The sequence below is a fragment of the Micropterus salmoides genome, unplaced genomic scaffold (genome assembly GCF_014851395.1).
Source record: "Micropterus salmoides isolate LMB-PRFRI ecotype aquatic unplaced genomic scaffold, ASM1485139v1 Ms_hic_scaffold_2, whole genome shotgun sequence".
Lineage (NCBI taxonomy): Eukaryota > Metazoa > Chordata > Actinopteri > Centrarchiformes > Centrarchidae > Micropterus > Micropterus salmoides.
In genome coordinates this window covers 48183794-48255182 of record NW_024041150.1, presented here as the reverse complement: position 1 = coordinate 48255182, position 71389 = coordinate 48183794, and the positions used below count along the sequence as shown (strand labels likewise).

Here is a 71389-nt window from a genome sequence, read left to right as displayed (position 1 = left end):
TCTACAAGTGTAACACCGGTCAGGGAGAGTCTCTGTCCAGCTGGCTGCTGATGGAAGGTAAACATCTGGATCCCAACAGTAATTTTACTTACTTTGTGTCTTGAAATTTTCAGCTTGAAGTTTTATATTTTTACAATCACAACACGTTCAGACTCGCTAGTTTTAATGTATGGCTGCATGGTCAAGACGCGTTTGCGCCGCTGTGAAGCTCCTTACAACAGCACAAAACAGCTACGTCACATAATTGTATAAACATTAAATATTATGCGTTAAAAGTTAGGAACAGTTTCCAAAGAAAACAATACATTAGCACAGCCGCATTTTTCACATAACTTACTCTGAGCAGTGCAAAACAAAACTGAGGGAGACGGAGGACAACAGAAGCTTACAGAAGGTACAGAAGAGATGTTGTGCAGCTGGGGTTTTCCACAGGAAACATTAATAAAAATAACAATAATAAAATAAGTTAATGAAATAAAATTCTCAATTCTTCAACAAAATCATTAAATGATACATAAAATTCACATATACTAATTGAAAATAAGACAAAAAGTGCATTTTTAAGTCTGTTACACAGACAGAGTTGGGTGTTTGAATGTGTTGCATCAATTGATATTTTCTCTACTGTATGTACATTTTCATGTAGGTCTAATGTTTATACTGTTGAACATGTGACTGACACTATATGACAACATATTGAAATCTTCATAAAAATTATGTTCTGAGAAGCAAGAGCTGTACTTGGAAACACTGTGTGGACTATAGAGAGTTGGGGGATTTCCCATTTATTACAATACAGTCAGGGTTTTCTTGGAGCTGTATCTAGTGGACATTGGAGGAACTGCAGCTGAACACACTTTGACTTTAACACTGACTGAAAGTCTGTGTGTCCCCAGGTGATTCTGACCCGGCCTCTCTCACAGTGGATCCTGACTTGTCTCAGCTGTTTGAGTATGACAGTCTGAATGTGATCTGTGGCGACAACAGCAGCGTTCAATGGAAGGTCATGAGGAACACAACCCATGAAGATGGCAGGTTTTCCAGATGTGGAGTTCGATGGGGAACTCCGACCCACTTTGGCTGCAGCCTCCAAACGGCCAAGCACCATGACAGCGCTGTTTACTGGTGTGAGTCTTCTTCAAGACAGCGGAGCAACTCTGTCAAAATATCTATATACGGTAGGAACATTAAAAATACAAATTTAATTGGAACCCCTCTGAATTAATTAATGAGTCACAGCAAAAGTAATGAAAAGTGCACTTTTCATTCAGAGCAGGTCTAGACCATACTCTTCCCACTGTGAGCAAGCACTTGGTGACCGAGGTGTAGGAAGGTTTCGCTTGATCTAGCCAAACGTTATCCCCAGGTGTCTCCACAGGCCCTCTTAAGAAATTAAGAGTTTTGATCAATGTGAAGTGTGGCCCTGTGCTAATGTGTGGCAGTGTGGAACTACTCACTGAGCTCAGGAGGACGAAGAAATGAGGAAACGACTTCATCTATGTAACTTTAAACAATAGGCCAAAAATAAATTTCTTTCTTAAAGCAAAGAACAGAGGAGGAATATCTACTATAATCCCTAAAACTACAATTTATATACTGAGACATACAGGATGTGACAGTTCTTTGCATGATTCACGCTTGCTGAGATTGGTTTATCTCTAGTGTCCATGCAGACATGTCCTTTCGTGATTGACTTCCTGCCTTTTTACAGACGGCCCCATGTAAGGTTTCCTTTTGACATTTGAGAATAGCTCACATTTCACCCATATACCTGCAACATACTTTCTATTTAGTCTGAACTAGGTTTTACAGTGAGCTTAGCAGTAAATCATTATAAACTGATTAAATCAAGCAGTAAGCACAGCTGATATAATAGCAATACATCAATCGTAAGCAAAACACTTGATACTTTAAATTTCTTGATACTCAATAAATCAATGAGATCTCAAAATAATGTTATAGTAAATGAGTAAAATGTAAGAGTGAGATGTCAAAGTAATTCACATTTCTACTGTTAAAACTGAACATTTTTACATCCTCATGCAGTGTCATAATAGGATCAAACAATACATTTACATTACATTACATACCTTAACATTAAAGCAATGCAAATCACATCAAACTATATACACCAAATAATTTTAAACCAATTAATACCAGTAATACACTTTGTATATACAGACGCTCTTTGTCATGTAAACACATGTTTATATATATATATATATATATATATATATATATATATATATATATATATATATATATATATATATATATATATATATATATAGCACATCATTTTGCATCCTCAATCATTTATGTCTCATCCTTCTTACATTCTCAAAATCATCATGTTCATCATAAGCAAAAACATCACTCTATGGTATGTGCAGTTTGGCCGCTCACTTCCTGTGAGTCTTCGAATGCAGAGTTTTGCGGTTAAGCAGCAAAATACTATGTGTCAGACTTTCTTGTCATACTTTGCATCACGTCACTTGTGTTAAAAGTAATATCATCTTCATTCATTCCAAATGTTTTTCACAAATAACAGTACATAATAAAGCATATCCAGAACATATTATATTTCTAAACACTTTCAGTATACTTCCTTTCAGAGTAAAGAGTAAGAGCAAGAGTAAAATACGTTTCTGTTGTCAGTTATATCAACTTGAAATACTTCTTTATATGGCAACTTTGTGATACATCTTGAAGTACACATTAGGATCCTTGATTAATTAATTTGTTTTTTTTTTACTATTACATGATTGTGGATACACAAAAGACGCAAGGAAACCATTAACCATTAAAGAGGTGGTATTATGCCATTTTCAGTTATAAAATCTTATTTAGAGGTTGTACCAGAACATACTGCACATTGCTGCAGCTCCTCTTTTCACCCTGTGTTGAAGGCTTCGTTTTAGCTACGGAGTGATACATCTCATCTCTAAATGATCTTTGTTGGGAGTTGCACATGCGCAGTTCCTAGTTAAGGACTACTAGCCAATCAGAAGCAGAGAAGGGAGGGTCAGCAAGAAGCCATTAAACAGCTTTGATTCAGCTGTAGGCTACATGTTGCCGACCAGCTTGGCAACATGGACTGGAGCGAGAGTTTCAGAGTGGTGAGTTATTAATCTGTAACAAAAGTATCTTTCATCCATAAAGTTTTAACTGAGCCCTGTCTCTACATCACAGGAACAACTTCATGTCCACTGACTGCCTGGAGGGTAGCTAGTGTTTGGAAGGGAGGAGAGCTGTGTATTTGAGGGTCGCTCGAGCGTTATATGAGGTGCTTTTAGCTTTCATCCCTGTGACGACACAAGGATGAAAGGGAAACGGCTGGACAACAAACAAGTTGTTTTTAAGCAGTTCAGAGCAGAGTTTACTGTGGGAGATGGGAACTCTCTTTGGGCTGGACTTTGGGCTTTTTCACTTTGCAAACCTGTTACATGCACCAAAAAGTGTATAACTCAATAAAGGAGAGGGGAAAAGCCAAAAAGCATAATACCACCTCTTTAAAGATTGAACTAACCTGTATACAAACATATGTAGGACTGTCCAATCAAGAGCAATGAACTATGTAAACAGGAAGTCACTTTAGCATCACAACCTAGCATAGCTTAAAATATTACTTTAAAATATTGTTTTAAAAGTGAAAAATGTCTTTTTTTGTAAATTATTTTTCTCTGTATACATATTTGTGTTTCAGATTTAGCTGTGTTTATACAATTAACCACAACCATTTTAAACATGTTTACCGGGCATTTTGACATGAGGGTCTGTGGAGATTGACTTGCTTTTGGAGCGAGCCTCAAGTGGACATTTGAGGAACTGCAGTTTGTGGCAATTCCACATTGTCTTCATTTTTCAGCCTCGAGCTGCCGCTTGCTCTAAACCGGGTCTTTTATTCATGACTCCCAAAAAAATGACCGTTCCATCTTTCTCCATGTTCAGATAAACGACCAGTGATCCTGCAGAGTCCTGTCCTCCCTGTGATGGAGGGACATGATGTCACTCTGCACTGTAAAACAAAGACCCCTCCCTCCAACCTCACAGCTGGTTTCTATAAAGATGGCTCCCTCATCAGGACTGAGCCTACAGGTAACATGACCATCCACCATGTTAACAAGTCTGATGAAGGCCTCTACAAGTGTGACATCAGCGTTCATGGAGAGTCTCCATCCAGCTGGATCTCTGTCACAGGTGAGGAAGCTGCTTGGTTGATATTTTGGACAGATGTAAATTTGACTTTTCTGAGAAGCTCAGAAGCTCAGCTGATTCAGAATTTAGTTTTTATACACAGAGGTGTTTACTGTTACAGATTTCAGGAGAGCACGATCACATCAACTTGCAGTTGTAATGTAATTTTGTGCCACTTCACTGCGGCACTTTTCTCCTTTTAATGCCGCCTTTTCCTTTTCTCCACACTGCTACTGCTGCCACAAACGATCAAATTCTCTTTTGTGAGTTTGATCCGTACCAGGGCTGCACTGGTACCTGCTGCCTCCAGGATATAGTTGCACTATAAAGTCTGACATGACAAAAGCTCTGACCTTTCCCTGCCTACTTGATATTTAGCCTACATGTTACCAAACTAACTGCCCACCACATGAATGTAAGAAAATACACCCATAATCAGATTTACAAAACTAAGCTAGTAGGGGACACCGGGCATAGTTGTAACACATGACGTGTCTGTCTGTATCTTGGAGCTCTTTTAAGCAAGCGCGTTCAAAATGGGATACAAAGTGTTTAAAATGTGTCTGCTATTAAATGGCCTAACTGTTATCTCTGCAACACTGACTGGATAACAATTAATAGCCGAGTCCCAAATTCTGGCCTGGTGTGGGAACACATTTTGACAAATAGACGCAAGTCTCCATTAAAAGCCTGGTCTGGTTTTAAAAGAAGTTCTTTGGATGTCTAAAACCTCTTAAACCCAGCGGGGTCGCCCACTTTAGCTGCTTCTGAGCTGCTTTGATCGTTAATACAAATAATGTTAAACGTGTGATCAATATGTCAGTATGGACATGCTACACATCGTAAGATTGGTTAGATTCACCACAATTCAATGGTTCAGTTCATTTAACGGAAACAACAAGACCCATAGTCTAATTCTTACGATGTAACCTGCATGGTACAAGAGATGAAAAGGACAACAAAGTGCCGACTCGTTCACTTTGTGTGTGTGAGTGTGAGTGTGTGTTTGTGTGAGTGTGTGTTTGTGTATAGCTTTCCCTACCATACCCTTACCATAGCCATCAGAAATGTTAGTACCTAAAGTCACTGACTTTATGCATGTCGACCGGCTAACCCTAGAGCTGCGCGGCCAATGTGCTAACTAGTAGGGTTAGCCTGCCTTGTGTTGCTGCAACGTAGCAAACATATACAGATGTTTCATACAGACGCCAAAGGGTACCTTTAGCGTAAAATCCCTACACTTTGTCAGACTGACGCGTCAGTTATGATGCATTGAGATGAGAATGTGTTGGGCATCCACATGACTCAGAATAATGGCTGAAGCTACAACACAGTGGTATGGCTTTCAAATGGCACTAACAGCTATTGGGATACAGATTAAAAATTTGTAATAATGGACAACAAGAAAATAATTAATATTTTAAACAATCTTTACTAATTGAGTACTAACAGACTATAATATTAATGCATTATATAAGAATAATGTCCTGGAGTAAATGGGGCGGGGTAACTAATCAGGAGATGATAACTTATCATTTCATCACAAATAACTGTTTTACCCACCTCGCCTGATTTTAGACGTTCACCTGACCAAGTGTGTTTCTTTTTCTAGATCGTGATAAAACAGCTCCATCCACTGCAGATCCAATCCTGATGGCACATCCAATGATGTTTGTGCTGAAAGGGGTGGAGTTCTTTCTGTTCGGCATTACCACTATTTTCTATGTGTCTTTATGTCGACAAATGAACAAAGGTAACACTGACCTTCTGATAAGTACAGCTATGCTAGCAGCTCTAAGACACAGCTGAATGCTGAATGCTCAGTTTAGCATGTTAGCATGCTAACATTTGCTAATTAGCACAAAACACAAAGTAGAGCTGAGGCTGATGGGAATACATTTCTCACAGGGAGCATTTCAGAATCAGAGCGTTTTGCCTGCCTGATTTTGCGGGCATGTTTAGATTTTGTTGATTTGGTAATCAGTGCTTGCTCTTTGTGCTTCTGCTATGATTAACTAGGCTACATAGTTAAATGGTTTACAAGCCTTTCTGATGCTGACTGTGTTTTCGTCAAATGTCGATCTGATTCTCCTTTGACTTGATGGAATTCATAAAACTTTATTGTTGTTTTTATCCTGATGTGGAATTTGTATTGGAGTCTGTCTTGAAGTCAGTCTGACTTCGAACCGTTTACACAGCAACAACACGTAATCTAACGGGTTGTTGCTGTGTAAACGGTTCGAAATCAGTAGGCAAGACGCTCTGGAGCGCGCATGAAGAAAATCCGACCTGATTTCTTCACATATAACGCAGAATAGCAGCTGAGAAAGCAAGCATGTGGTAAAAAACCTTTTTTTTATGTAAGATTAAAACCCTTCACTGATAAGGGATTTTATGAGTGTCCACTTTGGACGCTTCAAACAGCAGGATTTCAATTGGAAGAGTTTCCTCCTTGCCAGTAGTCATTAGTTCTGCAGGTGTTTGGTCATAAACGATTTGGACAAAATGTTGACCTGATGATGGCGCTAGAGGAAAAGTCAGAGGATCACCAAAGGTATTACTGTTAATCCTGAGGGGAACACGAAGGTCTGAACCACATCGCAATCCATCCAACAGCTGCTGAGATGTTTCAGGCTGAACTAAGTGGTGACTTTGCATCCACAGAGCCGCAATGTCAGCATGGCTAAAAACTTCTACCTGCACCAATGATCAATCAATCAATCGATGTTCCGATCACACATGCTTTCATTTGGAGATGATTAATAAAATGATTACTTAAATCTGCAGGAAAGAACCCGCCTGTTTCTACAAAGACGTCTCCACTCAGAAAATATGCTGAGGAATTGGACCCACAGCATGATGATGTCATCGCTGACGTCACTGAGCATCAATTCTGAGCTACTTTCTTCTTCTGTTGTTTGTTGAGCTGTATGTTTTTAAATATAATGACTATTTTTTTCTGGTTCTCTTTTGTACATTGTATTTAAAAAATAATAAAAGAAAGTAAAAAGAAAATCAGAGTTTGTTGTTGTAACTGTGGCCTGTTTGACACCTTTGTACAACGCATTTACATTTGCATCATAAATCAGCTTCACCTGAGTCTGTCTTTCTCTGAGTGATCAGGCTTCACTAAACCTGACTGATAACTGCTCTCACACAGCTGCTTACAGTATAAGATTAGAGGAATTTAAAGTGAGACTGTCGCTGCTGCTGAAGTCTGAAATCCTTCAACATCATCTACAAGTCAAACTAGAACATCTGGACTTGGAGATCAGAGGATCGGGGGGCGATTTACAGCTCCGACAAAACCTCTGACTCGGGGACGACTCCGGCGGGCTGCGGCCCTTGTAAAATGTATTTTTAAAAGATTTTTAAAGCCTCATTATTGTGGTCTGAAATGTAGCACAGTGTTAACTGATAACATTCTTTCACAGCCCTGGAACTGATGCCCCAAAAATATAGATTTAAATAATGAAATTTATGTGCTACTAGTGGACTAATGGCTTTAACTAACGACTGCTAGGAAAGTCTTTAGTCAGGGCTGCATCCAATGTTTAGTTTTCTGCTGTGTGATGAACACGAGAAAGCTACAGTTGAGAAACAAAAAAACGTCTTGATCTTACCAGTGACAGTGATGTTGATGGTGTTACTGGTTGCTCCCTCTCTGGACTCACACCAGTAAACTCCACTGTCCCATGTGACTGTCAGAGTGATGCTACAGGAAGAACCAGCTGGTCTTCCCCAGCCAGCTCCACACTGAGACACCTGTCGTTTGGTTGTGTTCCTTGCAACCAATCACCTTCTCTGTGGAGCGCATGATAGACTGCAGTCTGTCCTTGCCCTTGACGGCAGCAGCAGCGTACCAGAGAGATACACTGTGGTGTAGAACACACACATTGATGTTTTTGTCAGGTTGAACTTACTCAGCTGCCGGAAGAAGAACTTCCTCTGGTGGGCTTTCTTGGTGAGCTGGCTCCCACTTGAGATCTTGGGTGATGATGGTGTCCAGGAAGTGGAAGGACTCTACAGGGTCAATTGTTGTTTAAACATATTTAAAAGAATACAATATCCTATTGACTTTGTTATTTCTTATTTAACCATTTTAATTCTAATTAATTATCCACCCTATTTTTGTCTTTACCAAGCAGCAATCCTGCAAGTTTAGAGCCAAAACTGCAGTTAATCAAATGGCCCCTTGAGTCTCCAAAAGCAAGCTGGTCTCCATAGACCCCCATGTTAAAACTTTACAGCAAAAATGAACAGCCTGGTACGGTCAATCTATTTAAAATGTAACTAAATTCATAAAATTAGGGAAAGAAACTCCAATATTTTCTGTAACTATAAACATTATTCTACACAAACCCCATACACAATGTGCACTCCTAACTTTCTGTTTTTTTTTTTTCTTTAAATGTGTTAAAGACAAAAACAACTGAAAGCAGAGGAAAAGGAGACCCGGAGTTCATCTTAGCTGTCATGGTACAAAAATGGCTCCATTATGCACCTGAGCGGCTTGGAGGCTTTGACAACCAATGACAGTTCAGAGTGATTAATGAGGAGCAGGCCACCCTTTGGCCTCAATAAAGGTAGCATCAGTCCTTCTTCAAGTCCTGAACATTGTTGAAATCTGGTACACTTGAGTGTTTAGTTGGAAGATTTTATCTACTTAATTTCTAGAAAAAATACCAGTGGGTCCGTCTCACAGGAGCAGCTCTACTAGTAGTGTGGTACCCCAACACCCTATGCTGTTTAGACCAGAACGATGGGAGCTTTTGGGCTCTTTAGGTTCACCTGTCGATAGTAAAGACACTGTTCTTAAGCCATTTGATGTGGTCTTCCATTCTCTGTGTAGATTTGTGCTGAGGCTTTTTTAAACCAAACACTGTGTAATGTGTGCATCACTAAATTGGCTGCAGCTTAATTCATCAAGAAGAAAGATTCAGTTTTATTTTGAAATGTATATGTTGGACTTTAGTTGTCCTCCTTATCTGAAAGATGTCTCGGTCCCATGTAGTTGTGCATATCCTGTTAGAGACGTGCAATATCTTCTTTTTTTTCACTGTACCAAGAATCTTCTCTGCTGCTGGACGTAAAGCTTTCTTTATAAGGCCACCTGTGACTAGATAAATCTCATGCTTTCTTTGAGCTCCATCACATCTTTTCACAGATTTAGGTTATCTATATTTCACATCTAAATGATTTACTGGTGGATTTGACCTCTACCTTCCTTATGTGGCACTATATATAGCATGGAACGTAATATGCCCTTATTGTTTGGTGAGGGAAGTGCATTGATCTTGTGTATTTCAACTGAATGTGATGTACTTATACTAGCCATAACATGTCTGAACTATGATATGCAACCTTCTCATCTTCTGGTACAAGCAGCTAAGTGAGAATGTTTTTGTGTATTTTTGTTTGTGTATTAGTTATGTTGTGTTTTTTCTCATTATTATAAATTAAGTGTTTTTGGACCGCCTTGAAAACGAGAAGCTGCATCTCAAGCGGCTGTTAAAACCTGCTTGCAGAAACAGTTACACAACTTCAGTTTAAGTTTATTCACTTTCACTACACCATATTTTTTAAACAACTGGCCCCCAACAAGAAGAAGTGAGAAAACTTCTTTACAAATTCCATTCACATTTGTAACTACTCAGTGTTGTTTGACTGACTCTGTCTTCTCTACTGGACTGAACTCATCTGCTGTTGTTCCGACTTGCTGTCCTTCCACATTTCCTGAAGAAAGAGACCGAGTGGAAGCTTTGGGGTTTGCCAGATTCTTTTATGTACCGGAGTCAAACAGTAGACTGAGTGCTTGTTAGCTGTGGATACTTTTCCTGCTGTCTGCAGACTCGGTGCAGACTCGGTGCTGTAGTTTGATTGAAAGATAGGCAACTTTTGGGTCATTATCGCAGCTTCGAATAACTACTAACTACTTGCTCCCCCCTAGTTTTAGCGAAAACTGCTGTGGAAAAATCAACAAGAAGAGTGATTCCATTCAATTACTAAACATCTTTTCAAGCCAGGTGGAAAGGAAAGAGCGGAGGGAGACTGGATAGGAAGAAGACTGACAAAGATAGATATGAAGAACACTAAATGTTTGGATGACATACTGAACACCAAAATGGAAATGTCCCTGGTTTTAATTTCAGAAATCTGGTCACGTTACTCCAGCAAGCCAGGGCTCCCAGCCAAGAAGTAGTCATGCACATAATCTCCCAAACAACCACAATGTTAAGATTTTCACACTGTTTTTGTACATTAAATGTACAAACCAGATGTTGATCAGAAGGTGTAAATCAGTAAGGTTTACAGATTCAGATAGGCGGATTTTGTTCCATTTGGACAGCTGTTTAGCTAAGCTAACCAGCTCCTGGCTGTAGCATCATATTTACTGTAAAGACATGAACCTGGTATTATTCTGAACATCTAACTCTAAAAAAGGATTTCACTAAATACTGAACTGTTTCTTTACAAGAACAGATGAGTGATGAGCGAAACTCAGCTTCTAAAATGAACTGGAGTCGATTTCTTTTGATAAAAATGTTTACTGTTGTTCCTTCATGCAGCTGTCTGTTCTTTTATTCTGAAGTGTCAGAACATGAAGCCACCTTTAATGAAACAGGATGTGAGCTTTGTGGGTTTTGTTTACGTTTGTCTCTTCTTTTTTTTTTACTTGAAAAGCAGGTTTTTGATGCAAGATATTTAAAAATAAAAATGAGAAATTTCAATGTACATTAATTAAATGCTGATAGATGATGAATACCAGAATGTTCAAGAATACATATTTTCTACTGTACCATTGGCTGTTCTCACATCCCCCTCCCACCCTACCTGCGGTTTATTCAACAGGATGTTGTTGCCACATTAGCTACCAGATGGTCAGCTTCAGTCTGCAGAAACCATGAAGGCGATTGAGCTTTTCCTCTGTAAGTAGAGAAAACTTTTATAAAAATTATTACCAGAAACACTCGCTGCACTACACTCAAACCAAGAGTTAAAAAGAGATGTGTTTTCATTTAGCTTTGGTGGATTACTTTAAAGGAAAGATGCTGAATTGTTAAATTGTTATCAAATGTTTTAATGATAATTTATGAAGCTGAATCTTTGTGCGGATGTCGGTGTGTAATGCATGTATCTTTCTGCACACACACACACACACACAGTGATCTGACAGTGACTGTTGTTTCAGTGTTGTTGAGCGTCTGCCGGACGTCTGCCAGCACCCGTGGTGAGTTTCAAACCTGATGTATATGTGTGTGTGAAAGATTGTTTAAATTGTAATCTAAGTATCTAAGGAGTCCATTTTAATTGTGGACTTTGTAAATGTTGGCTTAATTATATTTTGTATACACTGTCAAATCTCAGATGATCTTTCATGTGTGTTTGCCGCCCACCACATCGTCACTCACCGCTTCCTGTCTGTCTGTTGCAAATAGAGACTGGCATCAGTTTGTTTCAGAGAGTGCAGCGTCCTCTTGCTGCTGTAGTAATTATGATGGGAACAAACGAGGAAGTCGTGTGGCGCTGTTATAAAGACCACAGAAATGGATTGGTCAGCATAAAATTACACTTTCACACTAGACAACACATTCACTTCCTGTTTCCTACAATGTAGGAACAACAGATCAATGTTGCTCAAAATCATGACTACTGTCGTCACTAACCATAGCAACGTGGTTGTTATTTGCATAACCATGACAACACAGGTCCCCTAACCTAATTACTAGCCAAGTAGTAATTTTAACGCAAATCACGCTGTTTCCCTCACCCACAGACTTGGTTCATGTCCCAAGTGCTGCCTGTGGCCAGTTTCTGCACTTTGGTTTTTGCTGAACCCGCCGACTTATTTGGTGGTTAATTACGATTTAATCCCCTTTACCCAGGAAACTAGTGTTGGGTTCCTGTGTGAAACACAAAGATAACATCAGTTGATTTTTTTTTGTGCTTTTAGTGCTCTCGTTAGCATACATTTTTGTGTTTACTAATGTTTATTGGCCCGATTTGCCACTCGGCGACCATCAGGCTGCGATTAGGAGTGAATCAGCAGGCGATCGGTTGTCGCCAGTCGTTTTGTGTGAACTACTCAACGACGTGTCAAAACGGCTCCCCGACACATCATCACCACATCGCCGACGTCTGCCAGATATCTAGCACGCCAAATATCTGGAGGAGTCGGCCGACTATACATCCACATCCAGCCAATGAGAGCAGGCAACTACTTTTTCACCGCAAAACACTTTTCACTCCCCTCCAGCTCTCTCTGTAGCTCAGACAATCCCTGCTACCTGCGTGTGCTGAGCCATCCTTTCACCCAAATTCTTTGTCTTTAGAAGTGGTATCTTTATAATAACAAACAACAGCTGTTTCCTGTGTAGGATCGTGTCATTCCCTGCATTTCACGTGTGTTTTCTTGACAAAATGTGGTTTGGAGACTAGCATCGGTTGACAGAGCTGCTGTCAGCTTGTGTAGTGTGTGACCCCCTGTCAATGATCAGTCATGAAGTGTCAACGCCACAACAACTTCAAGACTTCCGTCACAAGACGGCAAGTTGTGTAGTGTGAACGGCACGGCCATCGGCCGACGCTGAAAGTCGTGTAGTCTGCACGAGCCTTTAGCTAGCTAGTGTTAGCCCTCGCGTTATATGTTGCCTTGGCCATTTAACATTAGCGCTCGCTAACTATGTTACTGTTACTGATAAAGGCGTTGACAGCTGCCCCGAAGCCCCTTATCCTCACCCCTAACCATCACAGAGGTGTGTGCTTAAACATTTGATTGTATGCATGACAACCTGTATTGCTGCGGCCTATGGGGAAATGAAAACACTCATATATGTTTTGGGAGTCATGAAAAACACTTATTTAGGTCATTTTGACAACATCAAATATGGACCTATTCTGTCCTTTATATATGAGGACATTTACTCAAATACTGTACTTAAAGGGCCAGTAGATTGATAAAGATGCCCTCCTCTTCCTAACGTGTAGGAGAAACTCCGATGGCTACAGAAAAAAATGTGAAGACGTGGACATCAATAGAGCCATTGTTTGATGTTCATGTTTGGTAGAAACATAGCGGTACAACATGGTGGACTTTAAGATTCAAACAGAGGCATTGCTCCAATCACATAGTTTAATTTAAATCATATGATCCAATATTTCACAAAAAACGGCAAAGATTAGGGTGAAGTCCGAAAGTTTACTTTTTTCTTTCTTTCCCCTGCGATCTCATGACCCCTCAGATGTATCTGACCCTTTGGATGGCCCCGACCCCTAGGTTGGGAACCACTGGACTAAACACAAAGTAAAATGTTGACCTGATGATGGCGCTATCAAAGGTCACCAAAGTTTTTACAGTTCATCCTGAGGTGAACACGAATGTCTGAACCACATTTCATCGCCATCCATCCAACAGTAGTCAGGATGTTCTGAACTAAGTGGTCAAGAATTAGCATCCATTAAGCTGCTATAGCTGCAAGCGTGGCAAAAAACAAAAGAGCTATTATTGACTTTATTGGCCACAATGTTTTTTTCAGACAGTACAATGCACGCAGAATGTGTTCTATGTATCTTAAGTAGCGTTCAGGGCCTTGCTCAGGGGGCAACTTTGGCAGCGGTCCATGCTGGACTATAATCAGTTCCTAAGCCAAACCCCCACAGACTGAGCAATAAGAACTACCACATTTCTCTCCTCAATACACATCTATTAAAAGTGTATTGAAGAACAAAAACATATGAAAACCTCATAATGTTAGATTAATATGGCATTGTGACCTGTTTAAAGTTTGAATGATGAAGGGAATTGTTGGGTCTCTGTAAATAATATCACAGAGTACCGTCTAGACCTGCTCTATATAAAAAGCGCAATGAGATAACTGTTGTAAATGTAAATGTTGTTGTAAATTGGCGATATATACAAATAAAACTGAATTGAATTGAATTGAAAGTAGACTGATCAAGGGTTCCCCTCTTCCCCACCTGAACAATGTCCACTCTAGACGCACCAGGAACATCAACAGAGACACCCTGGTCACCAAGGTCCAACTTTAGACTTTCAGTCTTTTGGCACATTCAAGGGCATTAGGAGAAGGACAAACCGTCTGCCCTCTTGTTGAAGAACAGCTGTTACACAAGAGCTGTGGGCAGGCTGCTGAGAGATTGGGTGTGATTACCCATCTATGCCAAACTGTGGTCAGTACACAGTGAATGCACTTTATCTATTATATATTTAAGCTAAAATGCATCTCCTTTTTTAAAATCCTTTTCTAACATGCCTATTTATTTAAATGTATGTGTTATTGCTTCATTTTATTCTTCTATGCCAGAGGTGACCCAGTCACTCTCCTCTCCGATTTATTATTGAGTGTTACTACCTCATGACGGAGCGTTTCTATTTTAACCCGCGCAGCTTCTCTAGCATTTACTATACTGGTTTAGCGGCCCAGGAATCTCACAGACCAATCGCATGTGGTCCAATCGTCTCACGTGACGCTGCTCAAATCTGATGCATTCTGATGCTTGCGAGTCGAGTCCGCGAGATTCACGTTTGAAGACTTCGTTTTGGAAATACACATGAACTGAGGAGACGAAAGGGAAAAGAGATTTCACATGGTTTTTAATCAAGAATGTTCAGATTCTTACATGTACATTCCTCCCACGGGGCAGTTCAAAACCAGAATATCTCATAGATCTCCAATGCGAGCTGGCAGGAAAAACTAGAGCTCACGTTTCTCACTGAACAAGAGAAAGTAGGAAAGTGGTAGCTCTGTAAGAGGGAATGAAAGAGAAGAGGAGGCGTTACAGCTGTTCAGTTGTTAAGATGTGTTGAGTGTTTATTATAAAACTGGTTAAGACTGCACTTCATCACTTCAAGCTACACTTTTTTATTTCCTTTTCTAAAAATTAGGCACTTTATTTTAGTTTCCTTAAATTTAGAATTTATTTTTAGAGTAGTTATTAATAAATTTTAAAAGCTGCTAAGTTCAACTGTTTGCTCTAAACTGCATGTCATTGTATATTTATATCTAATGACAATGAAGCATCTATCAACAATATTAATATATAATCTAAAGGTTATAAAGCCTAAAGTAATGCTGTCGTGCCCTAAAGAAGCTGTATGTCTTGAGATTGGTGGGCTCACTAGTGATAGTCCGCCAATAAATAACTAGATTCTATTTTTCTGTTTCTCTCTCCCAGCCTCGGTGATGGTCAATCCCAAACGGTCGCAGCATTTCGAGTATGATATGGTCACTGTGAGCTGTGACAGCACCAGCTCTGGTGAATGGACGGTGTGGAGATACACAACAGCAGCGTCAGTCTAACATCACACAACAGAATCCCTAAAAGAAATCAGTTTTTTTACCATAGTAAAAGACAACCTGGTGTACTTTCTATCCCTTATGATCATTGTGCAAATCATCTATTGGCTGTTAGCTTTGTTTGCTTCCTTACAGGCAACATGCTGCGGTTTCATACTGCATATTGATAACACATCACAGACATTCGGTTTCCTTTACTCTCTAAAGATTATGTTAGCGGTGAATGCGTATAAGCGTCTACTTATGTAATAATGAAAAATTGCTGGAAAGTCATGTCTGATAATTAAAACCAAGGTTATTAGACATCAACTTAATGTGTTAAATCTCTCATCATCCCGTCTGATATTTAGCTACTGAGCTAATGTGACATTACGTATAACGTTCATTTCACAGACTGACAAGCTGCTTCTCAGCTCTGAATGTCTGAAGATCCTGATTCAAATGATAAACATATCGATGTGATCTTAAACGTAGAACTCAGGGATCCTGACTATTCTTTACCATCTTCTAGCTTTAGTCCATCAGTACTTGTCTGCCATCTAACTGCAATGTACCAGGCTGGATTATGATGTGCCAGATTAGCATTAGCTGACTGTGCAATGATTTATTAACAGAGCCATTACAGTGTCACCTTTTCTGAACAGCAATAAGATCCAAAGTTTGATGCCATGTGGATCGGACTGGGGAAGCCAGACTTCCTCTACCTGCACCATAAAGCCATTCAAAGAACACGACAGTGGAGTGTACTGGTGTGAATCTAAACACAGAGACAGCAGCAACACAGTCAACATCACCGTCAAAGGTAAGACTCATAAAACTACATATCAGTGTGCAGGCTGGACAGGCCACACAAATACTTCCTCTTCGTCTTCCTGTTTAAATTTTTCATTGAAATACCACAGATTTGGCACCTCATCCAACATGACACACGTCAGACTCATCACACATGGAGATGTTTGCCCTCACAAAGTACTTGGTTTGGTTTGGGAAAAATAAAGGCAAACTTGCCTGATGACTCTGGTTGTTAGATATAAGTAACTCTTACAACATGAAGACGGTGGATAAGACACATCCACCAATGTGTCCCTGAGCAAGACACTAAACCCCTAGTTTCTAAAGAGGCGTGTGACCTCTGGCATGTATAGCAATTCTAAGTATAAATGTAAGATGGCGAAACAAATTGTTTTATGTCTGTGAGTGACAGGCTACAATACACTTCAAAGATTTAAAAGGAACTGATTACAAAAAAGGGAAGTGAATCATGGTTGTAAGATGATTCAGCACCTTGGATGCCACGCCACTAACAGACTGTCTGATGAAATGGAGACACAATTTACTTTTTACATTGCTACTACAATTACACTGCTGGTTGTATGATTACACTGCTGGTTGTATGATTACACTGCTGGTTGTATGACATGAGGCAACATTCACCAGCTGTTGATCATCTCTATTCATGTTGAAAGAAAACTCATTTACAAATTACAACAGATACAAACAAGTACACAACACAATACAGGAAAGCTGTTAATGGGAAGTCAGGGATAAAATCAAAAATCATTGCAATTAAAAATAAGTTAAATAAATGTAATACAGAACTAAATGCAAATCTTAAAAATAAAAGTGTTTCATCAGCTATGTTACAAAGTAAGGCCTCAAATTTGTGAGTTATATTTTCAAATGAATATATATATATCAATAAATATGCAACATTTGGTTAGACCTCAGCCTTTCGAAACCGCCATTTTGAAACAGCACGTTATTAATGTTGTGAATTGTTGCAATTTGGTTATGGTTTAGGCACAAAAACGACTTGGTTATGGTTAGGAAAAGATCACGGTTTGGGTTAAAATGAATACTTATGTCAGTTAACACGTAAGTTAACTTACGTCACTTGCGTCAATTTATGCAATTTACGGAACTCGCGTAACTTAAATGAAAATAATTAACGTTGACACACGGGACACGAACCCCAGAACTCCTGGTCAAAAACTGACGCTACAGGGTAGAGACCTGTGAGATGACTGTTTTCTTGATCCCGCTCCGCTGATTTTGTGACCATTACCGCCCATTCCCGCAACATGTGTGTAGGAGCCATACACTGGGTTTGTTTGGGTTTTTATTGGGTTTCCTCTCTTTTCTTTGCACTGTAGTGTACATGCACGCGCATCGTGACGTCATCGGTTACTGTGGGTGTGACCGAGGGCGTGGTGTCTGTATTAATATGTGTGTGTGCTCACCTGTGGGGAGCGCTTGGGTTGATCATGGCTGCAGGGTGAGCATGGGAAAAAACTTTCTGTTGACCGTTACCATCGTCATCATCATTACTAACATCTTTCACTGATGTCTCTGAGGTACCTTTTGCACTGCTTACGGAATGGGTTTGCACACGGCTGCACCAGAGGCTATATTTTTTACGTAGATTACGTTTTTATGGGGTGAATAAGAAAATTATGATGCTGTTCTACAAGGCTGTTTTAGAAAGTATTGTTAAGTATGGTGTTACAGTATGGTTTGGGAACCTATCTATACAGCTAAAATACAAATTGTCACATCTGGTGTTGACAGCACTTAAAAAAGCTGGAAATGAGGAATCTTTGAATCTCCAACAGTTATTTGAGAATAGCACTTTAAATCAGGTGCAGAAAATTGTGGGGGACCAAACTCACTTTCTGCACTCTCAGTATGAATTGCTCCCCTCCGGCAGAAGATATAGAGTTCCACTGTGCAAACTAAACAGGTATAAAAATTATTTTGTTCCTGTGTCTACACGTATGTTGAATAACAGTCTATCTTATTAATTTTAAATTTGTAAATTAATTGTCTTTCCTCTTTTTATACTTTTTATACTTGTATATTGTATATTTCTATGTACATGCAGCAACCATGCAGTCCAAAACAAATTTCCTTTCGAGGACAATAAAGTATACTACTACTACTACTACTGCTGGTTTTCTATGTATGTGAAATAGCGTAATAAAGAGACTCAATATGTACGATGGTTCAGCGTGACGCGTATTCAGTGTAAATCCTCATGTTTCAGCCTGCTGCGGCGTTTTAGTTGTTTTGGTGGGTCTGGTTTGTTTGTTTTAGTGGTATACGCCGCAATATTGTGTATCCACTCCCGCCCGCACCTGAAAACATTGTGACATGCAGAGTAAAAAAAAGGACACAAGTGTTTGGGCTGTGCTAAATGCCCGTGTGACGGAAACCAACGAGGCTGTGCAGTAAGTAAACCTCACGACACCTTAGGAGACATACTAGCGACTCACGTCAGTGGCCGCGGGGTTTAGCTCCCTTGTCAGCGTGTCCGCCTCCTGTACCCGATGTCTCCGGGTTTGAAACAGAAAAACAAAACAGATGTCTGTTTTTTTGTTTAGTGTTTTTCCATTTTTCCGTTTTGGTTTTAAAACAGAAAAAAAACAAAAAACAACTGTTTTTTGTTTTACATCTTTGGGGCCGGTGTAACGTAAATTATATATTTCTATAACTGTTTTTTAAAACTAGGTCAACAATTGGCCCATAAAGCACGTACAGCAGCCCACTGGGTAATCTTCTATACTGACATTGTGCTTGTCCAATCACATCTCTTACTAACCCTCTCTGCTCTCTGTTTCTTGCATCATATTTACTCACAATAAACACTGTAGCAACACGTTCACACAGCAGTTGGACAGCACTTTGTGTACAAACATTTCTGTGAGTCACAAGTACACAGAAGAAACTACAGCTTTCACTAACTGTTGATACCCCGACAGCCATCTTGGATCACAAAGTCGGAGCAGTGCGGTTCTCCCGACTTCCCAAGTCCCTTTGAAATTTCCAACTTTGAACTTGGAAGTTCTGACTTCCCATGTCAAATGGAACGTGCCAGGGCAGAGTGACAAAGTGACCGTGACAGGGCCGAGGAGGAGAGAGCAGGAGGAGAGTGGAGGTGAAGCGGTATACATGGAGTAGCTCAACCTGTAGGGAGGGAGGGTCATTTACACTAGGGACATGTTGCCACCACTTTTTGAAAGCATTTGTTAAAAATGTTCTGAAAAACAGCTTGCACCAAGAAATGTTTCTTAATAAAATAAAAATGCTATGAGAAAAGTTTATTTGCACAATAAGAAAACCTACAATGTAAAAATAGGAGAAACATCTGCATTGTCCAAAAAAAGAAACTATTTTCACCTGCCACCTGAATTCTTGCTTCCCTTTATAAAAATAAAGACATTTCCACAATAACTTGGTGCAGAATATTTCTCCAGAATGCAGGAAAGTTAGTGTTTCATGCTCACAATCTTCATTATGTTTTCAATTTGTTAAAATTTACTAGAAATCTATACAAACATTAATTTAATCATCTTTAAGAGAGACATCTGCTTAACTAGCGCACACGTAAATATACATATGAAAAGCTCTGTATGTTTATTTTTATCTTAGTTTCTTTAAAGTGGACATACAAACACATTTTTCTTCTTTCTCTATGTTCAGACAATCAACCAGTGATCCTAGAGAGTCCTGTCCTCCCTGTGATGGAGGGAGATGATGTCACTCTGCACTGTAAAACGAAGACCCCTCCCTCCAACCTCCCAGCTGGTTTCTATAAAGATGGCTCCCTCATCAGGACTGAGCCTACAGGTCACATGACCATCCACCATGTTAACAAGTCTGATGAAGGCCTCTACAAGTGTAACATCAGCGGTCGTGGAGAGTCTCCATCCAGCTGGCTGCTGATGAAAGGTAAATAGTTGTATCCCAAACTCCTACTTGACCCCTTTATGGGTTTTGACATTTTCAGCTTGAAGTTTTAGTTCTTTAAATCTCTGGTGGAACAAACCAGTGCTTCTATAGTTATTCATTACATGTAAACTTATGTACTGAGAGCTTGAACACTGTGTTGACTATAGAGTGTAGGTGGAGGATTTCCTATTTACATCAATACAGTCAGAGTTTTCTTGGAGCTTCATCTAGTGGACATTTATATTACTTTAACACTGACTGAAAGTCTGTGTGTCCCCAGGTGATTCTGACCCGGCCTCTCTCACAGTGGATCCTGACTTGTCTCAGCTGTTTGAGTATGACAGTCTGAATGTGATCTGTGGCGACAACAGCAGCGTTCAATGGAAGGTCATGAGGAACACAACCCATGAAGGTGGCAGGTTTTCCAGCTGTGGAGGTCTATGGGGGACTACAACAGACTTTGGCTGCACCATCAAAGGAGCCAAAAACTATGACAGCGCTATTTACTGGTGCGAGTCTCCTGCAAGACAGCGGAGCAACTCTGTCTACATCAATCTATATGGTAGGAACTGTGTCTGTGACGTCACCCATAGGTTTCAGCTCAGTGTGGTGTCTCTGCTTGTTGCCTCCGTGGCAACTCCAAGCTAATCCAAACTTAGGCAAAGGGTTATGAAGCGTGGATGGAACTAGCAGAGAGATAACGGCTTGCCACCTCTGCCGCCACCCACCTGTCACTCAAAGCACCATGTCCTAATTAGGCGTGGCGTTAAGACTTAATATAATTTAAACTGGTAAATTATATAAAAACAGTTGCTATGAGGGGAAACTAGCCAAAACCGTTTTTTTGTACCAGGCAGTGAACATGTATGGAGATTGACTCACTTTTAGAGCCACCTTCAAGTGGACATTAAAGAAACTGCAGCTTTTGGCACCTCAGTGTTACCTTCATTTTTCAGCCTCGAGGCTGCTCCTCTGAACTGGTCAGATATTAGCATGCTAATGTTAGCTTTTGTCTGTTGGGTCAGTTGACTAAACACCAGTTACACACAACTGCCATCAGTGGGTGTAAATATTTTGTACCAACTAATCTCTACACAGGAACTACTTTGTGTGGCAGTGTAATTTAATGATACTTAAAACTCCACTTAGTTTGAACCTATGAAGACAACTAGCTAACTATAACTAGCTGTTTCTTTGTTTACTATTTCATTTGCTTCCTGACAGTTAGGCGCAAGAAAATGTCCATGACTGTATGTAGAACTATTTGCACTGAGTAGTTTTCAAATCTAAAAGACCGAAGACCACTACTTCAAGCCATAATCTGATCTTCCTAGAACCTCTTTCTTCAGCTTCTTCATCTACTTACAGATGATGATGATGATGATGCTAATACTCACACATTCCCTGCATAATAATTCACCAATAATACATTGGGCCAAAGAAAACAAACACTAAGTAGATAATTTGTCATGTTTTGTAAATTATTAGTGCTCGACATTAACAACCGCCAACCCACAAAATGCGGTTGGATTTCAGCCGTGGCGGGTAACACAGTCACTCCCACTAGCCACTTTGGCATGTTGAAAAATTGTAGTCTTTCAAAAGGCATCTGAAATAACAAACGAATTGCAATTTTACATTCTCCCATGAGTAGGCTACTACCTGCACATAGTGTTTACTCACTGGTCCATTCGTGAAGCCTATTGTCTTGACCGACAACACTGTAAACAAGAAGACGCTGTGGAGATCGAACTCACGGACTGGCCGTTGGACTGAGGGCTGTTTTAGTCTGCTGGTAATAATTATCAACGTAACCAGCGGCAGTGATGATATAGCGTTCTTTTTTAATAGCAGGAAAATCCACACAACATGCTAGTCTCACTCTCTTCTGCAGTGCTGATGAGCGAGGGTACGCGCCCCAAATATGACTTTCAGACTTTTGTCAAACAAAAATAAAAGTTTAATCTGTCACAGGGCAGCCACAGTTCCTCGGACCTGTAGACTGACAGCCTCCCGCCTGATTTTAACCTGATGGTATTGATCTCATCATATCGTCATATCACAACTACCTAATCATGCCGTTTATCTGGAATATAAAGACCTGTATAATTGTTTTGGGTGGAAGTATCTTCAGTTACTCTGATCATAAAAGTTTAATCTTGTTGCCTTAATTGTGGATTTTTTCTTAGACAAAATAATTTATTCTTTGCTTTTTTGTTTCTAAGGTAGATCATTTTTCTACTCTGTATTACAGTGTTTACTGCTGTTAAAAATAAATAAACAGTGTTTCTGATGATTATTTTTCCCAGTTTAGTTTTTATCTTTTCAATTAATCTTTTTACACACATTCAGCACTATTAGTAGGCAATTTACAATAAGAAGCTACTCTTTTTACGTGTTTATCTTAATAGACTACATGTTTCCAAAAAAAGAGCTTTACACACAACCTTATCAGAGCTAATGATATAGTACATTTTAGCACAGCAATTTAAGCATGCCATTGTCAACTTTAATCATATAAAATATAATTTTCTAACAACAAAAATGTGGCTACTGAAAATGCTGCGTGGCTAGTAACTTTGTAAAACCACTAGCCACATTGGCTTGTGAGCAAAAAAGTTAATGTCAAGATCCTTATTGTTTCATAAATATAAAATTATGTATTCAGTATGTTGTCAACTTGTTCAAATTTACTAGAAATCTACACGAACATTAATTTAATCACCTTTAAGAGAAACATTTGCTTAACTAGCACCACATGTACATGTGAAAAACTGTTTTTTTTTTTAAATCTTAGTATTTTAAAGTGTACATACAAACACATTTTCCGTCTTTCTTTAGATTCATCTATACAACCAGTGATCCTGCAGAGTCCTGTCCTCCCTGTGATGGAGGGACATGATGTCACTCTGCGCTGTAAAACGAAGACCCCTCCCTTCAACCTCACAGCTGGTTTCTATAAAGATGGCTCCCTCATCAGGACTGAGCCTACAGGTCACATGACCATCCACCATGTTTCCAAGTCTGATGAAGGCCTCTACAAGTGTAACATCAGCGGTCGTGGAGAGTCTCCATCCAGCTGGCTGTTTGTAAGAGGTGAGGAAGCTGCTTAGTTGATATTGATTGGTCAGATGTATATTTGATTTTTCTGAGGAAAAGCTCAGCTGGTTCATGACGAGATCAAATTGTGATGAGAATTCTCTTCAGGTAAAAAGCTGTCTCGCAAGACTCACGCAAATGACATTTTTCATGACATGTTAATTTTGTGTTTCTTATTGTATAAATAAAAACTGGTGCAGAAAAATCATCAGAATGCATGAAATTAAATGATTAATGCTCACACTGTTATAATAATAATAACTGATAATTCAGCATTAAAGTAAAATTCTTAACAATAGTGCTAAGATCTCGTCTCATCTCGATCTGGTGGGTTAAGTGTCTCGTCACACCCCTAGTAGTTACATTAGAGTTTTTATACACAGAGGTGTTTACAGTTACAGATTTTTAGGGGAGCAAGAACATATAAGTGTGCTGTTGTAATGTTCACACTAACCAAATCACTTGTTGGTGAACATATCATTTTGCAGCATTTAGCGTCACTTTCCTGCAGGGCTTTTTTCCTTTAAAAGCCACCTTTTCCTTTTCTTAACACTGCTGAATGAACAATTAATTTCTACTGATTTGTGAGTTTGATCCGTACTGGGTCTGCACCGGTACCTGCCTCCTACAGGAAACAGTTTCACTCTAAAGTCTGACATGACAAAAGCACTCGCCTTTCCCCGCCTACTTTGCTTTTACATGATACCAAACTATCTGCCCACTACATGAATGTAATAATGTACAACCAGTGCTTGAAGTGGGGCGGTACACTCCGGTACCGGGACATTTTCTTGTCACCTGCCACCTTCATTTTGTTTCCGTTCATATAAAATAAACACATTTCCTCGATAAATTGGTCCTGAAAATGTGTCCAGAATGCAGGAAATTAAGTGTTTAATGCTCAAAATCGTTAACGTTTTTACTAGTTTCACCATGAGGTTGAGGATAGTACAGGGTGGGGTGGGGGCGAGTACTGTCACCTATTTGTTTCCACTTCAAGCACTGTGTACAACCTTTAACAGTGTGACTGACTGAGTGTGGAAGTTCCCCTGAAGGTTTGGGGCTTTGGAAACAGAGATCACAGTGACACCTGGTGGCTTGTGGAATATATTGCAGCTCAAAATGAAGGATGAAAACATCTTACAGATATTTAGGTGGTGTTCAAAAACAAAATCCAGATCAGTAAAACCTTAACAATGGAAACCTAGAAAGTGATTTATTAATAAGTGATTTCATTGGAAAACTACATATTGCAAAGGTAACTAAACTTAGCAGTCCGGTTCACTCTGCTGGTCAAAAGAGATAAGACCTTTGGAGTGGCGTTTGTCAGCAGGAACTTTTCCAGTTGCTAATGTTATCGTTATGCAAAATACTGTAACGTTAATTGTATGGCTTTCCATAATACTTCACCAGCTAATGCTACACATTACTATCCTGTGTTCAGTCTGTATTATGTCAAAGAGCTGATTTTAGCCTGCAAGAAAGGATGTAATGATGTAACAAAGCCAATGTGGATCAATTTGTTTATATCAGCCTATTGTCAGTGTCACAAGTATGGATTAGTTAAAAAATATTACTGTAACACTGCTGGGGGAGTTTACCTGAGTTTCCAGCATGATGTGTGAAGCTGTCTCCTGGTGAGTCTGTTTATAGCCACTTTAACACTGCCGTCTTATTTTCCGGGAGAGATGCACCAGTATGCTGGCTCTACATCTGAAAGGTAACACTATGGAGCCAGAAAGGGGGGCCGATTTGATTTGCCTCTGAGCCGGGAACGTTGGTATGTCTGTGTGAAAAGCCACAGCCGGCATGCTGGTGTTTCCACGTTTACTGCGGGATCTCTGTCTGAAAGACGTTATGTTTCAGATTTTGCTTGCTTATGAGTTTAAGCTCCAGCTCAAGCACACACCTGGTTGCAATAAAAAAAACGCACCGCTAGTGGCCGCTGAAAGCTACATATTATAATGTTCAGAGCGTAGTGTCTGTGAAGTTTCTCAGTCTTCAAGGTCATAGTTATCCACAGACGGTTGAAAGATGTCGTCCCTCATCCAAGAGACTTCCTCTTCCCTAAAGTTCTGAAATGACCAGTAGGGAAACTCGGCTATTTCACCTCAGTGGGGTCGTGGTGGTGGCGTAGACCCCCTCTTCTGTCCAGCGATGGCTTCTCAACCCTGGTGTAGATGCTTCCTTGACACCTCTTTCAAACCATCCATCTTCTCTGTCTAAAATGTGCACCTGGTGGTCCTCAAACGAGTGTCCTTTATCCTTCAGATGTAAAAAAACTGCTGAGTCATAGTGTGGCTGTAAATGTGTTTTAGTGAGCATTAAGACATTAAAAGAGGGAATACTGATTTTAGACGTTCACCTGACCAGGTGTGTTTGTTTTTCTAGATCGCGCTTCACCCACTGCAGAGCCAACCCAGATGTCTGTGCTGAGCGTGATCCGCCACCTGGTGGTCTTCTCACCATACTGCGTAGCGACTGTTCTTATGTTGTCTTTATATCGACAAAGGCCCACAGGTAACAATAACCTTATAATAAGAGTCTACTGCCATACTAGCTGTAAGACACAACGTTAGAGTTTTAACCATGTTCACCATCTTATGAATATCTGAACCACATTTCATCACAATCATCCAACAGCTGAGATGTTTCGGTCTGAACTAAGTGGTGGACTGCTCAAATGATCAATCAATCACTGAATCAATGTCCCGATCACATCATGCTTCATTTAAATGAATAAAATAATCACTTTCTATGTTAATTTATCATGTAATTAATAAAACGATTACTTAACTTTACAGGAAGGAACCCACCTGTTTCTACGACGACGTCTCCGCTCAGAGAAGATGGCGAGAAATTGGACCAACCATATGATGATGTCATGGCTGATGTCACCACCGAGCATCATTTCTAAGCTATACTTTCTTCTTATGTTGTTTGTTCATCTGTATGTTTTTTATTTTATTTTTTTTTATAAAATGTTCTCTTTTGTGTCAGCATCATAATATTTTATATTTATATTTTAAATTTAACCTATATAGGTAAGTTTAAAATATGGTAATCAAGTTCAATCAATCATTCAAGTTTTATTTAAAATGCATAATAACCAAAAGACATGGTCCCAATACATGCTGCAAACCTATGGACCTGGTTCCATAGATGGGAAACATGGGAACAAAACACTGAGAGAAAAGATGGTCATTATTTGCTTTTATTTTGATCTAGTGACTGAATTTAGAAGCTGCAGAACTTATTCCAAGACATCTGAACCAAACAAACACAAACAATGAATCAAATCAATCAATCAAAATTTATTTATAGAGCACTTTAAAATCCAAAGTGGACACAAAGTGCTGTACAGTAAAACAATAAATGAATACATAAAAGACACTTAATACAAAGTTCACATGATGCATAAAATACAAATAAAAACAATAACAACCATACAATAAAACAATAAAATCAATACAACCAAAACAAGAAATGTCAACTTCAATTTTCAAAGGCCAAAGAACAGAGGTGGGTTTTAAGAAGAAACTTGAAGAGACCGTGAAGATGCCTGTCTAATGTGCAGAGGTAGATCGTTCCACAGTTTAGCAGCTTCTACAGCAAAAGCTCGGTCCCATCTGAATATGCGCTTTGTTTTGGGCACACTTATGAGCGGTTGATCAGCAGACCTGAGAGAACAGGTGGGTCTATAGGGGTGTAGCAGCTCAGAGATGTAGGGTGGGGCAAGACCATTAAGACTTCTAAAAGCAAATAAAAGAATCTTAAAATGGATCGGCTAAAATGGGGGAAATGTGCTTGTATGTACGTGTTCCAGTTAAAAGACGCGCTGCAGCGTTTTGTACCATCTGGAGACAAGCAATGGAGGACACACTGACAGTTTCAGAGTGCTGCCTGGAAAGAAATGGCTTTATTTTGGCCAGTTGCCTCAATCGAAAAAGAGCTTGTTTTTATGACTGTCCTTCATAAGTTTGTCCGTCAAACTTAAGGTCAGAATTGATTTTAACCCCTAGGTTAGTGATTGTTGGCTTAATATACTGACTCAAGGAACCCAGATCGACACGGGTGGTCCCAGTGGTGCCACCAAAAAACATCACTTCTGTGTTACTTTCATTAAGGCTTAAAATGTTAAGAGCCATCCAGGCCTTTACGTCATCAAGACATTTTAGTAACGGTCCAACAGTTTCATTCTTTTTAAAGAGTTGGTATTCTGCTCATTTTCAGGTTCAAATCCTATTTAGAGGTTGTACCAGAACAGGTTTACATGGTTTCATTTTCAAAAAACACCATATTTTTTTAATACTGCACTGAATATTGATCAGTCTGAATATTGTGCTCATCCAAGGCGGCCATTAACTGCAAACTATCTTTTGAAGGAATTTTAACAGAAAGGTTAGTTTGGAGATAGGCCTGAAATTAGTGAGATCTGCAGGATCCAGACCAGGTTTTTTAATTAAAGGTTGCACTACTGCATGTTTAAAAAGTTCAGGGACCACCCTGAGGAAAGGCTACTATTTAAAACTGCAAGAATAGATGGCCCTATTGTAGGGAATAACTCCTTAAAAAGTCGGGAGGAATAGTATCAATTGGAGAACCTTAGGACTTAAAATGCCCAACAATCTTCTGTAAAACAAAGTCACTGGTTCAAACAAAAATCATCTGTCATTTGGAGCAAAAACATGACATCTTTCTAGAACACATTTACACCTCTATCATGAATCAAGTTTACCTGAATTGGTCTTTCTCTGAGTGATCAGACTTCACTAAACCTGTCAGAGTTAATCCTGATAACTGCTCTCATCTGCTTACAATATAAGATTAGAAGAGTTTAAAGTGAGACTGTCGCTGCTGCTGAAGTCTGAGATCCTGACTTCAACAGCATCTGCAAGTCAAACTAGAACATGAGGAGTTCCACAGGGAAGTGTTCTGGGTCCTCTGCTGTTTGTGAGCAAAATGTCACGGGGGAGGCGCAAGAGAAAGTTTTGGACTCAGCACAAATCAATGATGTAACACCAGTGTATGCTGTGATAATAACCAACTTCACCTGTAAAAGCCCTGAGACACAAACTTTCCTCAGATCATGTGTGTAATGACTATTTTCAAGAAATTATTCCAAATGTCAGTACACTTTACATATACAACATAATATAACATGTGGAGTACAATTCTAACCATTATCTCTAGTGTAATGGAAACTTGTCCTTTAGCGAGTCTTCTGAAATAAAGACATCTTTTAAGGGTTTTATTCTTTGCAAAGGGTCAGACAAACTTACAGAGTGCAAACCAGTCTGCAGAGTGTAAGACAAAGAGCCAGTGAAGAAGCAGGTGACTTTATACTGTGAGGGTATTACGCAGCTATCCAAGGGAGGAAGGCAGTAGGGACCAGCTGTCCTGAGATGAAGGCCTATCAAGGACAGTCTGATAAGAAAACTCTCAAAACTCTTTCCCATGGAATACTTCACCTAGCTGTAACATGATAAAATAATCAAATACCACACAGTGAAACACTGGTCTATTCTGATGAAGCATGCAGGGTGAAACAGTAAACACAGTAAAATATCAAATTTCCATCACACTAGTTAGCAATTTATATCTGCAGAAGCATTTCCCACTTTAAACTACAGAGTAAATACAGCAATACACAAGAGATAGAAAACACAATCATGCTGATAACATAATACACACAATTAAACCCTTTAACAGTACTCAGTACAGTTCAGAAACCTATACAGAACAAAACTAAGACAGGTACAATGTCTCTGCACGGCTACTAAGTACTGCTCTTTCAGCTACGACTTCCTAATGTGGCTAGCTTACTCGTTGTCGTGTAATTAACGTCCTAATTTCACAATGTTCGAACTAACTGTGCGTAATGACTGATGGGAGGAAGCGAGGTGCACCGTAACATAGCTCAACAGTTTTACCTTCTGCTGGAGTCCTCTAGTAACTACAACAGTCTTGTTCACGCTTACTGCTGCTGGTGTTAGAATGATATTTTGCACATGAAAAATAAAGTCTTTTTTCACTGCATAGTACCAGCTCGACTCAGCTCGACTCACCTCAACTCTACTCGCCTTTGTTCGGTTTTCCACTGTGGAAAAGTTGTACCTGTACCTGCTTCCAGGTCTCTTTTTTTTTCACCTCCGTCGAGGTTCCAAGCGAGCCGAGGCAATACTAAAATGAGACGTGAAAACACACCAGACTGCTGATTGGTCAGAGAGAATACTGTCACTATTCACTGCATCATCATTGCGTGCGCCTGACAGTCCAGCAGCAAAAAGATTTATATTTTACGATTTTAGTACATTATTTCATCACTAAATCCACTTTTGAGAAATCAACTGTGTAGATTTTGAATATTGACCGTTTTACGTTTTAAGTGATGAAAAATGTGCTTGAAAGTTTTCGGAGTTGAAGAGCTCCCCAAGTGGTGGCGGGGGAACCTTGTGGCTGTAGAGGAGCTGGCCAGTCAGCCGCCCGCTCACAGAGCCCTCTGCTCCCACCGTCACACAGACCGCTGCAGCAACAACGGCAGAGGAAAACACAGCTGGAAGATTTTCATACCGCAGCCAGATTTTGATGTTTTGCAATACAAAAATGTAATAACTGAGGTGAAAGTTTGCTCCGTGTGGATATGTGGTGAGATTTCAAGGGTTTTCAGTTAGCTTCAATTTCCAACTGCTTGTCTTACCCAGTTCTGTGTCAGTAAGATGGTCTGACTATATCGGCCACAATAAAGCTGGCTAATGCAGAGCAGAGTTTAAGGCAGGTAGTGAAAATATTAGGCTATGAATTCTCCTAAAATGATGGCGTTAGTCTCGTTACATGAGAAAACCTGCTCAAACAGTCCCGAGGACCCCCCACTCAAAAACAGCCAATATAAAATCTTGCCTAGTGCTCCAACACTGTCAGAGCCGCCTCAGAAGCTCAGAAGGGAGTCTCTGTGGTGACATAACTGTTATCATTCAATTCCTCCTCAACCTGGGTGGGCGGGGTCATCACCATGGAGACGGGCAGGTTATTTCCTGCAGTCAGAGCAGGTTAGAAAGAAAATGTAGATCATTTATCTGTTAGAGACAACTGTCAGTCTTCAACACCAGAGTTAGACTGATTGATTAATTGTAATGTCAGTGAATGAGTCAGAGTGTTACCTGTGGCCCTGCGTCGATATAAAGACACCATGAGGACAGTGGAGATGCAGTACGGACAGAACACCACCAGGTGGCGGATCAGTCTGAACACAAGCTGGAGGGGGACTGAGGCCGGGGGCAATGGAGGAGGCGGTGCTGTGGTTGTAGGTATATCTGTAGAGAGAATGCACCTGCTCAGGTGAATCTCTGGATGAAATAAGTCCTGAAATCAAAGGTAACCTCCTCACCTGTGACAGAGATCCAGCTGGATGGAGACTCTCCACGACCTCTGATGTCACACTTGTAGAGGCCTTCATCAGACTTGTTAACATGGTGGATGGTCATGTGACCTGTAGGCTCAGTCCTGATGAGGGAGCCATCTTTATAGAAACCAGCTGGGAGGTTGGAGGGAGGGGTCTCTGTTTTACAGTGCAGAGTGACATCATGTCCCTCCATCACAGGGAGGACAGGACTCTGCAGGATCACTGGTCCACCTCAACACAGAGACAAACTACAGCATTTCATCATTTACACACAGCTTCATCAACACTAACTCCACAGTCTGATCTTACCAGTGACAGTGATGTTGATGGTGTTACTGGTTGCTCCGTCTCTGGACTCACACCAGTAAACTCCACTGTCCAATGGGAAGATGTAGTTGATCTTACATGAAGAACCAGCTGATGTTCCCCAGTCAGATCCACACTGAGTCCTGGTTTCTCTGGTTGTGTTCCTCCTCAGCGTCCATCCAGCAGAGCTGTCGTCTTCCTCACAGCTCAGAGAGACAGACTCTCCTTCAAACAGCTGAGAGCTGCTGGGACTCACAGTCAGAGAGGCTGGAGGAAGAGGGGTTTAAAGTCAAGTTAATGTTGATGTGCAGTTTAGGAAACATTAAGTGACACCACATGACTGAAGTTCCAAACTTTTTACTTGATAAAATGTTATTGTACACCAGTGGTTCTTCACCTGGGGGCCGGGAGAATGCTACTATAGACACAACACAAAAATAGAAACAAAATAACTTAAAAATAACTAGACAGCCTGTGTTGTGAATGGAATCACTTTGGGTGGACAGTGTAAATATTTCACACTGTTTAATGCATTAGGTGGTGGTAACACACCAAAAGAGAATACTAAAAAATGTAACATTAGGCCAGCTGGTAATTTGCTTAACAATGGAGCATTTTTTAATAAGTAGCACTGGAAACTACAGGAGATAAGAGGCAAACAATCTACCTAACAGAAAGCCACCACTATGAACCTGAAAGTTTTGACATTTTTTCACTAACATCACTGACTGGATTTCCAAAACTGGGATACCACACAGTTGATGCGAGACCTTGTTATTACCGCGCGCTAAAGAAATGGCTTCAGTTATGTGTGGGAAAATCAATGCCGTGCAGCTAGCATTGATACCAGTGTGAGAGGATACCGGGAAAAAGCTGTTTGTGAAGCGTTTGGTCTTGGTCGAGAGTGACCTGTAGCTCCTCCCTTAGGGAAGGAGGTGGAAGAGGTGGTGAGCAGGATATGAGGGGTTGGAGATGATTTTCTTTGCTCGCTTTACAGTCCGATGTGTATAGAGAGATTCAACTGAGGGCAGTGGTTTGCCTATGATCTTGGGCAGTCCACTGTAGCTTTTTCTTTGTTTGGCTGTCCGTGCTACCATACCATACTGATGTAATAATGGACTTGATGATAACGGAGTAGAGCAGAACAAGGAGTTAATGCTTGATCCGGTATTTTTTAAGCTGCCTAACGAAGTAGAGTCTTTGTTTAGCTTTTGCAATGATGTGTTCAGTGTTAGTTACTGCTAAAGTGTGTTCCTAGGAATTTAAAGGAGTTGGTGATGGTGATTTAGTTGGTGTTTATTTGTATGGGTGTTTTGGGAAATGGCCTACGTCTAAAGTCAATAATGAGTTCCTGGGTTTTGACTGTGTTGAGTTGGAGGTCATTGTTTGAACATCAAGTGACAGCTTGGTCCACTTCCATGTGGTACTGAGTTCAGGGCTGGACTGGTAATCTGTCATACTGGGCAAATGTGCACAGGTGAACGACATGTGGAACTAATTAGGCACAGCAGACACACAGTGAAACAGCACAGAGTGAAACAGGAAGGCAAGTCAAACCCGGATGAGTGAAGGGAGGACAGGAGGAGGGCAAGTGGAATCCAGGTTGTTGGAGGGAGGACTGGAGGAATCCATGGGCACAGAAATAGAAAAAAAGACAGTCCAGGGCATGCAGGGGCAAAACGGTGAGTGTTCAGGGACAGAGAGGAAACAGAACTTCAGGCAGGCGGTGTTGTGGTGCTACAGAATCTCCCCACTGCCATGTGTTCTTTTGTTCCCCCCTTCCCTGTTTTCTGTCTGTCCTCCCTGTCTGTGTCTGTCTGGGCGTGGCTACACCCTCTGGCTCCAGCAGTGCACCTGGTTCTCATTCCACTAATCAAGCTCCTGCAGTATTTCAACCCCAGTCCTCCTCACATTCTTCGCCAGATCGTCAGTTAACCACATGTGGTAAATGCCTCAAGGCTGACAATCTTCTCCTGTAAGATTCCCAGTAATTTCTGTCTCTCCCTGGATTAACCCGTTTTTCTCTGTGCCCAGGATCACCGTACCTCCAAGAACCCTGCTGAACGCCACACCCTGCTCTGCACGTATCTTACCTGGACTTACTCACCTCCTCTGTGCTCTCCATACTGCCCTGTTGGACCTATTAATAAAACCCTTTTTGTTACCCCTTCGAACTGTACCGAGTCTGTCTTTGAGTCCTCAAGTTTTTGCATTATGACAGGCGGTATGAGAAGGAAAAGGGGATTTCAGGCGAGCCATCTGAAGGCAGGACAAGGAGAGAACAGGGGATGTCAGGCACGTGGCCTAAAGGCAGGTCAGTTCAGAGGGACGACCAGAATAGGTCAGGAGGCTGGCTTGGGGGCTGGGAGCAAGGGCAGGAGCCCTCGAGCCATCTACAGATGCTGGACAGGGGGGGAGGGTGCGGCAGTAAAGGCAGAACCCCTCTTGAGGCTGGCAGCGAAGGCGCGACCTCTCCGGATTTCGAACAGGAGGCTGGCTGCGAAGGTGAGATCTCTTTGGAGGTCGGGCAGAACTGATGGCTTAGAGCGAAACAGCAGAACAGGGAACGGGAGACAAGGTTTCTGAGCTGCAGACTGGCAACTGGACAGGCGGGCTGGGAAACCAGGCTGGGTACCGACGTCTGGATCCGCGACTGATCAGTGGGGCTGGCTTCCGGCAACTCGGTGCGCAACTGGACAACCACGCTAGGAACCGGCAACTGGGTACACAACAGGACAATTGGCCTGGAAACTGGAATGAGAACAACCAGACTAGGAACTGGCAACTGCGTATAGGGGCCTGGAGTGGGCTGGTCCACCAACAGAGCTTGTGTTGGTCAGACCGCTGATGGAGAACCAGGAGCAGGGGTCAGTTGGGCCACCGACAAAGGATCAGGAGCAAGAGTCGACCGAACCACGGTCGGAGCTGGTGCTGGATGGACCACCAATGGAGCCAATGATATGTTCCGTAATAGTTTCAAAATGAACAGAAAATATACTTCTAACATTGTGTTTTGCACCGCTGCTTCCCGCTGCTGTAAACTCGCGCGCTCACACACGTTCACATCCGACTCGAGACAACCACTTCTCTTTTGAGGTAACTACAGTAACATTAACTGAGGGTTTGAACTGCCTTGAGTGTTTCTACTGTCACTCGTTTGTGAGAACACGATCAAGCCGGCAGCAAAATTTGGAGTGCACACGTATTAGAGCCTTTATGGTAAATGCAGTAACGACAGTCGTTACATTCGTTAGGACTACCAGTGGCCAAGACTGAACGACCATCATTGGTATCTTCACCTGAGGCCAATAGGTTACGTTTGTTGAGTTTCCTGGGAAGTGATGAAAGGACAGCATTGTAAGTGGGGGATAAGTGGTGGCGTAGACCCCCTCCCCTGTTCAATGACGGCTTCTCGACCCTGGTGTAGATGCTTCCTTTTCACCTCTTTCAAACCATCCATCTTCTCTGTCTAAAATGTGCACCTGGTGGTCCTCAAACGAGTGTCCTCTGTCCTTCAGATGTAACTAGACTGCAGAGTCTTGACCTGAGGAGTTGGCCCTTCTGTGTTGAGCCATGCGTTTGTGTAGTGGTTGTTTAGTAAACAACCACTCACAAACGCATTCGTGTTTGTGTGGGTCTTCAAAAATTACTATTACAAAATTGCCCTTAGTTAATAGTAAAATTGCAAGAACAAAAATATATAAATTAACATGATATAAAATGACAATCAACTTTTTAAATTGTGTTAGGTTTTTGTTTTCTGCAGGCCCAGAAGCAGACACAGATAAGAGGGAGATGTTTTAGTAAAAGGTTTAATGAAAGAATGATAGATTAATGAAGCAGGTAAATAGGGCAAGCAAAGGCAGCAAAGGCAAGCTGAATAAACTGGAGTCTAGATCATCTGTGTTGACTTTTAAACCTATTTCTAGACCATGGAGGACATGGAGGATCTGTTCAGAGCTTACTTCCAGTAGAAGCAGGTTGGTTTTCTATAGAGAAAACCAACAACACTACCAATAAGAAGAAGAATCACACCAATAACTGGCAGACCGACTTTCAGTCCAATATTTGTGCCCTTGTGTCCAGACCAAGAGACACTCTGAGCTGTACACACTCACCTGGCTCTGTCACTGATGTCAGACTGATGGTGCTGATGACTTCAACTTTGCCTGGATTGTTTTTCTCTTTAAGCCAACACTCATATGTTCCAGTATCGTTGATGTTGACGTTCTTCAGAATTATAGAAGCGTCTCCGTCCTTCATGTCTGGATCTCTCAGCTCCACTCGACCATGATAAGATGGATGCTGGTATTTTTCATGTGAGCAGCTGTCTCTGAAGAAGAAAACATATAGACCATCTGACTCCAGGTCAGGTCTGCTCCACTTTGTTACTGTGATGGTAGCATTTCCATGACCTCGACAGGGAAGAGTGGCGTCCTCTCCAAGCTTTGCTGTCACTTCATGTTGATCTGAGCAAAAACAGAACTTTAGGAGGTTACAAACAAAAGTGTTTAGCCTTTTATAATCAATAATATAAAATTAATTATAATGATTATGATGTTGGTTTGAGGTTTTACTGCAGACACAACAACTGTACACCTCAGAGAAGATGGAGACCCTGATCCTCACTGAACACTCACAGTATCTTCCAGCTTTAACATCACTGTGTGTTTGAGTCTTTGTCACCTGCATCAGGTTTAAGAACACATGTTCTACAGAACTTATTCATCTCTACATGGTGGAGCGCTAGCAGCCCAGGAAACATGCAGGTGGCTAGCCAGTGTTGACACAGGCTGAAAAGCACTGGAGGTACCCAGTGAAGTCAGCATGGCTGTCTTAAGAGTGTCCAACTCAGACACTAGGCTGGCCATGCCAGGAGCTTTGAGGAACCCTGGATTACTTTTTAAAATCTCTTCAAGAGAGGCTTTTGCCCCCAGTCTCTTCCGAAAGTCTCCCAAAACATTCAAGTTAAACTAGAGTTTGTCCACGGCAAACTAGAATAGAGCTGAGCGAGTGATGCCTTAAGTACTGATCCTACACATACGAAGTCTTGTTTTGAGTGTCAGTACTATACATCACTTCTTAGTGCTGCTGTCATTAAATCATTTGTTGTTAATTACACTGAATTCAGAACCAACTATTAACACTATAAACCAGCACACACCCATGACAGTACATTAGCAGGTTTTAGTGACGGTGATAAAAGTAAAAGTACTGATGGTTCCTGGTACTATTGGGTGTCTGATCAACCAGCTGTGTCCTCAGTTCTATCAGAGTCAGAGCAACAATAAAAGAGGTTTACACACCTTGGTTTGTTGTGCAGCTCAGCTGTGAGGTCAGAACTAAAGAGAAATCACACTCAGGTTGGTTTGACTTTTTCACACTTCAAGACATTTGAAACACCAGAGACCAGCACACACAGTGATCTTTTTGTAGTTAATGAATGGTTTCTGAATGAATACATAAAGTTGTATTGAAACATTAAAACTGATCCACTATAAAGAAAACCAACAGCAGTCTCGTGAATTACATCCTCTTAAAGTAATATTCTCAAAAAACGTCAGTTTTACAGGAGCATGTCTGAGCCAACCAATGCTGTAAAAACAAACTCATTGTTCTCGGTATCTTGATTTTCTCTGCTGATGGTTTTAGAGTGTACTTACAGAGCAGCCACAGTGTTTCTTTCATCCTGACACTTTGTTAGATTAGATCTACACTCTGATCAGTTCATGTTCACATATAAGTAAACCCTCCCCACCTTCCTCTGTGACTGTGGCTGGCAGGGTTGTGGTTTCCGCTCCACACTTTAGTTGTTGCATCAAAGGTGATAAATTCAGTTTTAAAACAAGGCTCTGAGCCACAACATGATGTGAAGAGAGACATAAAACTAAATGACGACACTGAGATGAAAAGTAAAGCAACAACTGTCACAGTGAATATGATGCGTTCACTGACAGTTAAACAAACCCTGCAGGGTGTGTGTCCGTTCTGATTCCCTGAGGTGAAGGATGAAGCTGCTTTTTTCATTAGATAGATTCAAGATATTTGTTTGAAGCTGTCAGAGATTCATTGTGAAGTGAATTGATGTTGATCTTAAACTAACCAGCTGGATCTTCAGGTAGGTCACAGCGGGTCAGTCTGTAGGAAGTGAACAGGAGCTGATTTTGAATGGACAGCTTGAAGCACTGAAATGTCAACACGTTCTCACTCCTGACTCGTCACATATTGACGCTTGGTCAAGGCCCTTTGGCGACACTTGTTAACGACCTCGGTATCACTTTTGCTTCATTTTTTGACGTTTAAGGCAATGTGGTCAAGTTAGCAACGTTTAGCAACAACAAATATGCAGCGTCCAGTAAAGTCTGACTGCAGTCAGTGGTTTTACGCACAAAAGTCTGTAGCAAGCAGTACGCTATAAGGTATACAGTGAAATATAAAAAATAGATTTCACAGATTCAACAGAATGAATTTAGTTTTATTTGCTTTGGTATTTGTGTCACATAGACAACAAATACAGTGATGATTGCTGGGTAATATGTATTTGGCTGCCAAGTTTCTATTTGATCATGTGACAAGACTCTAGAAACCGGGTGACAAGTAGACAAGCAGAGCACACGTGCAAGCTAGCAGTCATGTCATTCAAAAATAAAAGTAGTTTCAAGAAGAGACAGGAGAGAAAAGAACAGGAGGAGAGGGTCACACAGCTCCCAAATAAGATTGTTTAGGATTACTGAGGACATTGTCAAAGATTTTGCTTAATGCAGGCTCGTCGGATGCCTTTCAACTAGGTGAGTAACTTTACAAGTGCTTTTTCAGTGGATTTGGTGTGGCTGCTGTGCAGCTGTTTAAAAGGCTGTTATCATTTTGGGGACAGGTCACTGCTGAGCACCTGTTGGATCCTGTGGATGTGCTTGTGGGTACATACACCATAGCTGGCCTGTTTTCAGGACATGGTGTTGTGTTATAAGTAGGCCACTTTTCTTTCTTATTCACCATGTAAATGTCTTGCCTCTTTGTCGAAGAGGAATGTGGTTGTTGTGATTCGGGAGGTTATTGTACTGAAATTGCCTGTAAAAGTCTGCATCATTTCAGCACCACAGGGGACACCTCCTGCACTCAGCTGTTTAAAGTGACGTTTAAAGATTTTGACAGTGACAGACCAACCACATTATCAACAAGCAAAAATAAAAATATAATATATATAATATAAAATATATATATAAATATATATACACTAAAAAGAGAATTCAGACTTGCAAATTACCTGAGTGCAATAAAATGTCCTAAACTAAGAAAAATGTTGACAACATGCAGACTGAGTGAACAAAGCCTGGCCATAGAAAAGGGTCGCCACAGACAGAGCTGGCTACCACAAGAGGATATATATAAAACATTGGAAAAAAAACCACATACAAACAATTCCCAAATATACCCTGAATTCTAATTTATATCAGACACACAAAAACTCCCATATTTACTGGGAGAAATGCCCAAATGTCATATAATTGCAGCAAAATGTCTCCTCATGCCACAAACTGAGGACAACCAGTGGAAACTCAATAGACTCAAATATAATAATTGTTCTCAAAGGTTTTCAATTAGGGTGGCGATGGCGCAATGGATTAGACACATGCTTTGGTGTGAGAGACCTGGGTTGCTCCAGAGGCGTGTGACCTCGTTTGTAAGTCGCTTTGGATAAAAGCGTCAGCTAAATTTAAAGGTTATTATTATTTATTTATTATAAATTTAAATTATTATTATTTTCATTGTCTGTTATTTTAGTAATTTAATCCTTATTTTTTGTCTATTAATACACACACACACACACACACACACACACAGTCCAAATCTGAAATCCATCACATGATGGTACTTTAGCCTGCTGCGTCCAGACCCTCAGCAGCAGCGTGTAAGTTGGAGAGAGATGCACACAAAGAGAACTGTTAATATGTTAATATTAACAGTTCTAACAAAAACAAAAGAGATCGATTTAAGGGGGTTAGGTAGTTACTGCATCTAATGTTATCAGTTGTTAAACCATGCACAACGAGGAAACAAGGCACACAAGGCACACAGCAGCCTGTACTGGGGCCCGTTGTTACTACCTTGCGCTACTGTGCACATACACTGAATATACTGAGCTACAGCTGGGGGTTGTTCCGTATATGTGACAGAAAGTGTTTTTATGGTTATGAGAGAAAGTTTAATATTTTCTGGTTTTCCCTCTCATGTCCTCTGGCTGCTCTGCTGCAACGAGAAGGAGACATAACAGATCAGAACTTTACTTAGTTCAACACATTGGGAGAAACCCTGTAGTGTAAGTTCACCTGAATCAGTCTTTTTGTGAGCAATCATTTGATACTGATTTGTTTTGTCTATTACTAAACCTGTCAGAGTTAATCCTGATAACTGCTCTCACACAGCTGCTTACAGTATAAGATTAGAAGAGTTTAAAGTGAGACTGTCCCTGCTGCCGAAATCTGAGATCCTGAGTTCAACATCATCTACAAGTCAAACTAGAACATGAGGAGTTCCACAGGGAAGTGTTCTGGGTCCTCTGCTGTTTGTTTGTATGAAGGAAATCTGAGGTTTATTTGCTGATGACTCAAAAACTTTACCGTCATTTGAGAACCAGAAAACACTGGATCAGTTAAGGGCCGGCCCGTAGCATAAGTTACATGGGCTGTTGCCTAGGGAGCAAAATGTCAGGCGGAAGCCGCAAGAGAAAGTTTTGGTCTCGGCACAAATCAACTCTGCCCAGCTGATGCAACACCAATGTACACTGTGATAATAACCAACTGCACCTGTAAAAGCCCTGAGTAGTTGAATGAAAGATGCACGGAAACAAACTTTCCTCAGATCATGTGTGTAATGATGTTTTCAAGAAATTATTGCAAATGCCAGTACAGTTTACATATACAACATATACAATACACAATATAACATGCATAATACATACAATTCTAACCATTATCTCTAGTTTGCAATTATATCTGCAGTAGCATTTCCCACTTTTAACTACAGAGTACAGCAAATACAAAACACAATTATGCTGATAACATATAACACTCACAATTACACCCTTTAACAGTACTCAGTACATTTCAGAAATGTATACAGAACAAAACTACAACTGGTACGATGTCTCTGCACAGCTACTAAGAGCTGCTCTTTCAGCTACTACGTCACAGTTAGCATTGCTAAAGGCTAATGTGGCTAGCTTACTCGTCATCGTGTAATTAACGTCCTAACTTCACAGTCTTCGAACAACTGTGCTAAAACACTCTCCTTGACACACATACAAATTCACATAACACTCTGTTAAACAATAACACATATTATAAGAGACTCATACCTGAAAAGGGGAATAGTTGAATGAATGGACACAAACTTTCCTTAGATCATTTGTGTAATGACTGATGGGAGGAAGTGAGGTGCACCGTAACATAGCAACAGTTTTACCTTCCCTCTGCTGGAGCCCTCTAGTAACTACAACAGAATGACATTGTGCACATGAAAAATAACAAAACACAAAAGTACTGTACTGTCACTGCTGCAACTAACAATAGCAACTTTAACCATAACTGCTGCTTACTCAACTGCTTGCTATGGCTTACTGGTAAAACACATTATTTCCATCTGTCAGACACCAACCTTACTCCAAGACTGGCTGTAAGTCGCAGCCAGATTTTGATGTTTTGCAATATAAAAATGTAATAACTGAGGTGAAAGTTTGAGAATACAGACAATGAATGAAACATTTTGTGGAAATTGTATATTGCTAGTGAGGGATTGAGCAAATAATTTAGTTACAACAACCCGTTGTCTTTGAAGAATTTTTTAATAAAAGAGAACAGAGAAATTCTACAACAGAAAATGAGCTGGTCCAGAGATCTGCCGCCTAGGGTAGTTTTGAGCGTCTGCCCAGAGCAAATGGATGCATAATCATATACACGGTCTAGGTTTCTATGTTTCTGGGGAACAGAGATCCTTTCCAGCCATGAATGAATATTCAAGGAGAGGAGAGGAATGGCAAGAAAGGAAAACACTAAAACAATCTCTCAACTCTGACCTAAACCCTACATCAATGGACAGACTAATATAATGAGTGGAATAACAGGTTAAGAATGAAAGCAATATACATATAAATAAGAGTAAAAAAGGTTAATAATGAGTAAAAACAATATATATATGACATAAACAATAATAGTAATAATAATAATAGTAATAATAGAACATGATAAAAGGAGAAGCATTTTCTGCCATTACGGTCCCCACTCAAAAACAGCCAATATAAAATCTCGCCTAGTGCTCCAACACTGTTAGGTGCTCAGAAGTGATGCTCTGTGGTGACAGTGATGACATCATAACTGTTATCATTCACTTTCTCCTCAACCTGGGTGGGCGGGGTCATCACCATGGAGATGGGCAGGTCATTTCCTGCAGTCAGAGCAGGTTAGAAAGAAAATGTAGATCATTTATCTATTAGAGACAACTGTCAGTCTTCAACACCAGAGTCAGACTGATTGATTGATTAATTGTAATGTCAGTGAATGATTCAGAGTGTTACCTGTGGCCCTGCGTCGATATAAAGACACCATGAGGACAGTGGAGATGCAGTACGGACAGAACACCACCAGGTGGCGGATCAGTCTGAACACAAGCTGGAGGGGGACTGAGGCAGGAGGCGGTGCTGTGGTTGTAGGTATATCTGTAGAGAGAATCCACCTGCTCAGGTGAATCTCTGGATGAAATAAGTCCTGAAATCAAAGGTAACCTCCTCACCTGTGACAGAGATCCAGCTGGATGGAGACTCTCCACGACCACTGATGTTACACTTGTAGAGGCCTTCATCAGACTTGTTAACATGGTGGATGGTCATGTGACCTGTAGGCTCAGTCCTGATGAGGGAGCCATCTTTATAGAAACCAGCTGGGAGGTTGGAGGGAGGGGTCTTTGTTTCACAGTGCAGAGTGACATCATGTCCCTCCATCACAGGGAGGACAGGACTCTGCAGGATCACTGGTCCACCTCAACACAGAGACAAACTACAGCATTTCATCATTTACACACAGCTTCATCAACACTAACTCCACAGTCTGATCTTACCAGTGACAGTGATGTTGATGGTGTTACTGGTTGCTCCGTCTCTGGACTCACACCAGTAAACTCCACTGTCCAATGGGTCGATGTAGCTGATGTTACATGAAGAACCAGCTGATCTTCCCCAGTCAGCTCCACACTGAGTCCTGGTTTCTCTGGTTGTGTTCCTCCTCAGCGTCCATCCAGCAGAGCTGTCGTCTTCCTCACAGCTCAGAGAGACAAACTCTCCTTCAAAATGCTGAGAGCAGCTGGGACTCACAGTCAGAGAGGCTGGAGGAAGAGGGGTTTAAAGTCAAGTTAATGTTGATGTGTAGTTTTGCATGTTCTCCCCGTGTCTGCGTGGGTTTCCTCCGGGTGCTTCGGTTTCCCCCACCATCAAAAACATGTTAGGTTCTCCAGTCAGTGACATTGACTACACACTGATAAACACTGCCCACTGCTCCCTTGAGGGATGGGTTAAGATAAGAAGATAACATAAGAAAACCTTTATTTGTCCCACAATGGGGAAATTGCGGTTTGCAACAACAAAGACAAGAGCAGAGAGAGATAAGTGTACAAAGTAGCATAAACAAGTGTCAGACAAGAAAGTACCGTTCTTACAGTAAATAAAAACAAAGTTACTGTACATTAAATAAGACTAAACAGACTATGCCTTATACAGTACAGTCTCCTGCGGCATAAATAAATACTGGTAATATAAAAGTGTTGTAGAAGGGCAATGCACACTACGTTAATTGCAGAGAATGAATTTCGCAACATGTCTGTGTATGTGACAATAAAGTGTCTTCTTCTTCTTAAGTTCCAAACTCGTTTCTTGATTAAATGTTGTTGTAGTCCAGTGGTTCTTAACCTAGGGAAGGTAGGTAGAATGCTACTATAGACACAACACACAAGAAATAAAATCAATACAACTTAAAAATAACCAGATGGACTGTGTTGTGAATGGAATCACTTTGGGTGGGCACTGTAAATATGGTGCACTGTTTAATCCAATAGGTGGTGGTAAAACACCAAAGAAGAATACAAAGAAAGGGTAACATTAGGCCAGCTAGTTAGACATATTGGTCCAGAGAGTTGTCAGTTGTCAGACATCACTAACGCCTTCAAGAGAAACCCGAACACTGATGAAATTGGTGTTGTCCCATTATGCAATATACATTATGTATCGCCTTCAAACTGAAAGTCACATTTCTGAAATTATTATTATAAGTCCAACAACTCTACATGTCATCTGGATCAAAAAGCACGCTTCACTCTGTCCACTGGTACAGTTCCACCCTCTCTAGAAGTTGCCATAATCAGACCAACACCAACAACTGCGGCCCAATTTCCAACCTACAATTCATATAGAAAATTCTGGAGAGGGTTATTGCATCTCAAATGCAGACCTACCTCAATAAATCTCCTTGAAAAATTCATAGCATAGAAACTGCCCTGATTAAGATCACCAATGACCTCCTCCGTGCAGCAGATTCTGGTTTACTCTACATTCTCATCGTCCTGGACCTCACAGCAGCCTTTGACTCGGTATCACATTCCCTCGTCATCAACAGTCTGGCAAATATTGAAATTTGGGGCACTGTTTATCAGTGGTTTGCCTCCTACCTCTCAAAAAGGACAGGTCAGAAACCTCCATTACGGACTACCGCTGGGTTTAGTGTTAGGCCCACTATTATTTATCATCTACTTCATCCCTCTAGGCAACATCTTCTGGCACTACAACATCCATTTTCACTGTTATGTTGACGATACACAGCTTAATGTGTCCACAAACCCCAGCTCCACACTCACTGCCTGTCTACATGACATACAGACGTGGATGACAACTACTTTTAATTAAATTTTCTGACTTTTCAAACTAGCATACTCTCTGTAATAACGTACAACACTGATTCCCATTTGATTGTTGGTGTTTTTTTAAAGATGTTATGTACTATTGCTGCTTGTCGTATTTTATGATGTAAGGCGACCTTGAGTGTCATGAAAGAAAACTCTAAACAAAAAAGAAAGACAAAGAAAATTAGAAAATCGGACGAAGAGTACCTTGAGCATGAATTTACACAGACAAGTGATTAAGAAGATGCACCACAATGCGTTGGTTTTGGCAAAGTACTGGCTATGGAAAGCCAAATACCCTGCTGTTATTAGTCATTTATAACTGCTACGCCACTTGCAGACTTAGGGCTGTATTACAGAAACTACCTAACCTGCAGATATCCTAACTGCTTGGTAACCATGTTAATAAGGTTTAGGAACTGATTCAGGAATAAGGCCATTAAAGATTTAAAGTTTCTAAGTCATTGTTCTTTTCCTAACTTAAGATAGGAAAAGAGTTTTACAGAAGCATCCTAACTTCATAAAATCTTAAAGCTCCTCACTTTTATGCCGTCCTAACTTGTACTTTTCCACCAGGTAGTGTTTGTAACTTGTTTAATCCACATGGTTGCTCTTTTGTTGCTTTTACAAAATCAAAAAAAATGTCAACAGGCGAAACTTATTAATTGATAGTACCGATGTGTTTGATGACAAAACACTCGTTAGTAGAAAAGCTGTAGGCGATGCAACTCTAGATAATGTCTCATTATGTAACATAATGTAAAGGCTTGATGTGACAAAAGTATCCTAACTCGAGTTTTTGATAGGAGGAGATAGTGAAAGACAAAAAATACATGATGACGTAAGCCTGCAGCCTTTATTAATATTATTATTTTTTACCTTCATGTTTAACTTTGTGAGGGAGCACAGGAGGAGCCACCACTGGTTTTCTCTGCTCTTTGGATGCAACAGTTGCCTTTCTCTTCGCATCACTTGTAAATGGACTTGTTTTGTTTTTGACAGCATCAACAGTCCGCTGGATGCTGGACATGCGGCGGTGACTGTGTCCACTTTTTTAGCCAACTCTCTATCTTTAATCTCCCGAGTTAAGCATTATGGGAATTTGGATTTCTCAACGGAGGTTACCCGCACCTCTAAGTCATCTGAACTTTAATAATAGTTGTTGTTTCTGCTCCATTTTTCAGTTTCTGCTTCCATTTAAAAGCTGATTAGCTAGCGACATGAGAAAAGTGGCATCGGTTGCTAGGTAACAGACATAAAAGTTGATAACCGATGTTGGATTAAGTATTTAGGGTTTCCTAACCTGAGATAAGATACGATGAAGATAAGATAGTAGTGTTGTAGTCAAGACCGCCCAAACCGAGACCAAGTCAAGACTTTTAGGGGCTGAGACCAAGACCAAGGGAGGGCGAGACCAAAACCAGTTCCCCACATTACATGACACACAATAAAATGTGGAAGGAAATCATAGGTACTTCTCAAATTGATCTGAAAGATCCACATTCTCATTGCTGAAATCAACGTAAGCATTACCATCGCGGGGAGGGGTGACAGTTGTTAATGGTAAAAACGCATTTAATTATGGGTGGCTATGGGTTGCATCCAACATCCAATCAAAGTTAGGATGTTAACAAGCAATGTATTGACGCCACATATGCACGTTATGCAAGACTTTTTTCTTACTAAAGAAAGGGTTTAAATTACGTGTGTGAAAAGCATTGTCAGGCAGCCAGCAGTGATACCAGTTTGAGAGATTACTGTTGTCACACTGTGCCGTGTGCTCAGGCAGAAAGAGGTTGGTAGGACCCAAATAACTGGCAGGTAAAGTTCTTGTGATTTATTAGACAAAAGGCAATGCACACTTACAAGGAGTGGCAGAGACTAAAGCAAATCCAAAAGTTCCATAAAACAAACAATAATGCAGGCAGAGAACCAGGGAAACACACAACATAACAACAAGGATGCAACGAGGACTGAACAAAGCTGAGCAGGTTAAATACAGCGGCAGACGAGCAGGGAGGGAGTGAACAGGTGAAATACACAACAAACAGGAAATAAGCTAGAGAAAGATGAAACCTAACGCTACAAAATAACATAGGAAGGAAAGCATTGAACAACAAACCAGTACGAGTGTAACAGACAGAGAACACAGAACGCATGCATTACAAGCAGCTGGAAACACAGAGGCAAGAAAATAGAGGAGTTATTGATTGATCTGACCACTGATATGGCCCTGAAGCAGAGGTTCACCAACACACCTCTGGCTGACTTTTGGATCTCAGTTAAAACTGAATTTCCCAGACCGAGTTCAACCAGGTCGCGAAATATTTTCAACCTCAAAAAGGGGTCGGACTGCCAGAACAGTGAAGAACCCTGGTGTAGACTAAAGCTTTAAATTTAAATATTCCTGGTATTTTGAGTTCCCACCTTTGACCTGTTTTACTGGATTGAACTGAACTGGCTGTTTTGAGAATCTGAAAGAGCTAAATGAGCTCTCCCACAGACAAACTTTGATGTGGCATTTGTCCTGCAGAGAATAGAGCTGAGCGAGTGATGCCTTAAGTACTGATCCTACACATACGAAGTCTTGTTTTATACAGTACTATACATCACTTCTTAGGGCTGCTGTCATTAAATCATTTGTTGTTAATTACACTGAATTCAGAACCAACTATTCAAACTAAACCCGCACACACCCATGACAGTACATTAGCAGGTTTTAGTGACGGTGATAAAAGTAAAAGTACTGATGGTTCCTGGTACTATTGGGTGTCTGATCAACCAGCTGTGTCCTCAGTTCTATCAGAGTCAGTTAGAGCAACAATAAAAGAGGTTTACACACCTTGGTTTGTTGTGCAGCTCAGCTGTGAGGTCAGAACTAAAGAGAAATCACACTCAGGTTGGTTTGACTTTTTCACACTTCAAGACATTTGAAACACCAGAGACCAGCACACACAGTGATCTTTTTGTGGTTAATGAATGGTTTCTGAATGAATACATAAAGTTGTATTGAAACATTAAAACTGATCCACTATAAAGAAAACCAACAGCAGTCTCGTGAATTACATCCTCTTAAAGTAATATTCTCAAAAAACGTCAGCTTTACAGGAGCATGTCTGAGCCAACCAATGCTGTAAAAACAAACTCATTGTTCTCGGTATCTTGATTTTCTCTGCTGATGGTTTTAGAGTGTACTTACAGAGCAGCCACAGTGTTTCTTTCATCCTGACACTTTGTTAGATTAGATCTACGCTCTGATCAGTTCATGTTCACATATAAGTAAAACCTCCCCACCTTCCTCTGAAGCTGTTGTGGTTTCCGCTCCACAGACTATTATCAGGTTTAGTTGTTAAGTTGCATCAAGCTGAACGAGGCTCTGAGCCAGAACATGATGTAAAAACAGACTAAATGGAGATGCTGAGATGAAAAGTAAAGCAACAACTTGACAGTGAATGCCAATTATGAACATGAATATGATGCGTTCACTGACAGTTAAACTAACTCTGCTGGGTATGTGTGTGTTCACTTTCTGATGAATTATCTGGTTATCTGGTTATCATCATCTGTAGTGTGTTTTACTTTTGTCATTTTGTTTCTTTGTGAGTTTCAGTAGTCTTGTTTTGCTGATATTGATATACTTTATTGATTTGATAATTTCTTGTGTTTCTGTTAGATTTACTTCCTGTTTTAGTTTAGTTAGCCCCTTATTACTGGCACTGCTATGTCAGACAGGGCTTTGACTGGAGCATGAGCACACATACCTATGTCACCACGAGTGGGGGAAGTTCAGAACAGTCTGTCACTGTAATTATCTTGAATGGAAACCTCTTCTAGAAAAGTCCGGTGTTGGTTTGAATGGACCTTTTCGCACTAACTCAGTCCTCATGAAGTTTGTTAAGAGAACAGATATGTGAGAGAGATTCTGAATGTGCAGAAAGTTTTGACTATGAGCAGAAAACTGCTGGAGTTTATAACTGAATTGATTTACCTCATTAAATAATTCATTGTGTTTCCCTTTTATATCAATAAAGACATTTCCACCATGAATTGGAGCTGAAAAATTCACCAGAATGCACATGGTTTCTAAAGAATAACAGAAAATCACTTAAAGTCCTATCAAACGTTGTCCACAGGGTGGCAGCACAACATCACATAGGCTACACAGACAAACCTGTAGTTTGAAGGACGAGGTTTTTACAAGATTATAAAAACAAATAGAATATTTTGCTCCACCATGTGCTCAAACATTTAAAGAAAAGTTCATTTTGTATTGATGTGGTGATTGTGTATTAAATAAAAGGTTTAGCCTGTAGGCTTGATAAAGCTAAACATCCTCACGGTGGGATTCAGGTTGTGTTTTCAGCATTCAGTGTAATCTGAAAAAGGATTACTTCTGAACATTTTTTATTGAGAAATAAAACCAAAGCAGAGACAACTTAGCTGGTTCGGATTGATCTGATATCGTCTTTACTCCTCATTGAAGAGAGACTGATTAACATGTTCAGGGCTGGAATGGGACAAAAAATCGGCCCTGGCATTTTTGGCCCAGGCGGTCCACCAAAATCGGTCGGACATCCCTCACCGATACACCATCCTTGCTTTTAAGCAATAGTGGGGCCATGACAACAACACAACAATATATGTTAATAGGCTTAGTATTTGGGGGGAAAAAAATGTATTGAAGAAATAGTTGTTAGCAGGGTTTTAACATTCAACGCTTAATTTCCTGCATTCTGGTGAATTTTTCTGCACCAATTCATTGAGGAAATGTCTTTATTTATATGAAAGGAAACTCAGGTGACAATTCAATAAATACAAATATAGTGTAATGTAGTGCTGTGAGGCTCTCAGGCATTCTGTATTGCTGTCAAATAGTTTCTCCTGTTTTTTTTTAATTTTATTTCATCCCTGCTGAGTCAACACACATGCAGGCATGACTGAAGTAACCTAAAGTATTTAAATGTGCACGTTACACCTTTTCACCTCAATGATAAATTAATTCATTTTAATTCAGTTATAAACCCGTGCACCTTAATAGCTCCTGTGTTTCAGCAGGTTTTCTGCTCATGTTCAAAACTTTCTGCACATTAAAAATCTCTCCCACATATTTGTGTTCTCTGACATTTGCAGGATGACAATTTCAGATATAATATTACGAGATGTAATGAGAATGAAGTCATATATTTTAACAAAATCTACCTGCCCCTCTGCTGTGCATTACCCTGCGTTATTGCTCAGCTGATACGGTCGTAGGCTTCTACCCCCTTTAGACCGTCTGACAGACACAGAGCCCGTCTGGGACTGTACTGGATGAGACGAGCGCACTGCTCTTCATTTTGCGTTGCGTGTTTTTTCTAGGCATTACGGTAACGTTAGCTTCTGCTGAACATAATGCAATTGGTGTTGCAGAAACGATTGAATGAATAAATAAATAAATAAACAAATGCTTAAGACAACACAAGTATCTAAAGAAAGTATTACATTTTCACAGAAAGTTTGTTAAATTCAGCCAAGATTCAAACTGATGTTAAAAGAAAACCTCCTGTTTCCACTGACTTATTTCACTTCACAGTGATCAGACCACCTCAGGGTGAACCCCTGTCAATATCAGACCAATCTGATGTTTGGTTTGAAAGTTATAGCCATTGAAAATGTCTAATATTTTTCACTGAATTCACCAACATTCAAATCGATGTAAAAAGAAAACTGGCTCATTTAACTCGCGCAGCCCCCATCGGACGCACTGATCAGCTTGGCTTGGCTTGTTGTTGCTGGGGTGGACAGTCATTGGGCTCCACCCGTTGTACCCATAGAGTCCAGTGGGGGCGGAGCCTGTGTGAGAAAGCATGAAGGTCACAGCGTGGCCCTCTACTGATGGGCCCTGCCGCTCCATGCCACTCTGCTGAAGGGTTAGTCTGCAGCAGGGACACTGCTATAATACAGTAGCCACGATCTAATGGTCATCTACGTGCACAATTCAAATTTCAGAGGGTGATGTGTGGTTGAGATTGGAGGAGGTAATACCCATAAAGTCAAGTTGAGGACTCCGCCTGTGTTTATAGAACTAGGGTTACCATATCGTAACCTTTGTGTTTTATTTACCATCAAACTGAATTCAGGGGGCATTCAGTGAAAATATAAGACATGTTATAGGGCTTTAATATCGTAACCCTATCAGTGATGGAAAGTTCGACTCTTTTGACAGACTCATTCATTAAAATCTCATTCATTAAAATGAACTAATTCTTTTTTGAGTCATTTCATTCATTTGAACTAGGCTGCAGCCCTCTAGTGGGCGATTAAAAAGCAAAGAAGGCTGCCTGGCTTGCTTTATTTGACAAAGTATAATGCACAAATTCACCTCTTGATTACTGTATATCATCATTATATAAACCCCCCTGGGCCCACAACCAAATTCAAACCATGTAAAAACCACAGAAATATGTTGTCAATATGTAATCACCACTACTCCGGCTAAATCCTTCCATTTTCACAATCTTTCCCGAGTAGTAGACAACCAGACCAGCCACATAAAGGCTTATGTTATAATTACTATCATTATCTCTGAAGTGCTCATTCATACAGCAACGAGTCGCTCATTCCTGCTCCACAGTAGGAGCTGTCACGTGAGAAATGAACGACTCAGACAGACTCACAGTTGAGAGTCGTGAACTAATCAGTTCTGTTTCCTGTGACGAGTGAACGTAAGAGTCCAAGATCCTTCACGCATGCAAGTAAATGAATGAATCACTCACTGAGACAAGCCGTTCCTCCCGAGTCATATACACGATTACGTCTTATGAACAAAACGTTCATTGAACAACACAACACTAAGTCCTACTTGTGAACTTGGAGGAAAAATATGTACCCCGACTTAACGAGTAGCAGCTGAATGACGTCACAAAACAATGTCAGCGCCCATGGAAACACACACTGTAAATGGTAAACCATAAACTAAAAGGCAACAAAACGTATATTTGCATGTATTAAAATTAAAATACATACAATCATATAGTAAAACCTGTTCTGCATGTGCATTGATGTAGAAATATGTTAGGCCTATTAGGTAGCTGGCTACAGGAAAGAATCTCAAAGTAATCTTCTCTGCATAAAAGTTATTGTTAAAAATGCCAAAACATTAGGGAGTGTAACCTACAACACTTGAGGGTTACCAGCTGATGTAGCTAGAGGGGTACACATAACTAGTAAGGTAGAGGCTATTTATGTCAGTTGGTTGCAGTTAAACTGCCATCCTTTGAAGTAACACCTAAAGCACTGCTGAGGGTGCAACTGTGTGCACACTTTGTCACGGTCAGCCAGTTCACTTTCGGCGTCGTGCACCACCGTGCACCTGGAATGCTTTGAGGTGGGAAGTCGGAAGTTTCAACTGGGAAATATCCCAGTTCTGACCGGTCTCGAACGGTCGAAAGCTAAGCTAAACTTTCTGGATGTTTTTTTAAAAATAATGACTGTTTTTAAATATAATGATTGTTTTCAAATGTGTCTCAATAAAGTAAAAAGAAAATCAACAGGTCATTGTGGCCTGTTTGTAATTGTTGCTTTGATGTTTTTACTTTTGTTTTTTGGTTTAATAGGTTTTTTTTACATTTGAGCTTTAAGGCCTCGGTGACTCCCCCCGTGACCCTGTATGCAGGATAAGCGGTTGACGACGGATGGATGGATTTTTCATAATTGGTGAATCTGCATATAAAACCTGTTTTGACCAATAAACAATCAATCAATCTAGTTAAGGACACACTGTACTTAAGCTGAAATACATTCTGTTCAGTCTGTGTGGTTGTGGTCTTGTTTATTTTTAGTGATCTGCACTGAAGAGGTGAGTTTCGCATGTGTGTATCGGTTAGCCACAGCAAAACCTTCAAGTCAAATTTTCCATCCAACAGCTTTGTGAAACCAACAGAACCACAGAGGAAAAACAAGAACGAGACAAAGTTTATTGATCCAACAAAGAAACACGTTACTGTGCCAACAAGAAACAATAAACATAAATAAATCATAAAATAACAGTAAACTTAGTTATTACCCACAAAACAACGTGAAGCTACCAGAAACAAAGTCTGTGGATGGATGAGTGAAGTAAACTGAAGACCTTCACTCAGGAGCCCAACGATTGAGTCCCAGTGAAAGAAAGTCAAAATTTACATGTTTTAATTAAATTAATATTAATTAAATAAGTTTTGTGGATGACTTACTTACTGAAGGCCCAGTACGCCTGTATGTCATTGTACTGTCCAACTTATACAGTGTGTCGTTCTGGGGCACTTTGTTTATATTTCTGTATGAGGAAGTGTTGCTTTGTCTAATTTATCTAAATCATATAAAAATAACAAATCTAATAAATGGATGTGCTGAGGTGTGAGGGGCTCTGGGGACCAGTTCCAGGCCAGCTGGACATCAGTGGTTGGACTGGTGTGAAGGTGTGAAGGTCTACCTCAGTGAAGAGTAGACGACCTCTGGCTCTGCTGGAAACTCTGAACACACAAACACAAACAGTTCAAACAACACGAGAAACTGTTGGAGACAAAGAAACTCCGTCACCAGACAACAACTCTGCTTCACTCAGTTCTCAGGAACCAACAAGAGTTTCAAACTAGAGATTCACTGAATCAGGTCGCACCAGTAAAACTTCAGAAACGTCTCAGCTGGTAAAAAGTTTTGCTGGCACAGACACGTGGTATAGATTCTGAATGAACAGAGGAGCTATTAGAGTCCAAGAGTTTAAAAATTAAATAAAATGATCTACAGGTTGAAAACATATTGAAAGCAATACAAAGTGCCTGAGAGCCTGGCTCTGACCAAACTTCATAAATAAAGAGCAGCTGTACCTTTCGTCCTTTGTGGTTTGATGGCTATTTGTCCATAAATGACGTCATCTGTTCCTCTCACTGCTGAGTAGACTGCAGCTGGATCACTCTCTGGAAAATAAAATGTATACAAATTACATTACTGCAGGTACTACAGCTCACTGGTTCTTGAGATTTGGGCAAACAAATGTCCCACTGTCTGAATGAATAACATTATCTTATTTAAACAACCAGGGTCTGAGGGTCTTCAGCACAAATTTAGTTTTTTTATAGTTGTTTTAAAAATTATAAATTAAATGATTTTATGATAGCTTAGTACCACAAAATACATTGTCCTCAGACAAGAGATTTCATTTTAATTTGATTTTTTGGCAGTTTTGTCCACACTGTCAGATATTTATTTAACAGCAATAAAATCAGGCAACTACCCTGACCCTCTTCCCACCCTCCACATTTACTAAATGCATTAGTCAAACAAGCTACTGTAATGAGCTATTTTTTTTACATTTTTTCAACATATTATTGGTAAAGTCACAACCATAATATGACCTCTTTATTTCAACGCATTCTCATCTCAGGGCATCATTTCCTACGCTTTCAGACAGCGAGACAAAGCATAGTTTTTTGACGCTAAAGGTACCCTAACCCTACGCCACAGCATCACAAAGGAGGATAACCCTACCTGCTAGGCTGATATGAACAGCTGTAGTCACTAAAGTCACTGACTTAAGTTAAGGCACAAACCCCTGTGTTGATCATGATAAGGGCAGGGGGCTTTGGGGGGCTGCCAACACGCCTAACACTAATGTAGAACTTCACACACCTGGGGCCGTCTCACAGTATTTTCTTACTATATGTGTCACCTGTGCAACATGAATTAATTTAGTTTCACAATTTCATTATCATTTATAACATTTCCACAAATTGAGCATTTGCTAAATTTCAATTCATTAATTACATTCTGACTTTCCTTTTATGTAAGAAACAGGTATTTAAAGAATTTTAAAAATCATTGCCACTTTAAAATTAAATGTGTTTTTTATGTCCCAAATTATTATTTTGTGTACTAAATGTTAATGTTGTAAAAGTTCTTAGAGTGCTACATGTGAAATAATTTTAAAAAATGAACAAAAGTTAATATTCAACATTTAATATAAAATATATGAACCTTTGGTGTAGACACAATGATTTGAAAGCTCTAAATCACTATAAGGCTAAATAAATAGGATTAGTAATGAAAGGCAAAACACATATTATACAAAACAATTACAAAATGAGGAGGTTGCACCAAAATATTGCTAATTAGTGAAATCTTGTACTATAAATATATAAGTTTAGATTTCTTAACATTAAATTTTTTTCTTTTCAAAATTAAAACCTGTTTTATCCAAATTCAGTGAGCTGATATCAGTTCTGTTATATGAGACATTGAGAAGAGACCCTACCAGCAGATACAAGAAAATTATATTACCATTTGTATCCTGGAGAAGCCATTCCATGCATTTATGGACTACCCAAGATACACAAAGAAGGAGCCCCACTCAGGCCGATTATCAGCAGCATTAACTCGGTCACCTACAACATTGCCAAACACATTTCTACCATCTTAGCTCCTTTGGTGGGAAACACGCCTCACCACGTCCAAAACTCTATTGACTTTGTAAACAAAGTTCGAGGACTAAAACTGGATCCAGATGAAACCATGGTATCCTATGACGTGACTTCTTTGTTCACCTGCATCCCCACCATAGAGGCAGTAGAAACTGTTAGGAAACGGCTAACACAAGACAACACCCTGGACAACAGAACCAGACTCAGCCCTGACCAAATCTGTAAATTACTCGACCTCTGTCTAAACACCACCTACTTCCAGTACAACAGAGGATTCTACAGACAGAGGCATGGCTGTGCCATGGGCTCACTGGTATCCCCGATTGTGGCAAACATCTACATGGAAGAAGTGGAGAATAAAGCCCTCAACTCCTTCAGAGGAATAGCACCGAGCCACTGGTACAGATATGTGGACGACACCTGGGTCAAAATCAAAAGCCAGGAAGTGCAAGCCTTCACAGAACACATCAACTCTGTGGACAGTAACATCAGGTTCACACGAGAAGATGTTCACAACAACAGTTTGGCCTTCCTGGACTGCGCTGTACACATTGAAGAGGACAGGAGCCTGCAGATTGGTGTTTACAGAAAACCCACACACACAGACCAATACCTACTGTTCGATTCCCACCACCCACTGGAGCACAAGCTAGGGGTCATGAGAACACTGCACCACAGAGCGGAGAACATACCAACAAGCGCCCAAGCCAGAGAGAAGGAACAGAACCACCTGAAGGGGGCACTTACAGCCTGTGGATACCCTAAATGGACCTTTGTGAAAACAGCCACAAGATCCAAGAAGAACAAAACTACAGGGGAGGAAAAGAAGGTCAAACGCAACAACATTGTGATTCCATACGTGTCTGGAGTATCAGAGAAACTCAGGAGGATTTTCAACAAACATAACATCCCTGTGTTTTTTAAACCCAAGAACACACTAAGACAGATGCTGGTACACCCCAAAGACCGCACACCCAAACACAAGAAAAGCAATCTAGTGTATGCGGTCCAATGCAGTGAGGAATGCACAGACCTGTATATTGGGGAGACTAAACAACCACTACACAAACGCATGGCTCAACACAGAAGGGCCAACTCCTCAGGTCAAGACTCTGCTGTCTACTTACATCTGAAGGACAGAGGACACTCGTTTGAGGACCACCAGGTGCACATTTTAGACAGAGAAGATGGATGGTTTGAAAGAGGTGTCAAGGAAGCATCTACACCAGGGTTGAGAAGCCGTCATTGAACAGGGGAGGGGGTCTACGCCACCACTTATCCCCCACTTACAATGCTGTCCTTTCATCACTTCCCAGGAAACTCAACAAACGTAACCTATTGGCCTCAGGTGAAGATACCAACGATGGTTGTTCAGTCTCGGCCACAGGTAGTCTTAACGACTGTAACTACTGTCGTCACAGCAACCAGGAACACTAACGAACCAGTGGTATCGATGATCCTGTATGGCAGCTTTGCATGATTCAAAGTTAAAAAAAAAACTGTAATTTTACTGGCCCTATACACACCCTCATTTCATTCACTGAAACAAGCTGTAGATGCTCCTGGCTTTTTAATATTATTATGATGATGATGTCATACAGAGCCATTAGTAGAAACAACAGTTTAGAGCAGGGGGGATTCAGAGGGATTTCTTTTAAATATTTTTACCTCATGACTTGAAGCTTTGGCCGTGTTTATCATGAGCATCTGACATTGTAACATTGTGGATCAGACAGAAAATAGAGAAAAGTATAGTAGGTGCCCTTAAACAACAAAACAATTTCATTATCTTTCAGGTAGAATTATAATAGACTTTATAAACGGCAGCAGGTTTGACCGTTTTCTTCTTCTAAACTCCACGGCTGTGAAACATGAAAGACCAAATATAACTAGAGTATATTTATCTGAAACAGGGAACTGGATGACCACAAAGCTGCCTGTGCTGTTAAAACAAGTTCACACATTTCAGCACAAGGCACAAAACAGACGAACACATCAGCTAAAACAGATCACTCTATAGTGAGAAACCACACCAGCGTTAAACCACAGTTTGCTGGAGTCGACAGGTGGAAGTTGCTGTTTTGGTTTGATGTGCAGAGAGGAAGATTCAGATGCACATTCAAGTGTCTTTGGTCTGCACAGTCCGTCTTCTCTTTTATTTATAATAACTTAATGTAATAATTATTTGCATTAAAACAAACAGATCTTTTTATCACACACAGGAAACTGGACGACGCACAGAGCTCTTTACGTCATTTCACAGATTCACCACAGGGTTCACAACAGACAGACTCACATGCAACACACGTTATCCTCAACAGCAGGCCAGACCTCACGGACTACATGCAATTAAATATGACTACGATACTGTACAGGAAAAATGTACAAAACAAATCAAATGTAATCGCAGTGTATCGTCAAAGGCAATGCACCATATAAATGATATATCAAATAAAAATTTTAATGAATATCCTCTCCTTCAAAAACAATGTTCTGTGACCTAAATGCAGTGGTGGAAAAAAATACACTATTTTGCTGCTTAAGTAAAAGTACAGATACCACACAAAATGATACTTAAGCAAAGGTCATCCTGTAAAATACTGGTTTTAAAAGTACTTTATTATTAAAAGTAAAAAATCTATTGATCTTACAATAAGCAATCTATCTTTTTAAATTCACTCAAGACAGGCTTGAATGCAGCCGTGTAAGTTACAGCGAATCACAATGAGGAAAACAGATATTTTCTGTTGGGGGGATTAGTCTGCTGATGCAGTAGTATCCCTCTCAGACCGTCTGAATTCAGGAAGTGTACTATATACGCTGTAAAAATGATCAAGGTGGTTCAACTTAAAAACTCAAGTTCAATTGCTGCCTTAAAAATGAAAGAAAATATTTAAGAAAACCTTTAAGAAAAGCTTTGTTTCAACTTATGTAGTTACATTATGTAAATTGTTTAATTAATGATCATTTATTGTTTGACCTTAATACTGTGAGAAGAAACAACAATGTATTTTCATTGTTTATTCAAGGAAACTTGCCTTCTCTTGTCAAACAAACATACAATTCTACACCCTTTCAACACAGTTTTAAGTTAAGTTAATTTAATATAAGACATTTCAAGTTAATTTAACTTGGAAATGCAAGATGATTGCCTGAAGACTGCCTGTGTTCAACTTATAAATTCAACTTCATACTTTGAGTTATTCTAACTCATACTTTCAAGTTAAAACAACTTAACCAAATTAATACTACTTTCCATTTCAAGTTAAGTGATTTAATTTCCAAATTTGTTTCAGTTTATATGTATAAAGGGCCTTGTAGACAGACCATGAACAGCACTGCTGCGCTACTATCTTCAACGGCTTGCAACGTGGCAGGGCAGTTTGTAGCTCCCGTGCACACATCAATCAAAGTTCAAAATAGCTGCAGATAGCACCTCCTTTTTGAAAGGGCCATTGTCAGGAACCCTTTCCACCGGGGTCACTATTCCTGTTTACCACAGAAGTTTCTATATTCTGGTTGGAATTTGATGTATGATTTTGGATTTCTGTTATTCAGCCACTCACCTGTAAGTGTGCTCCCTTTTGGTTATATTAAAACCCTTTGTTGAACTATACCTGCTCCGCCCTGTGTCCTGCGTTTGGGTCCTCCAACCTGCCTCCACACCACGATTGTGACATTTGGAATAAATCACAATCAAAACCCAGATATCGCACTCAAGTCTTGCACATGTCGGACTGAGATTGTATGTCGCATTGTATTTATAGCTCAGAAATAGCTATAACTAACTAATAGCTAATGGAGTTAAGCTAAATACTAGGTGCAGAGTTATTGTTATAAGTTTTCATTATTCAGGAGGTTTCTACAAGGTCACAGTGGGTCTCCTCCTCTTCAAAACAAATGGACCAGCTGATTGATAATAGGTAATAAAGCACGTTTAATATCTCATTCCTCTGACACTCAGATGCAGGACGTGAGTGCTGCGTGCTGATCTGCTGCTGCTGCTCAGTTTAGGTGCTTGTTTTGTTTTCAGTTTAGTTTTTCCTCTCAATAAACAGACCTGATGCCTCACCTAAAAAAGACTGCACAGCTTTTGTACTGAAAGATGGCGTACTCACAAAATTTGAAAAGTACATATGCACAGAAATATCCACATGTATAAAATCAGGCGTACGCCAGGTCCTGTACCCCTTTCCTTTATACATCTCAGTCAATGTAAAATTGAGCGTACATGCACAAGCCTCCTGTAAATTACTGTGTAAATGACCAGAAAGGTCCAAATAACAACAGCCAATCCTGCTGCAAAACACATGAAAAAGAGAAACTTCACTGAGTGCGAGATTGAGGTGCTGATCACTGAAGTAGAGGTGTCAATGTTGAAAGCAAGTATTTAAAACATTGATGAGAGGACAAAGAGGGTCTATCCTTCTGGGCGAAAGAAGAGAATATAACTCAGTGAGAGTGACGTTTTGAGAACAGCAGTCAGGTAAACTTGTGTTCTCTCCTCTCAAAGCAGTGCAGCTGCAGTGAATCTCTCTCTAGTCTCTCTGTCCTGCTAACACAGCTAACTCAGTCTGTTTTGGTCTTGGTTGCTTGCCAGATTGTGACTGAACAATATTAGAGTGAAATACAAATATTTATTACTTTTGATAAATGCAAACGGCAATGATGTTTATGAACTGCAGCATGAAAAAGATAACCACGTTGCACGTGAACATGGGTTTATACAAGCGTGCACAAAATTAAACCGGGCATTTGAGGAGAAGGGTCCGGCTGAGTGGTGCTACAGCCTGCAGCTGGACTTTATTGCATTCAAGCAGCAACATTAGTGCGACCAGTCCAGACAGCACATGGATATGATGGCACTCCTCATAGGCACACATCATTTTAAAAGAAGACAGTGATTATCTGTCTCTCAGTGAAGATTTAGTTACAACTCTGGACTAATGCAAAATGGAAAGCAGTGGATTCACATTGACTATTAAAATGTGGACTAGCAGGGCATACTGATCAATATGCACATCTCTCAGTAAACAATAAACATCACACACTCAGTCAAGTCATTTTATAAAGAGTTTTTTCCTTGAAATTTCTGAAAACATTAAAGGAAACCTGGGAGCCAGCTTGAATGGGGCTGAAGCAGCTGATAACATTAACATCATCATGCAAGAATTGATATTTATAATTTACAGGGGCTATACTGAAGTTTGTCAGTAGAGCAGATGCTGGATCATAAGCCAGTACAAGCCCAGTTGATCCAAATCCAGTACTAACACAGACCCAGTCCTGACGTCTATAAGCCAACGTGATATCATGGAATGGTGTATAAATAGTGCGGCACTTTTAAGGACATTCTGGCGTGCCATGTCAACACATTTTAAGGTTTTCGTGTGTCATTTCACGATGTTCAAGCAACACAAAGGAGGTTAACCGGTCGACACATATTTAATTAATGATGGTTAGGGTTAGCAATACAGTACATCGGAGGGGGGATGTCAATGCTAGCATCTTTGCTAGCTAGTTAGCTACCTAGTTAGCAATGATGTAGCATGGTAACTTATATAACGTAATGTAACGTAGTAACTAATGTAGCTAACGTTGGCAACGATGTAAAATGCTAACTTACGTAACATAACGTAACGTAAATAAAAGCCTAAAGCTAATGTTGTGTAATTCTTGTTTCACTTGGGAACCGAACGCCGGTCTCTCGGGTCTGGGCCCAACTTACTATTCCCCTAACCACCCCTCCACCACCTTAGTGCCGGACTTTCATGGCTATTTATATCCCACACATTCTGATTTTACCTGAGACAGTAAAATGCAAAAACTGCATTGGAATACCACGCTAAATTACTTAAGAAATCGCTTGGTATTTTTATCTTTTGGTGTTACCAGGCTGCTTTAGCAGGTCACACAGACCCAGCTGAAATACTGGCAGCCTCAGCCAGTACGAGTACAGCCAGAGATGTAGAGCCAGCATCAGTCTAATCAGACTTTTTGATGACTGAGTTAGTGCACAGAGGTCCAATCAAACCAGCACTGGATTTTTCTAGAAGTTTACATTCAGGCTTATTACAGAGAGAGGATTATAGTGAGAGCACTGCAGTGACAGGTGAGACTGTGCAACAATGGTAAATTGTAAACAAGGCTCACAAGTCAGGTAGGAGGGCCACAGAGCAGATTTTTCCAACGCGTTCTCATCTCAGTGCGACATAACTGATGCTTTCAGACAGCGTGACAAAGTATAATACCCCGGTGGAAATGTACACAAAAAGTACCTTGAAAAGTAGATCCAAGGACTAAGTGCTTAAGCAAACAAACACCAAACACACACACACACAGACACAGACACACACACACAACAAAATAGCTACCTCTGCCTCGTCTGATTGGCTGCCGTTGGTGATGTGATATTCTGATGTCACTGTATGTGATGTCCTCTGTGATGTCATTTTCTACAACTTCTTCTTCAGCAGCTGGAATGAAACAACATGAACAGCAATATAATTTATGTTAAACTGAAATCAACGGACATTTAAATGAAGAAAACTGATTGGAATTGTAGTTGAAATGTGTAACTTATTACTCATGACTTTATAAATGTAAAATACATCTTGAAATGTTAACACGTGTACGGTACACACATCCAAATAACTTCCACTACTGGATCAAAAAAAAAAAAAACACAATCTGAAGGCAAAAGTCTCAATGAAGATCTGCTCACTGTACTGAGAGCACCATGCAAATGTTATTTAACAGAGGAACATTTGGATCAAACATCTTCATTCAAGAGTAAAAATGCTCTGAAATTTGTTGTTAGTGAATCTTTTGACTTTAACATGCAGCTCAACAGACATGAATGTAAATAGAAAAACATGCAGTCACAACTAACTGAACTGCACTACATGGGTGTTAACATGTTAAATAAACTGTTCTGAAAAAGTGTGAAATCCAGAAGTCTGTGTCTAACCTGTATGTTTCCCCCAAACACACCATATTAACAGTAGAACCAGTAGAACCAGTAGAACCAGCAGAACACAGGACAGTGGAACAGACCACAGCATCACAGAGGGGGAGGAGGAGCTGGTGATGAAGAAAGACAGGTGGACGTAGGAGGACGTGTAGTGGTGGGTTTCCCTAAAATGAACAGAAAATAATTATCAAAATGATAAAATAACAGTGACTCATTTAACGGTTTGTTTCTCCTCTTGGTTTTACATTCAGTGCGTTGCAGTTAGTTAAATTTCACTGTAACCGTTTACCCAGGGGAGAGTTGCTCATTAGGTGATGCACCGCCAAGCAGGGAAAGGCGGGGTATTTTTCTCACACTTTCTCCCACACTGTTAGTTAGCTTTGACTGTTTTTGACAGACAGTTTGTCTCTGAAGATCGCTGTCCAATCAGCGTCAAGTCGTGCTTCATGGAGTCCATGGACTCTTGGTGCGATTTCAGTCTGGTTGTAATTCGCCCAGTTCTATTTCCTATAGGCTTTGCCATCTAAGGCTATTGCTATTGGGTTTACCCTTTCCGCATGCCTGCGCAGCACTGAGAATTTTAGTCTACGCCCACCCACAGCGTGGGCCTCTCCTACATCCACACCTTGTATATATAAAAAATATAAAATTAATCATTTGTTTATTTTTCACAAGGCAATAAATCCTTTCAATTCTTTTGTTGTTATTGGAATACATAACACTTCTTCTTCTTCTTCACACTAAACTGTGGCATTGGGCTGCACACTGTTAAAAAATAAATGTGAAAAAATGCAAATATTCCGGCAGCTGGGAAACCAGAAAAATACCGTAAAATAAAAATACGGTAATATTCCATAATGACAAGTCTGTAACTTTAATTTTACATAAAATCTTGTGCAATTTTTGGGGCTTTTATTGTTTAATTAAGAACATAAACCTGTAAAAACAATTAAATTACCTTTAAATATAGTTGAACACTGCTATAATACAAATCAGGCTTAAAATTTATAGTAGAGTGCTGTTTTTAATTGAGTTTTATTATATAATTTCACATAAACATCTTGTTAATGTAATCAATATATTGTAAAAAGAATGATACAACATATTAGATTTTCCTTTAATAAAAACATCAAAATAGTGTTCTAAAACTGGTAATCAGCTGTATTGGACCTTGCTTTGTGCACTTGTGCGCAGTCATGTTGGAACAGGAAGGGACCATTGCCAAACTGTTTCCACAAAGCTGGGAGCATGAAATTGTCCTAAATGTTTTGGTATGCTGAAGCATTAACAGTTCCTTTCACTGGAACTAAGGGGCCACGCCCAACCCCTGAAAAACACCCCCACACCAAACTTTACACATTCTCTTGGCAACCGCCAAACCCAGACTTATCCATCAGATTGCCAGACAGAGAAGCGTGATTCGTCACTCCAGAGAACACGTCTCCACCGCACTAGTGTTTAGTGGCGGCGTACTTTTCACCATGTATCCGACGCTTTGCATTGCACTTGGTGATGTAAAGCTTGGATGCAGCTGTTCGGCCATGGAAACCCATTCCATGAAGCTCTCTACGCACTGTTCTAGAGCTAATCTGAAGGCCACACGACGTTTGGAGGTCTGTAGCTCTTGACTCTGCAGAAAGTTGGCAGCTTCTGCAGATGCGCTGACCCCGCTGGGATTTTATGTGGCCTACCACTTCAAGGCTGAGTTTCTGTTGTTCCAAATCACTTCCACTTAGTTATAATACCACTAACAGTTGACCTTGGAATATTTAGTAGTAAGGAAATTTCACAAATGGACTTATTGCACAGATACCAAGCTTGAATTTACTGAGCTCCTGATAGCGACCCATTCTTTCACAAATGTTTGTAGAAGCAGTCCACATGTTTAGGTGCTTGATTTTATACACCTGTGGCCATGGAAGTGATTGGAACATCTGAATTCAATGATTCGGAAGGGGTGTCCCAATACTTTGGAAGTGGTTATCTGCATTTTTGCAGCCATGTAGCCACCAGACTTGAATTCTTCCCCAATTCTGTGGAGAGGGCTATGGACTAACACATTTCCAGAATTTGGTCACCATACCAATTATTAGGGGAAACTTACGTAATGTCTTGCAGACCTTGGATAGATATACTGTTGATTTTGTTTGCCGTTGTTTATGTTTTCCAATTTAGCTAAGAACCCAAGTGGTTTCTATATGTCATCCAAAGGTGTTGTTGTGCAAAGTCAGTCAAATCTGAAAATGTACTTTTGGCTTGCATACCAAAAACTTGCAAACAAATGGAGTCATTTGGACTGCCAAGAAAAACTTCTTGGCTTTTTGTATACCAACTTAATTTAGAAATGTTGGACTTCCCCAACTTCCATGCACACAGTTGTGCACTGCCATGCAAGGCCAGGTTGACCTAATTCAGCAATCAGCTGTAGCACTCCTGGGACAGAACTAGAGGACAGAAAAGGAACAAGGATGCACAGCACATGGAAACACATACAGCCGTAACAACATTTACTAGATACAAAAACTGGCTTTAGAAAGTCCTAATATATCATATTGAAACCAGGGAAGAAGTCTTTGGATTGTGCATTAAATTCACTGTATGTAAAACCACCATTTCCCCTCTCTGCCTTTCATGTCTCTGTACATTCCTATGAAAGCAGAATGCCAGCATTTTAAGAAATACTTTCCAGTTACTTTACATTCAGATTGTACTTTAATCTTGGAGCTGTGTCTAACAGTATCCAAAATATTCTTTATGTTGACCCAATTAGGTTTCTAATGAATAGATCTGAAAATGTCGTCAATAAGGTGTGGCTTATTTGTTGTGAGCATGAAACTGAATAAATGGTCTATAAATAGTATCAGATGTGGGAATTTGTATTGTGGTGGTACTTTAAAAGGTCTGTGGGTTGGTGATCACGTAATGGATAAGACACACACCTTTGGTGTGAGAGACCCGGGTTCAATCCCTCACTGTGACCCATCCATGTGCGACCTCGATTGTAAGTCGCTTTTAGATAAAAGCGTCAGCTAAATGAATAAATGTAAATGTCTGAGTTTGCTTAAATTAAGTAAATTTAAGGAAGTCTGAAACTGTCCTAAATAACCCTAGTACAAGGGTTGTAACATTACTCAAAATGGGTTTCTGGTCTCTATTATAGAATAAATGGATATGTAAAATGTAATAATGTGAACATGTGGTAATTTTTAATTATGAAAAACAGGATTTAAATGTGTTTACTTTAGGTTTTGATAATACACCTATAGCTAAGATTCTTCAATCAAGTATCTGTAAAATGGCATCAAAATTAATTTTCTTCACAAACCCAAAATTTTACAGGAAGTTTTCTTTTTTAACCCCATTAAAAGGTTTAAGGCTTTCTGTAATTTTACCACTTTGGGGCAATTATATACTATGTTAATCTAACTTGTAATTTAAGAATTATAATAAAAGTCAAAAGCTGTGAAATTACAGTAATTATGGCTGTTTTCAATGATCAAAACTGTGTTTCGACAGTTTAACAATACTTGTAGACACTATATACTGATTAAAATAACATTTATTCAATGTTTTTATTTTCCAAATATCCATAATTAAAGGATATATTTGTCAATTAACAAGAAAATCTATGTCAGGTTACAGAACAAATGTTTTTTGTTACGGTTAACTATTACTAATTGCACCAAGTTTAAGTAATGTTTTTACAGTATTAAACGTATTTTTAACAGTTTTTTCTTTTAAATAATAATAATAATAATAATAATAATAATAATATGGGAAATTCCTGAATGTATTGTAACAGTTAATTTACGTCAAAAAAACCAATATTTTCATTAAAATAACAGAAATGTTATGGTTAATCACAACTACAGGTTTCTCATGTTATTTTACATTAGACACGTAAATCCACAGTTTTTTTAGCAATTTTTTGATATTTTCATGTATTTCAAAAATACAGGAAAAAAACTGTGAAATAAAAAGGACTAAAACTTTAAAATTGCAGATTTTTTTACAGTGCATTTGCGCACACACACACACACACACACACACACACTTACTGATGGTGACATGGACTTAGTTTCACATTTGAGGGAGGGCTGTCTGCATTATATAAGTATCTATCAGCATACAACAAACTAACAGAGTAGAGAGTTATCAGATGAGGAGCCGACCATCAACTTTAAGGCACTTTTTTCATGGAGTGGTCAGTTTTGAGACTTTGGTCTATTTTGCTTCCATGTCTTCTTTTACTCTAATGGAAATAAAACTTCAAGAATAAACATTTAGATGATGTTGGTTTTAAGCCTAAAACCCTTGGCCTATTTACATCTGTAGATTTATTCTATATGAACCAAAACAAGCTAATCTGCATATTTACACAGCACATCTCAGCGGAAAATACTCTTGATGTAAGTCATTAACTGGGGAAGTTCTGTGGTGATATGCTTTAGTTATTTTCTTTGTCAAATGTGTGCAAATTGCCGCATTTTAATTAGTTAGCACCTAATCTGCATATCAATGTGGCGATTGTGATGACGTTATTAGACACAAATGTTACTGTGTTCATCTGTAGTGTCTCCATCAGTACATTAGGTTGTAAGGCCATGAGATGTTGCCTTAGCTAAACTTCAGCTAACTTATTAAATTATCTCAGTTCATGAGTCATGTGTTAGCAAGACATAGGCCTATATTATCTTTAGTTTAATTAGCGGTAAACTGGAGGCACTGGTAGTTTAGTCTTTTGTTCATCACCAATCACCTCCACACAAACCAAGAAAAACACTGCTGTCCATATCTGTTTTTTTTTTAAATGCCGTTTTTTAACCTTGAGCCCCTGCCCACCAAAATGTCTGCACGTCCCTGGCAAAGCCAATACGAAATAGAACGGTGGTTACGCACTGTAACCCAGATTCTATGAGTATCGGCGCAGCCGTCTAAGTTGAACGCTTCACTGGACCTTGCTTCTCAGTGCTGAAGAAAAGGCATTTGGGAGCCGAAGGATGGGTCTCACCATTGTATATAAATATATAAGTTGCGGACATAGGAGAGACTAAAATTCTCAGCGCGCAGGTGCACGGAAGGGGTAAACCCAATAGCGATAGCCTTAGAGGGCTGCGCCTATACTCATAGAATCCAGGTAACAGTACGTAACCCCCGATCTCTCACATAGACTTTCATGTAAAGGCAGTTTTTTTTGAGCTGCGGCTGCTGCAGTGCATTCTCTATGGGTTCTGGGAGGGCTCGCACTAACGTGTTTACGTCATGCGCCCACAAGGAGCTACGCTTCTGCCGCCTGAAAACGACTCGGCAGTCCTCCAGCTTGTTGCTCTCACTACAACCAGCTGCTGTACAAAACGTACGTTCAGGCTGAAAATTCAACCGTGGTGTCGGGAGATGCAGTAAGACACAGTATAAATAATACATGTAATTGTTAAGCTATGAGGAGAGGAAAAGTCCGCTAGCCACTAGGCAAAGTTATGCTCCCTAAAATGTCATAGGCTGTCATGCTTATGTTAAATGTGATTGTTATTAAGCCAGGTTTTATATGTGGAGGTGGAGTCAATTTAAAGTTTGCTGCACTCAACCATTAAAAATTATTTGATGTGTTGTTTTTTTCTTTTATTGCCAGAAACCGAAGAAGAAATTGGAGGTAGCATGATGTGGCCACCACTGGCATCTTGTCAGAGGAGGGTAAAAAGAAAAAGAAGGAGAAGTAGGAAAGTAACAGAAAATAAACCACAAACAATAGAATATACCTTTTATATTTCCCCCTACACGCCTTGTTGTTTAAGTGTAAATAAATAGGAACAATGGGAGAACAGCACATAGCTCATTGTTGCTGTGTAATTATAGAGTTCAGGAGCAACAGTGCCTACTTTAATACAGCCCACACCTCTATATAAGCTACAGTATATAAAAATACTGAGTATCAACAGGATTTTTTACAACTCTCTGCTTACCTTATTAGTCTCGTGTAGTGTGAAAATGAAAAACTGTAAATAATTTTATTCATTGCACATCATCAGCCCAGTGCCACTGTGCTTTATTCTGGATTTGTTATTCCTAAATAAAAGGTTTGTCACAGCTAAATCAGATGATTGTGACAGTCATTCTTTTTTTCATTAACGCCAAGTTAAAAAGTAGTTGCCTTTACATCCATAGGGCTAAAGATCTGTTTATCTTAACTGAGGACTACTCATTCATTGTAGATATTGACAATGATCTTCAGAATGTAGCTGTTCAAAAATACAAAGACAAATCCTTGTCTTATAGCAGACTTAGACCATTTAACTGGTCACCTTAGCCATCTTTGCAACAATTGCCCCCCCTGAGAGATGAAGGAATGAGGAAGTTAAGTTTACCTGCACATGTTCACATGTTACATGTTTAAAGGTAGAGGTGCAGTGTCATACTAACAGAAAGACACACAGAAGTGAATTCATAACTTCTGTCCAGTTTAGAAAACAAAACAAGGTCAGTTTAAGAATTATCTTTGAGCTCCTCACCTGTGACAGAGATCCAGCTGGATGGAGACTCTCCACGACCGCTGATGTTACACTTGTAGAGGCCTTCATCAGACTTGTTAACATGGTGGATGGTCATGTGACCTGTAGGCTCAGTCCTGATGAGGGAGCCATCTTTATAGAAACCAGCTGGGAGGTTGGAGGGAGGGGTCTTTGTTTTACAGTGCAGAGTGACATCATGTCCCTCCATCACAGGGAGGACAGGACTCTGCAGGATCACTGGTCCACCTCAACACAGAGACAAACTACAGCATTTCATCATTTACACACAGCTTCATCAACACTAACTCCACAGTCTGATCTTACCAGGGACAGTGATGTTGATGGTGTTACTGGTTGCTCCCTCTCTGGACTCACACCAGTAAACTCCACTGTCCACTGGGTCGATGGAGCTGATGTTACAGGAAGAACCAGCTGATCTTCCCCAGTTGTCACACTGAGTCCTGGTTTCTCTGGTTGTGTTCCTCCTCAGCATCCATCCAGCAGAGCTGTCGTCCTCCTCACAGCTCAGAGAGACAGACTCTCCTTCAAACAGCTGAGAGCTGCTGGGACTCACAGTCAGAGAGGCTGGAGGGGATTTATTGGATTTTTACTGTAATTCATTATTAATTATATAATTATTTAATAACCAGACAGGTGTCACAGTAAAAACTCGATGTCTAAGCCTTGCGATTAACAAGTCATTTGTTGAGTAAAGGTTTCTGAACTTGTTGCCAAATTGATGCTGAACGTTAAAGCGTATTTTGATTTCTATTATATTTCATATTTTTCTGAGTCACTTCCTTACAATGTTGATTATTCACATAGTTTGCCAAATGTTTTTTGCCGGATAGCTTAATTTTGAGCACAAAGTTGCAAAAATTGCTTAGTTGTTAAAACGGGGTGGTGACGTATAGGAATGGAGACCCAGTTCCAGAATTTCTCAAAACCCGAAAATCAATAAGGTTCGAGCTTATCGATACTGCTATCGAGACTTGTGGGTCCTATGATGTAACGTTATGTCTTGTGCGTCAAATCTGATTTAATTTGAAACACAGTGGATAAGAAAATCATCAGGCTGCAGTCTCTGCCTGCTCTCTGTGGGCTCCTAAACACACACAGTGGCAGCAGAGCGAAAGGCTGTGGTGTAATATGGTGAGGGTTAATTTAGCTCCAAACTACTAAGACAATACTTTATCAATACACCTGTCTGTAAGGTACTGTTAAACATGTAGAAATGGTTAATGAAATCATCTCTGTCCTCAGTATCTCATCCTGTATGTTTTATACAAGCACAGCTAACGCTAGCTTGTTATTAGCCAAATGTTAAAAACAAGCTAAATAGAAAGCTGTCTGTCTGGAGCACAGACTGGTCTGTAGTCTTAAAAACTCAGATGCTGGCTGAGACAAACCAGCCGCACCTGCTGCGAGAGACGAGGAGGGACTGATACAGACTGATGTTATTCTTTCTAAACGTCACTCACTACTTGAGATGTCAGATAAAGTTACTGAGTACCTTTGATGTGACATCTCTAGATTCAAAAGAGTTTGCAAGGATGAAGATTGTGGTAGAAAATATCCTTCCAGAGGATGCCACGGAGTGATTTAAGTTTCAGATCCTCACAGATCACCTTAAGTGCGAAGTGCGAAGAGGCCTCACTTGTGGCAGATTCCTACAGCAACTTCAGGCAGCCTTACACAGACACAATGCTGCCCTCACCAAGATGTACGGGCAGCCACATAAGCTGGCTGTGCAGCACATTGCAGAGGTAATGGATGGTCGGAACCTCCAGCCAACAGCTGCAGTAAGATAGAGAAGGGAAAGGCCTACTGTGCATACGGCGACAACAGTAACCACTATCTAAACAGCTGTGCCAACTTCAAGCAGCTGAACAGAGAGCAGAAGGTGTTGTGGATCAGAAGCAACAACAGGTGCTGGCGTTGTGGCCATTGCCATCAAGCAGCGAAGTGCACACTGAAGGTCACCTGTAAGACATGCAATAGAAAACACCTGCTTGTGCTGCATGAGGTGAATAATAATAATAATAATCCTTATTTGTAGAGCACTTTTCAAAAACAAGTTACAAAGTGCTTTAACAAGTGTAAAGAATAATACAAAAAAAAGATAAGAGCATGAAAATTTAATATAAAATTAGTAAAATACAATAAAATAAAAGGGATAAAATAAAGTCAAATAAGATCGGGAAAGGCTCTCCTATAAAAGTATGTTTTAAGAAGGGACTTAAAAGAGTTCACTGACTCAGCCGACCTGATTTCCTCGGGCAGGCTGTTCCAGAGCCTCGGGGCCCTGACAGCAAACGCTCTGTCCCCTTTAGTTTTCAGTCGAGACTCTGGAACAGACAACAGACCTCTGCCCGAGGATCTCAAGGTACGTGCTGGTGCGTATGGGACTAAAAGTTCAGAAATATAACAAGGCGAGAGGCCATGAAGAGCTTTAAAAGTGATCAATAGAATTTTAAAGTCAATTCTAAAACATACTGGGAGCCAGTGTAATGAAGCTAAAATAGGAGTAATGTGGTCATATTTCTTTGTTCTGGTTAAAAGCCTGGCAGCTGAGTTCTGGACAGTCTGGAGTCGATCAATAGATTTTTGGGTTAAACAGGTGAAAAGGCTGTTGCAATAATCCAGTGTAATTAATGTGATTTACTAGGGAACCAGCAGATGGCAGTATTTGATTTGCCCTCTGCTGGGACCCGATGACCAGGATTTCTGTTTTGTCTGAGTTCAGCTGGAGGAAATTATTTGACATCCATTTTTTAACTTCACAAAGGCAGTTGTTAAGTGAACTCAGCATTCCAGGGTCTGTGGATCTGACGGGCAAGTATATTTGTGTGTCATCAGCATAAATATGAAAAGAAATGCCATGCCAAGGAAAACAAAATGGGTCCTAAGACCGACCCCTGAGGCACACCATATTTAACTGGACAGAATGAAGAGACATAGTTGTTTACAGACACGCAAAACTTCCTATTTGACAGGTAGGATGAAAACCATTCTAGAGCAGTACCAGAGATCCCCACCCAGTGCCTCAGTCTGTCTAACATGATGTTGTGATCAATGGTGTCAAAAGCAGCGCTAAGGTCCAGGAGTACAAGGACTGAGCACATGCCTTCATCAGCAGACATTAAAAGGTCATTGTTGACTTTAAGCAGGGCAGTCTCAGTGCTGTGGTACTTCCTAAAACCAGACTGAAACTTTTCAAATATTTTGTTATTTTCCAGCACAGTGAGCAGCTGTTTGGACACAATTCTTTCTAGAATCTTTGCAATAAAAGGCAGTTTTGAAATTGGTCTAAAATTTTGTGGGAGGGAGGGATCTAAACCAGGTTTCTTTAAAAGTGGGTTCACGCAAGCCGTTTAAAAATAATCAGGGACACAACCAGTAGATAGGGAGCTGTTGAAAACAGAGATCAAATGGGGCCCAACAGAATCTATTACTTTTAGTAAAAATTTTGTAGGTATTACATC

General features: G+C 40.1%; 2 protein-coding genes and 2 long non-coding RNA genes across 4 annotated transcripts; 2 read left to right on the top strand and 2 right to left on the bottom strand.

Annotated features, from left to right (window-relative positions):
• Positions 1-4141: 4141 nt before the first annotated feature.
• LOC119913135 lies at positions 4142-7194 on the top strand. The gene is made up of 3 exons (XR_005446387.1): positions 4142-4200; positions 5810-5950; positions 6985-7194. It is a non-coding gene; the product is annotated as an uncharacterized LOC119913135 (long non-coding RNA).
• Positions 7195-20187: 12993 nt separating this feature from the next.
• Positions 20188-29381, top strand: LOC119913134. The gene is made up of 5 exons (XM_038732458.1): positions 20188-20243; positions 20524-20805; positions 23085-23339; positions 25734-25862; positions 26147-29381. Exons 1-5 carry the CDS (start codon positions 20237-20239, stop codon positions 26257-26259), a joined length of 786 nt encoding a protein of 261 aa, XP_038588386.1. The 5' UTR covers positions 20188-20236; the 3' UTR covers positions 26260-29381.
• Positions 29382-39904: 10523 nt separating this feature from the next.
• Positions 39905-47236, bottom strand: LOC119913133 (Fc receptor-like protein 5). Its single transcript, XM_038732456.1, has 5 exons — positions 47189-47236; positions 46832-46867; positions 42160-42423; positions 41621-42081; positions 39905-41490 (listed from the first exon to the last, which is right to left on the bottom strand). The coding sequence occupies exons 1-4, from the start codon at positions 47211-47213 to the stop codon at positions 41783-41785; spliced, it is 624 nt and encodes a 207-aa protein (XP_038588384.1). The 5' UTR covers positions 47214-47236; the 3' UTR covers positions 39905-41490; positions 41621-41782.
• A 4688-nt stretch (positions 47237-51924) lies between these two features.
• Positions 51925-60893, bottom strand: LOC119913132. The gene is made up of 3 exons (XR_005446386.1): positions 60800-60893; positions 52836-52925; positions 51925-52481 (listed from the first exon to the last, which is right to left on the bottom strand). It is a non-coding gene; the product is annotated as an uncharacterized LOC119913132 (long non-coding RNA).
• Between the last annotated feature and the right edge of the window lie 10496 nt (positions 60894-71389).

Coding starts and splice junctions, on each gene's coding strand:
- LOC119913134 (XM_038732458.1), top strand. Junction 23,340..25,733: donor CAGCTGGCTGTTTGTAAGAG/GTGAGGAAGCTG, acceptor TTGTTTTTCTAG/ATCGCGCTTCACCCACTGCA. Junction 25,863..26,146: donor ATATCGACAAAGGCCCACAG/GTAACAATAACC, acceptor TTAACTTTACAG/GAAGGAACCCACCTGTTTCT.
- LOC119913133 (XM_038732456.1), bottom strand. CDS start 47,213: ATGAAAGAAACACTGTGGCTGCTCT. Junction 46,868..47,188: donor AGAAACACTGTGGCTGCTCT/GTAAGTACACTC, acceptor ATTTCTCTTTAG/TTCTGACCTCACAGCTGAGC. Junction 42,082..42,159: donor CATCAACATCACTGTCACTG/GTAAGATCAGAC, acceptor CTCTGTGTTGAG/GTGGACCAGTGATCCTGCAG.